General features: G+C 46.2%; 1 protein-coding gene across 1 annotated transcript; it reads left to right on the plus strand.

The window, feature by feature from the left end:
* Positions 1-30840: 30840 nt before the first annotated feature.
* On the plus strand, positions 30841-50305 carry LOC140715194 (golgin subfamily A member 7B-like). Its single transcript, XM_073027034.1, has 5 exons — positions 30841-31011; positions 38401-38526; positions 40726-40878; positions 46744-46845; positions 49842-50305. Exons 1-5 carry the CDS (start codon positions 31003-31005, stop codon positions 49923-49925), a joined length of 474 nt encoding a protein of 157 aa, XP_072883135.1. The 5' UTR covers positions 30841-31002; the 3' UTR covers positions 49926-50305.
* The last annotated feature ends 21784 nt before the right edge of the window (positions 50306-72089 follow it).

Raw genomic sequence — 72089 nt, forward strand, 5'->3', positions numbered from 1 at the left:
AAGGAACAACAAGATATTTCCAAGCCATTTAGTTAATTAGTTGTTACCGCAGATAAAGGAGAACAGCGGAGTTCTCCTGTGCTGTCTGGACTCGACTCTCCAGAAATCCATCTCCTCTCTAGCTCCCTCCCAGCTCCACCTCTCCCCTCCTTCACTTGTGTCATCTCTCTAGCTATCTCCATTTCTCTTCTCCCTAACTCAATTTTATCTCTCTCCTCACTCCTGTTCCATCTCTCCATTTAACACCTCTCTCACTCTCCAACCCAATTCTTTCCTCCATTCTCTCTCCTCCCCTTCACCTCTCTCTCCTCTTTCACTCTCTCCTCTCCTCCACCTCTCTCTTTTCTTTAACACTTTCCTCCACACCACTATCTCCCCTCTCCTCCAGCTCTCTCTCCTCTTTAACTCTTTCCACCACTTCACTCTCCCCTCCAGCTCTCTCTCTCCTCTTCTCACCTCTCTCTCCTCTTTAACACTTCCCTCCACTCCATTCTCTCTCCTCCCTTCTACCTCTCTCTCTCCTCTCCAGCTCTCCTCTTTAACCCTTTCCACCACTCCACTCTCTCCTCCCCTCCAGCTCTCTCTCTCCTCCTCTCAACCTCTCTCTCCTCTTTAACACTTTCATCCACTCTATTCTACCTCTCTCTCTCCTCCCCTCCAGCTCTCTCTCAACCTCTCTCTCCTCTTTAACTCTTCACTCCACCCTATCTCCTCCCCTCTTCCTCTCTCTCCTCTCTCCACCTCACTCACCTATACTTCATCTCTCACTCCTCATTTCTGTCCCCTTTACTTTCTCCATCTTCTGCCTTTCTCTCTCCTCTCTATCTTACGGAGGGGAATGTGTGTTTGTTTGTACAGTCATTCTGTAGAAACAGAGACATGGGCGAGGGCAGCTGAGCAGGAAATGAAGATAAAATCATAACTGGGTCATGCAGAATATCGCAGCTGGTACAAGCCTGAAACTAAAGAGAATGACGGTCAGCATCCATAGAGAGAGAAAAACACAGTCAATGTTACCTTAAATCAGTGCCGCCCAGTTCTGACACAAACAGGAAGGGATAGTTACCTGAAATTGTTGTATTCTGGCCTTCCTTCATGTTTTCAACCCTTTCCTTTCTCTCCATCTCTGTCTCCATCCTTCATTCACCTGCCACTCTTACCCTATTCCAGCTCTGCTTATCTCCTTTAGCAGGCACTACCTGCCTGTCGTCTTATGCCCCTCCTCAGTCTACCCATCACCTCAGAATCCTTTCCCACCATGCCCCTTCTCCTCTGTATGCTGGCCATCCCCCCTCTCTACTCTCAGTCCCGACGTAAGGTTTCTACAGTTCCCTTCCCCCATGGATTCTTCTCAACCCATTGTATTCCTCCAGTGTTGGCGCGTGGCCAAGTGGTTAAGGCGCTTGTCTAGCGATCTGAAGGTCGCTAGTTCAAGCCTTGGCTGAGATTGCGTGTTGTGTCCTTGAGCAAGGCACTTAACCACACTTAACTACACATTGCTCTGCGATGACACCGGTGCCGAGCTGTATGGGTCCTAGTGCCCTTCCCTTGGACAACATCGGTGGCGTGGAGAGGGGGGACCTGCAGCTTGGGCAACTGCTGGTCTTCCATACAACCTTGCCAAGGCACAAATCCATAGTCTATCGAGACTAACGGAGGCCTACTATGTTTCTCCAGCAGACAACATATTGCTAGATGCTGCAGAAATTGGTTAAATTTTACTACTCCTGCTAACTTAGAGATTTGTTTCTAATCTGCATGAATAGAACCCCATTTTGTTTTCTGCTTTCTGTGACAAGCTCTCAATCAAAATGATTTTCAAAATAAACATACAAAATCTAAGTAAAACAGGAGTTCAGAGAGGAAGATTCATTTGAAGGAGATGGATACCATCTGGTATGAAGATGTCAATGCACAAGATCAAGAAAAGCTGCAGAGGATTGTAGATGTCAGCTAGCTCCATCGTGGGCACAACCCACCCGATCGTCAAGGACACCTTCAAAAGGCAATGCCTCAGGAAGGACCCTCATCATCTGGGAAATGCCCTCTTCTCATTACTACCATCAGGGAGGATCTACTGGAGCCTGAAGACACACACTCAACATTACCCCTCTGCTATCAGATTGCCAAACACTCCATGAACCCATGAACACCACCTGATTGTTTTGCTCTTGATTTGTACTATTTATTTATTTTTTATATATTCTTATTGCAAATTATAGTAACTTTTATGCATTGCATTGTAATGTTGCTACAAAACAACAAGTTTCACGACCTATGTCAGTGATAATAAATCTGATTCTGATGCTCAGGGAGAGATGCAGCCCTAGGCAGGACCTTTTGTCCAAACTTAACCCAGACAAGGTGGGTGCAGGTACCTTGTAGACCCTCAGAGACAATCAAAGTTCACTTCCTTCCTCCTCAATCTTTTGTGATTGAGTGGGTTTACTTTGGATGCAGTAGAGTGGTGGTTACATCATTGGGGAAGCAATATTGAGGACAAGGCTGGTGGCATGGTAGAATCGCGGTTAGCGTAATGCTTTACAGTGCCAGTGCCCAGAAGATCAGGGTTCAACTCCCACCAGTGTCTGTAAGGAGTTTGCATGGTCTTTCCCATGACCGTGTGGGTTTCCGCCGGGCGCTCGGGTTTCCTGTCACATTCTAAAGACATACGAGTTGGGGTTACTAAGTTCTGGGCATGCTGTGTTGGTGCCAGCAATGCAGCGGCACGTGCAGGCTTCCCCCAGCACAATCCCCCAGGAATGTGTTGCTGGTTGGCGCAAACAATGCATTTCACTGCACTGTTTTAATGTTTTGATTTACACGTGACAAATAAAGCGATCTTTGAATCTTTAATCTTTAAAGGTTACAGGGAGAAGACAGGAGAATGGCATTGAGAGGGAAAATAAATCAGCCATGTTCGGATGGTAGGCGAGACTCGATGAGCCGAATGGCCTAAATCTTCTCCGGTGCTTTATGGTCGTTTCCTCTGCAAACGTGTCCAATTGGAACGTTGACCTAAGTTGCCAGGCACGTGGCAGATCACACAGGGGTGCGTTTTATTGCCCATGTCAGAGCAACAGAATATTTCAAACACAGTTAAATCGCCTTCTAGCTGTGTCTAGTTAAATGGATCGCTAGTTCGACAAGGAAGCGCTTTAAATCTTCCAGCCATTAGACTTTGGACTCCATCCAGAATGTTCTCTCTCTCTGTCCCAAGTGGCTCTTGGACAGGGAAAAGAAAAATGATAATAACTTGCTTTGGTGGGGGAGTCGGAGGTTGTTGATTGAGGGGGTAAATATTGGCGAGCTCCATGAGACAACTCCCCTGCAAATCATTGGAACTGTGCCCAGGGATTCTCTGTAGTAAATTGCCAGACAGGTTCCCCTATGTAGGACAGAGGAGCAGAATTAGGCCATCCAGCCCATCCAGTCTGCTTTGCTATTCTATCGTGGCTGATCTATTCTCCCTTTCAACCCTATTCTCCTGCCTTCTTCCCGTAATCTTTGACACCCTTACCACTCAAGAACCTGTCAACCTCCGCTTCAAATACACCCAATGGCTTGGAATCCACAACCATCCATGGCAGTGAATTCCACAGATTCACCACCCTCTGGCTAAGAAATTCCTCCTCAACTCTCTTCTAAAGAGAAGTCCCTCAATTCTGAGGCTGTATCTTCTGGTTCAAGTCTCACCCAATATTGGAAATATCCTCTCCACATCCACTCACCTAGGCCTTTCAATATTTGGTAGGTTTCAATGAAACTCTCCCCACCCACTACTTCATTCTACTAAGCTCCAGTGACCGTGGACCAGAGATCAAAATTTGAATGAGATGGGGTGAACAGATCAAGACCTGGTGGCGGGGTTGGGAGGGGGGTGGAGATGCATTCAAATCTTAATCTTGGCTGTCATGTTCCTGATGGGCCAAATGTCTTCTTGCTGTGCCGTGAGATTCCATACCTTCCAGACTCTTGGGAACTCAGGCCTCAAACTCTGGGCAAGGAAACATTGCAATGTCAAGGGTCTTCCTGATAAAGGATTGGACAGAAGACCTGCTACTCTCTCAGGGAATCCCGAGGTGGAACCACACTTGGAACATCAATTGGAATTCTGGTTGCCGACTTTGGGAGGGTGTCATAAAGCCGGAAAGGTTGCAGTGAGGGTTTGCAAGGGTGTTGTCAGAACTAGAGAGCTTGAATCATGAAAGACTGGATAGACTGGGACTATTTCCCTTGGTGGGCTGAAGGATGACTTTACAAAGATCTACAAAATCATGAAGTGCACAGATAAAGAGGATGGTCATTTTCCCAGGGTTGTTTGAAACTGGAGGACGTGGGCTTTAAGGTGAGAGGGAAAATATTTAAAGGGGCATATTTTCACACAGACAAAATGCTGGAGGATCTCAGCAAGACAGGCAGCGTCTATGGAGGGGAATAAACAGCCAAGGTTTCAGACCAAGACCCTTCATCAGAACTGGACACACAAAGGTAGTGAATGTATGGAATGTTGCCGGAGGCAGGATTAGAGATAAGTGCTTGGATATTTATAAGGTTTAGAGAGATACTGGCCAAATGCAGGCAAATGGGACCAGCTTAAATAGGCAACTTGGTCAGCATTGATTTGCTGGGCCGAAGAGCCTGTTTTTGCACTTTGTTACTCAACAACTCTGTGGCACACTAGCAGGGAAGGCCAGACAAAGGAAGAGAATTAATATAAAATATCATCTTGCTGTTATTCTTGTTTTGAGGGGTTTATTCTTCACATTGTAGCTGTCTTGTTTCTCAATACTCAGAAATGCTTTTATTGAGTTGAGGTCATGGAGACCGCAGCACAGAAACAGGCCCTTTGAGCTATTTAGTTCATGCCCAACTGGTATACTGTCAAGTCCCATTAACCAACAAGTGAACCATAGCCCTTCATGCCCCCTCCATCCCTCTCTTAAAATTTGAAATCAAACCCACTTCCACCATTTTCACTGACAGGGTTTGTGATACCCTCAGAGTGAAGAAGTTACCCTTCAGGTTCACCTCAAGTGTTTCACCTTTCACCCTTAACCTATGACCTTTAGTTCTAGTCTCACCCAACCTCGATGGGAAAAAAAGCTGCTTGCATTTACCCCATCCATACCCCTCATAATTTTGAATATCTTTATCAGATCTCCTCTCGTTCTCCAGTGCTCCAGGTAATTAAGTCCTAAACTACTCAACATTTCTCTAAAACTCAGGTCCTCAAGTCCACATCCTTATAAATTTTCTCTGTACTCTTTCAATCTTATTGATAATTTTCCTGTAGAGCACACAATAAGTGTGAAATGGTTCATTTTGGTAGGTCAAATATGATGACAGAATATAGTATTAATGATAAGATTCTTGGCAGTGTGGAGGATCAGAGGGATCTTGAGGTCCGAGTCCATAGGACGCTCAAAGCAGCTGCGCAGGTTGACTCTGTGGTTAGGAAGGCATATGGAGCATTGGCCTTCATCAATTGTGGGATTGAATTTAGGAGCCAAGAGGTAATGTTGCAGCTGGTCAGACCCCACTTGGAGTACTGTGCTCAGTTCTGGTCACCTCGCTACAGGAAGGATGTGGAAACCATAGAAAGGGTGCAGAGGAGATTTACAAGGATGTTGCCTGGATTGGGGAGCATGCCTTATGAGAATAGATTGAGTGGACTTGGCCTTTTCTCATTGGAGTGACGGAGGATGAGAGGTGTATAAGATGATGAGAGGCATTGATTGTGCGGATAGTCAGAGGCTTTTTCCCAGGGCTGAAATGGCTAGCACAAGGGGGCATAGTTTTAAGGTGCTTGGGAGCAGGTACAGAGGAGATGTCAGGGGTAAGTGGTGAGTGCGTGGAATGAGCTGCCAGCATAGGGTCGTTTAAGAGACTACTGGATAGGTACTTGGTTCTTAGAAAATTAGAGGGGTATGGGTAACCCTAGGTAATTTCTAAAGTAAGGACATGTTCGGCACAGCTTTGCGGGCCGAAGGGCCTGTATTGCGTTGCAGGTTTTCTATGTTTCTATACTCTAAATTTGACCTCTCTAACATCTTATACAACTTCAACATAAGATCCCTACTCCAGGACTTAATACTCTGATTTACGAAGGCCAATGTGCCAAAAGCTCTCTTTACAAACCCATCTACATAACTGTGGCTCCGTGAGTTTCTTCCAGGCGCTCCGGTTTCCTCCTACATTCCAACGTCATATGGGGTTAGGGCTTGTGAATTGCGGGCATGCTGTGTTGGCGCTGAAAGCGTGACATCACTTGCGGACTGCTCCCAGCACCTTCTTGGACCGCAACGGACATTGAAACAAATGGCATATTTCACTGTATGTTTCAATGTACATTTGACAAATAAGCAGCCAATCTTTTAATATGATAGTGTGCTAGGCACGTGAGCAGGCAGGGAATGGAGGGAGACAGATCATGTGCAGGCAGAAGGGATGAGTTTAGCATGGCCTCAGGGTCAGCACAGACATGATGGGCTGAAGGGACTGTTCCTGTACTTCTGTAGAGTGCCAGAGGGAGACTGGGTGATTAGTGATGACTGGAACTATTTTCTTTGACCGAGTGCTTTTCTTCATTGTCCAGACAGGCTCAGATATCTACAACAAGGCAGGGTTATTCCTTTTTGTCTGCAGTGTGGAATAAATTCTTGTGGCTGGATCAAAAATCCATTAATAACACTGCCGCAGCAGGGGGTTGTAAAGTTTGGTGGAGATTTCTCCAGAAATTGAGTTAACTAGTCAATGAGTAGTGGGTAGAGAACGTGCTCACACATTTGTCATTCTGTGGCAGGGCGAGGAAATTATCTCCTGGTTTTGTAACTGCTGTTGCACTGAACAAAGAGCTTGATAAATGCACTTACAGATCCATGCCGTTATCCTTATTAATCTGCAGGTCAAGAGGACGTGGCTGTATCCCTCCTGCGATCTTGGCTCGCACCTTCACAGGCGTGATGGGACAGACAAGAGCCGACAAGGCTCGTCCAGCCTGAATCCAGCCCCTGTTCGGTGCGTTCACTTCCTGAAAGACTCAGCCTCTGTCTGCACTTTGCGCTGCCTGGGGGAAGCGGCTAACATGATGAAAGAACCCACCCACCCCGAACATCCTCTCTTCGCCCCTCGCCCATCAAGGAGAAGATACAAAAGCCCCAAAGTACCCAGCTCAAAGACAGCTTCTGCCTCGCTGCTGTAAGACTACAAAATGGTTCCTTAGTACAATAAAGTGAACCGTCGACCTCACAATCTACCTTATTATGATCTTGCACCTGTCTAATGACACAAACAATCTCCCAGATGTGATAGTGGCCAGGGGACCTAGGGTAACGGAGGAACTGAAGGAAATTCACATTAGGCAGAAATGGTGTTGGGTAGACTGATGAGACTGATGGCTGATAAATCCCCAGGGCCTGATGGTCTGCATCCCAGGGTACTTAAGGAGGTGGCTCTAGAAATCATGGACGCATTGGTAATCATTTTCCAATGTTCTATAGATTCAGAATCAGTTCCTGTGGATTGGAGGGTAACTAATGTTATTCCACTTTTTAAGAAAGGAGGGAGAGAGAAAACAGGGAACAATAGACCAGTTAGCCTGACATCAGTGATGGGGAAGATACTGGAGTCAATTATAAAAGTTGAAATAGCGGCACATTTGGATAGCAGTAACAGGATCGGTCCGAGTCAGCATGGATCTACGAAGGGGAATGGAGGGAATGCTTGACTAATCTTCTGGAATTTTTTGAGGATGTAACTATGAAAATGGACAAGGGAGAGCCAGTGGATGTAGTATACCTGGACTTTCAGAAAGCCTTTGATAAGGTCCCACGTAGGAGAAAAGTAGGCAAAATTAGAGCACATGGTATTGGGGGTAGGGTACTGACATGGATAGAAAATTAGTTGGCAGACAGGAAACAAAGAGTAGGGATTAACAGGTCCCTTTCAGAATGGCAGGCAGTGACTAGTGGGGTACCGCAAGGTTCGGTGCTGGGACCGCAGCTGTTTACAACATACATTAATGACTTAGATGAAGGGATTAAAAGTAACATTAGCAAAATTGTGCAGATGACACAAAGCTGGGTGGCAGTGTGAAATGTGAGGAGGATGTTATGAGAATGCAGGGTGACTTGGACAGGTTGGGTGAGTGGGCAGATGCATGGCAGATGCAGTTTAATGTGGATAAATGTGAGGTTAGGCACTTTGGCGGCAAGAACAGGAAGGCAGATTACTATCTGAATGGTGTCAAGTTAGGAAAAGGGGAAGTACAACGAGATCTAGGTGTCCTTGTACATCAGTCACTGAAAGTAAGCATGCAGGTACAGCAGGCAGTGAAGAAAGCTAATGGCATGCTGGCCTTTATAACAAGGGGAGTTGAGTATAGGAGCAAAAAGGTGCTTCTGCAGTTGTACAGGGCCCTGGTGAGACCACACTTGGAGTATTGTATGCAGTTTTGGTCACCTATCTACAGGAAAGATGTGAATAGAAAGAAAATTGACAAGGATGTAAATGGAGGACCTGAGTTATAAGAAAAGATTGAATAGGTTAGGACTTTATTCCTTGGAACATAGAAGACTGAAAGGAGATTTGATAAGAGGTACGCAAAATTATGAGGGGTACAGGTAGGGTAAATGCAAGCAGATTTTTTTTCGCACTGAGGTTGGGTGGGACAACAACCAGAGGTCATAGGCTAAGAGTGAAAGGTGAAAAGTTTAAGGGAAACATGAGGGGAAACTTATTCACTCTGAGGGTTGTGAAAGTGTTGAAGGAGCTGCAAGCACAAGTGATGCATGCAAGCTCAATTTTAACATTTAAAAGAAGTCTGAATAGGTACGGTACATGGATGGGAAGGTGTATGGAGGGCTATAGTCCCGGAACAGGTTGGTGGGAATAGGGAGTTTAAATGGTTCAGCAGAGACTGGATGGGCTGAAGGGCCTGTTTCTGTACTTTTCTATGACTCTAGTTTTACCTCAACACACTGTACAATGGTCTGATCTGTATGAACAGTATGTGGAACAAGCTTTTCTCAGTATCTTGGTTCCTGTGACCATAATAAACCAATACCCTTTCCTTTCGGTTAGTGCTGGCGAAGGGTCTCGGCCCGAAACGTCGACAGCGCTTCTCCCTATAGATGCTGCCTGGCCTGCTGTGTTCCACCAGCATTTTGTGTGTGTTGTTGTTTGAATTTCCAGCATCTGCAGATTTCCTCGTGTTTACCCTTACCAGTAGTAGAGTTACAGAGAAAGGGCAATGCAGGTAAACAAATGAAATAAAAGGGGTAGACTGGGATCAAGAATTCCTCTTCATTGTACAAGAGGTCCATTCCAGAGTCTTATAACAGTGGGGTACTGAGGTAATAAAAAAAGGCAATATAAAGCAGAATGTTGAATAAAGTGTTACAATTACTCAGAAAAATACAGTTCAGGTAGACAAAGAATGTGTTGTGATTAGTGAGGAGTCTCCCATTGATCTGACCTTCACCTCAAACCCTTCATGGCAAAATCAGCAGTCAAGAGGTCCTGGCAAAGCCCAAAATGGGTGCCAGAGAGCGGGTTACTGGAGACTACTGTGGAGGTTTGCAGGCCCTCTGAAACGTTGAGCTGGACCACGCTACCCCTTGGGCTCAGCAGTGGAAAGGGTGAGCTGCTCCGGATTCCTGAGCGTCAGCATCTCAAAGGATTCACCTTAAGCCCAACATGTTGATGCATTCACAAATCTCTCACCATCAGATTTCTGAATGAACCCACGAACACTACCTTGTTTTTTTTTGCACTATTTATTTTATAATTTATAGAAATTTTATGTCTTTGCACCCTACTGAAGACAATTCATTGCACATTGTCTAAGTCAGTGATAATAAACCTGATAGGCTGGTGGTGAGAGTGGACTAATTGGTAGTGGTGAGTTGGACAGGATTTATTTTGTTGCTTGGGGACGGGACATATCTTCACCAGGGGTGTTTTCGTGCACCTCTAAGGCAGTGCTGCAGTGTTGGAGGGTGTAGTCTTCTAAAAATTGCTACATTGTGCTCCTCATGGAAATATTTCCTTTGAAATTTCTCTCCAGTGTCCACTTTATTAGGTACACCTGCTCATCAATGCAAATATCTAATCAGCCAATCATGTGGCAGTAACCTAATGCATAAAAGCAATGCAGGCATGGTCAAGAGATTCAGCTGTTTCAGACCAATCATCAAAATGGAGAAGAAATGTGATCTAGGTGACCTTGACTGTGGAATGATTGTTGGTGCCAGACAGGGTGGTTTGAGTATCTCAGAAACTGCTGACTTCACACATAACAATCTCTAGAATTTACAGATGATGGTGTGAAATACAAAAAAAAAGTGTGTGGCAGTTTTGTGAGTGAAAATGCCTTGTTTATGAGAGAGATCAGAGGAGATTTACTAGAATGTTACCTGGGTTTCAGCACCTAAGTTACAGAGAAAGGTTGAACAAGTTAGGTCTTTAATCTTTGGAGCATAGAAGGTTGAAGATGGACTTGATAGAGGTATTTAAAGTTATGTGGGGGATAGATAGAGTTGACATGGATAGGCTTTTTCCATTGAGAGTAGGGGAGATTCAAACAAGAGGACATGAGTTGAAAGTTAAGGGGCAAAAGTTTAGGGCTAACATGAGGGGGAACTTCTTTACTCAGAGAGTGGTAGCTGTATGGAACGAGCTTCCAGTTGAAGTGGTAGAGGCAGGTTCGATATTGTCATTTTAAAAAATATTGGATAGGTATATGGACAGGAAAGGAATGGAGGGTTATGGGCTGAGTGCAGGTCAGTGGGACTAGGTAAGAGTAAGCATTCGGCACGGACTAGAAGGGTCGAGATGGCCTGTTTCCGTGCTGTAATTGTTATATGGTTATATGGTTTTGAAAGGTACTAAGTTAGATAAGTCGCCGGGACTGCATGAGATATACCCCAGGCTGCAGTGGGAAGTGAAGCTGATAAGAAGGTGACAGTAACTCAGCTAACCACGTGTTACAACAGTGGTGAGCAGGAGAGCATCTCTGAATGCACAACAGGTGGATGAGATACACCAGCAGAAGGCCATGAACATACACCCGGTGGATACTTGCCACTGTGTGTACATTCCTCGAGCCTGTTCTGCACCAGTTAACAATAAATGAACTGCATAGTCAGATACACGGTACCAGGCCCTTCAGCCCATCAATTTCATGACTATCTACTGAGTACTAATCCATATTGACAGAATGCAGAATGAAGTGTAAAAGCTACCAAGAAAGTTCAGTGCATGATGATATGTGCTTTCAGGCTTTTGTATCTTCTCCCATTGGGAGAGAGGAGAAGAGGGAATGTTCAGGGTGGGGGGGGGGTCTTTGATTATGTTACTGAGGAAGTGATAAGTGCAGACAGAGTTCATAGAGGTGAGGCTAATTCCCGTGATGTATTCTCAAAAGTTTGTGGTGATCACATGCAGGACAGTTGCCATACCAAGCTGTTAGGCATTCAGTCGGAATGCTTTCTATGGTGCATCAATAAACTTTAGTAAGAGTTGACGGGGACATGCCAAATTTCTTTCACCTCCTGAGGAAGTAGAGGCATTGGTGAAATTTCCTGTCTGTGACATCAATATGGTTTAATAAAAAGGATATACTGGCTTTGGAGGCAGTGTGGAGGAGCTTCACCAGGTTGATTCCAGGGATGAAGGGGTTAACCTATGAGGAGAGATTGAGTCGCCTGGGACTATACTCTCTGGAATTCAGAAGAATGACAGGGGATCTTATAGAGACATACAAAATTTTGAAAGGGATAGATAAAATAGAAGTAGGAAAGTTGTTTCCATTGGTAGGTGAGACTAGAACTAGGGGACATTGCCTCAAGATTCAGGGGAGAAGATTTAGGACGGAGATGAGGAGAAACTGTTTTACCCAGAGAGTGATGAATCTGTAGAATTCTCTGCTCAGGGAAGCAGTTGAGGCTTCTTCACTAAATATATTTAAGATACAGTTAGATAGGTTTTTACATAGTAGGGGAATTAAGGGTTATGGGGAAAAGGCAGGTAGATGGAGCTGAGTTTACGGACAGATCAGCCATGATCTTATTGAATGGCGGGGCAGGCTCGATGGGCCGGATGGCCTACTCCTGCTCCTATTTCTTATGTTCTAATGTTCTTATGGTTGGACCAGGACGGGCTATTGCTGATCTTCACATCTAGAACTTGAAGTTCTCTACCCTCTCAACCTCAAAACTTTTGGTGAAGTCAGTATCATCTGCACCACTCCCCTTTCCGAAGTTAATGACCAGCTTTTGTGTTTTATTGACATGATATGCCACATTTTATTGACATTATATTCTGTAACACTAGGTCCTGCAATTGATGTGCATAAGTCATCGGTCTGGATGGTGTACATACAAAAGTTTTTCACCGCATCTTGGTACATTGAACAATAGTAAACCAATTACCAGTTATTTCAGGTCCAATTTCGGTCAGCTGGGACGTTGAGCTGTGCCATGCTAGTGAGACACAAGGTTAAGGATTCAAAGGGTAAGATTGGAATTTGGTCAACAAGGTTTCTGTGACAATGACTTGGCTCCTGAGGGTGGGTTAACCCTGAAAAATTTAACATTGGCCGCGAGTCTCTTGTGTCATGTTAACTAATCATGAAATAGAACACACAAAAGGATGTTGTGAAGAGCTACTAATGCGTCAATAGCGGAGAGATGTGTTGCTTGAGCTGTGTGGAAAGGTCAGAAGGGTATATTGGTCTTTAGCAAACTGGAGATGTCACAGACTTGCTTTGGTATCTATTCAATGAAGCTATTGTTGGGTCCTTGTCAAAACAAATGTCTCTGTTCAGCTGTGGAGAGTTTTGTGAAACCTTGTCTCAAGCTGGAATTTAATAATTGGTTTATTAAGGAGAAGGTCACCAAATGAAAACTGCAGAGAGCTGGCAACAGTACAGAGACGCTCCAAAACTCCTTTATCTCTAGATTGAAGGAAGATATATGTTAATAGTCTGGGCAGTTGGGCAGTAGAGCGGCAAAGCTAATTTAATCCAGAGCTGTGTGAAATGATGCACAGGCAGAGATCAGCAAGGCAAGAAATGCGATAAATGAAAGGATATTGAGTGGTGTGGAGATATGGAGACTTTGGAATGTGCACCTACTAATCCCTAAAGGTAGCAGGATACGCCAGTAAGGTGGTTGAAAGGGCAGGTAGAATGCCAAAGCACAAGACAGAACTGCAAGCAACGTTGGGCAAACCACAGCTTGAACACTGGTCACAAACAAGAGAAAATCTGCAGATGCTGGAAATCCGAGCAACCCACACAAAATGCAGGTTGGACAGCATCTACGGAAAAAAGGACAGTCGATGTTTCGGGCCGACACCTTTCGGCAGGACTGGTCACCACCTTACAGGAGAGACATGATCGCACTGGAGAGGTAGCAGAGGAGATTTACTGAAACATTGCCAAGGTAATTGTAGTTATGGAGAACGATTGGATAAGTAGGATTAGTTTCCTTTGAAACACTGTCTGGGAAGAGATTTAACAGATTAAACTAATTTATGAGGGGCCTGGGGAGAATAGTAGGAAGTAATTGTAGAGGCAACAGAACCATCTTCGTAGGGCCGCATTTTAATGTACTGTGTCATATGGTCCTGTTACAGAAGAGATGAGAGACAATATTTTCACCCAGAGTTGATGGGTGTCAGGAGCTCACTGCCTGAAAGGGTGGGAGATTGTGGGTCTCTCCCCCTCCCCAGGGGAACGTGTTGAGGTGGGGACGTGAAGAGCTGTGGACTGCAGGTCATGGGCACTGCCACAAGAACGTAACATCCATCATCAAAGACCCCCATCATCCAGGCCACGCTCTCTTCTTGCTACTACCAATGGGCAGGAAATACAGGAGTCATTAGGTCCCACACCACCAAGTTCAGGGAGAGTTATTACTTTACAACCATCAGGCTCCTGAACCATTGTGAGTAACTTCACTCACCTCAACTCTGACCTGATTTCACAACCTACACTCACCCTCAAGAACTCTTTACAACTTCTGTTCCCAGTATAATTTCTTTTTATTTGTACAATTTTTCTTCTTTTGGACATTGGCTGTTTGTCAGTCTTCGTTTAAGTATAGTGTTTCATAAATTCTATTGTCTGTAGGAAAATGGATCTCAAGGCAATATATGGTGACATATACATACTTTGATTAAAAATTTTATTTGACCATTTAATTTCTCCTCCCCATGCACACCATGTAGAAATAGTCTTGCATCACCATGCTCTCTCTCATTAGTTTGACTGTCTGTATTTATGAGGAGTGGGGAGTGACAGAGAGAACAAAATGGAGGGAGATGCTGAGCAAGTCACAGCTCCTAAAAGTTTTAAGCTGATACTTTAGGAGACTTTGCCTTACTCAAGGCTGTGAGCTTCTTGGAAAAAACCTTGTGTTGTATCGACACCCTGTGGCAGCTGACGGTACTCCGATTAGGCAATCAGGTCCTGATGAAGGGTTTCAGCCCAACATGTCGATTACTTATTCCTTCCATCGATGCTGCCTCACCTACTGAGTCCCTCCAGCATTTTGTGCTTCGCCCTCCGACCAGCTGTCCTCAGGCAGGATGAGCAACTACTTTGGAGCAGTGCATTTCCACTCAGGGAGGGTGTGGGGAGAGTCTCGGGTGGCCTACGAACACAGCCAGACCTGCTGGGGCAGGAGCTGGGCTGAGAAATGGCATAGCAGGTCGTCCCCTTGCTCCTGCTGTCGAGGGGCATTTCACTTTCTTGAACTACATTCATGACATGCGGATGTCACTGGCAATGCCAACATTTACCATCCATCTGCAATCACCTAAACTGAGCAACCACAATGGTGGGACTGGAGCCATATGTCTCATATCTCCTTATGACACTGGAGACCACCGGAGTCTATGCTGGCTTGAAGTCTTCCAAATGAAACCCTCACACTGGGGCTCATATACAGACAGACCTGTCTTGTTGGCTATCTCGGTTAACAGTCATGTGACTCAGAGGTGCGAAGGCCCCCTTTCATAAGCAATATACGTCTCGGGGATCAACCAAACAGGGGAGTTGTTATGTTCCGAATAAAGAAACCTCGATTTGAGTGAATTCTGTGTAAATACTGCCCATACACAATTATCGGTCTCAAGAAATAACAGATCGTACACCAGCATAACATTATAAAGAAAGTATATTTACTAATTTCAGCTTTATAAAACACTTATTAAGAGAAAGAAAAGAAAAAAATAAATAAAAGGGCCCATTAGAGTTAAACCAGTCTAAATGTGCACATGAATGTTGGAGCTCATCTCTTCGAAAAGCTGGGTACTAAATTCTCATCACCAATCTTGATCTCCTTCATCTCAAGAAGCACTCCTTGCAATCGCATCTTCCTGTCAAAAGACCACAGACCAGACTACTGTCCTTCAGAAAACTCTTCCCCGCAGCTCTCTAGAATCTTCTCTCACCTCCCACAATCCTGATTGGCTGTCTCACATTCCTAATTTGAACAACAAGGGTCTTTATCTTAGCCAAAGCCAAGACACACTTTCCCATCATGGCACAGTGCTTTTCCAGAAAACTGCTAATATAAACTACCTCACAGCATGGCAGTGGAAATCTTAACCAGGGCATTACACTCTCCCCCCACCCCCACCAAAAATAGTCATGGTCCTCATGACTTTGAAACTTATTAATTCATTACTAATAACAGAATATTCAAATGAATTACCTGATTTCAGGACCACCAATCCATTTGTAAATGGGGTAACATATCTCACTATTGGGATGGACACAGCACTCTGTTTGCCCATTGTGCCACGTACCAGCATATCTAGGGGTTTCCTGACTCTCTGAGACCTTCTTATCTCATCTTCAGCTTCTTCAGCCTCAGACACTTCTTGTGACTGTTCCTGTTTACTTGAGGATGTCGCCCCCTATCCATCACTTTGCCTTACAGCAGCTCAGGCAGGCCAGCGATCCATGGGACAGAGCATTGGTCAGGGACTGTGTGTCGGCTCAGTGTCCGATAGTCGACATCCATTTGTACCTTCCCATTCTTCTTCCTCACCACCACTATGGATGAAGCACAGGGACTCCTGGACTCAGGGATAATTCCAGTTTCTTTCAATTTTAGCAGATGCTGCCCGAATGTCTGATATCTCTGATAGGAGCGTCCTCTGTCACTCGGATCGTGTGGTGAGCACTCCTGAGGCAACCCACATCAAACTCAACAGTAGAAAAGATGTCTTCAAACTCCAACATCTTTTCTGTTAGCCTCCTTTCCCATCTCTTGAGTACCAGGGATTCATCAAAGTTGATTGACTTTGCTGTTAACTTGCCCTATCCAGGAGATTGTCTCTCTCCCAATTTTCTCACCAGAAAACTAGACATTATGGCCACTGCGAAAAGATGTGCCATCGGCATTTCACATCTGAGGGTGACTGCTCTGTAGGTGTTCCTGACTATCACTGTCATCCTGCTTACATGTCCAGCCGAAGTTCAAGTCTCACCAGCACCCCGTCAGATAAGTGTGACTCTTCTTCGTCATCTTCTGGAGTATCCACCAGGAAGGCCTCAACATCAGCAGTGTGGGGAATCTGAGATTTGTCTTCACCCTAGCTACTTCCCCAGGACATAAGACAAGGGTTTAGACTGGGTGTACCACGCAGTTCCTCGTTTATGCTCATCATCCTGCTTAGGAGGAACTTGCACCTTCTCAAAAATAGCTCCAAACACCAGGTGAATGGACAAGGTTTTTCAAACAATTCTCTCCATTTCTCTCCTTGCATGCTCCCATGAGCTTTCTCACAACGGGGGTATTTGTTCCCGCAATAATGGAAGCTTCACCTTTTTCCAACCGGATCCAGACAGACCAACACTAGTGTGTCAAGGGTCTCAGCTACTCCAACATCTTCTTCTGAAAACTCCGACTTCAACAGCAAATAACCATCATATAGGCCATCATCAGTACTAAGGCTCCAAATCTCTAGGGCACTGAGTGGCATCAATGGTAAATGCATAAAATACCAGTTGTGATAACCAGTTGGGCAATAACCAGAGAACCTGTGTCAAGTTTGGCTCTAGCATAAATACCCTCAATCCGTATATGGATACACCCAAGCTTGGTCTCACTAACCCTTCAGGATTAGGGTTTTGCACTTTAGTGTCTTCCTTGATGTATCAATTGGAACGTGTTCTCTCTGAGATGCCAGACCATCCCTTATTGGGTCTCTCTGAAGTTTCCTGACTTCCTTTTCTGTTTAAGCAACCGTTACTTTCCAAAGCTTTTCCCGTCCTCACACTCCCGCTTGAAATGTCCATCCTCACCACAGTTGCAACAGAAAACACCTGTCGCTTTCCTCTTTAGCAGAAGCCCTCTGCTTAGTGCATTCTACCAGTGGGTCTGGTTTCCTCGTGGATTTATCACACTTGGTGGCAGCACTAGCCAACATCAACTGAGATACCTTGGCATACAGGTTTTTCACTACATCCTGCAAAACCCCACTTCTGTGGCATCAGACATCACTTCAGCACCAGAGGCTACTACTGAGGACTTTACCCTACTGATGGAGGACTCCCGCTCCACCATCGTATTCTCCTCTTCTCTTATCAACTCAACAAACGAGGGTCATGGCGCTGAATTCTTATCACCAATCACCAGTAGAACTTCCTATCTTGGGGTCCTTCATCTTGTGAAGCATTCCTTATAATTGCAACTTCCTGTCAGAAGACCATGAACTAAACTACTGTCCTTCAGAAAACTCTCCCCCATAGCTCCTTGGAACTTTCTCTCACTTCCCAAATCCTGATCAGCTGACTCACATTCCTAAATTAGATAACGTGGGTCCTTATCTGAGCTGAAGCCAAAACATACTTTCGAGCATAGCACACTGCTTTTACAGAAAACTACAAACATAAACTACCTCACAGCATAGCAGTGGAAATCTTAACCAGGGAATTACACAATCAAGTCAAGAAAACTAATCTCAAGGTCGTATTTGGTGACATATACTATTTATCATCATATACCATGGTGATAAATTTACTTCGAACTTTGAATGTTGAAGTTAAGTTTATTGTCATATGCACAATTACGGTGAAGTTCAGAAGCAGTGAAAAATTTGCTTGTTTCAGCATCACAGACACATAGATACAGACAACACACAGAACATATACAAGAGAAAAAGAATGTGAAAAACAAGATTTTAATGCAAACAGACACAATTGAAATCAGGTCCATTGTAATACAAGAGATGGCCTTAGGGTCCCATTGCTGAGGTAGTGATTAGAGTGTGCAGGTCAGTTCAAGAACTTGATGGTTGGAGGGAAGAAGCTGTTCTTGAACCTACTGATGTGGGACTTCGGGCTTCTCTACCTCCTGCCTGTGGGGGTTGATCTTTTGGGTAAGGTTTTTTTTTCAATGAATTTAATATCATTCAATTGGAAGGCTGTGGCTCAGTCATCGGCGTATCCAAATTTACCAGATTTGGTTTTAGGGAGGTCACTGAGGTACCGATGGAACAAAGCTGGAGGCAGAACTGACCCTCGGAGGACGCCATTGTGGAATTTCATAATGTGACTGGCGTAAATTCATAGGCAGAAGAAAGAATGGGAGCTTGTCAGTCTGTGGAGAAGGTGTAGGATCTTTTCACATGGGATGATTTGGGCTAGTTTTAACATTAAGCCTTGGTTCCAAACAGAGTCGTATGCAACAGATAAATCGATCAAAATTGCTCCAGCTTTCTCCTCAGAGTTCAACAAAATAATAACTTCCATATTTCATCTGGACAACTAATTAACCAAACGTAAAACTTAATATTAAACTAAATGACAAACAGCTACCCAACGATCCACACCCAAAGTACTTAGGAGTCACACTAGATTGAACTCTCTCATACAAGATCCACCTTCAAAATGTTGCAAAGAAACTAAAATCCTGAACAGCAATGATCAGGAAGATAGCAGGAACCAAATGGGATGCTCATCAGTCAGTCCAATGAAGATCTAGCCAAGCACTATGCTTCTCAGTCACTGAATATTGCACACCCACTTAGGAGAGAAGTGTTTACACAAACATTATCAATACACAGCTCCATGCTTCTATGAGAATAATCGCAGGAGCCCTAAAATCCTCCCCTGTCCAATGGCTCCCAACAATGTGTGGAATAGTACCCCCGGAGATCCATTGAAGAGCAGCTTCAGCAAAATTCTACAAGCGAATCCAAAGTATGGACAACAGCATTCCATTTGGAAAATGCCCCTCCAACTTCCCAACCCATATCCAGAAAACCTTTCTACAACTTGAGAAACCTCAACTCCAATGACTCCAACAACCTCAACTCCAAACACTAAATGGCGCCAATACTGGCACCCCAACATGCCTCCCGGTAGAGTTCTGATCGATGACCCTACCTTGCTCATCCCGAGCTTTACTACAACTACAAAAAAAAAACTAGAGAGCCGACACGCCAAAATAGCGCAAACACTACACCGATGGGCACCTGACAAACCCCAGCTTGCCCCTGTGGTGCCCCAACCCAAGACATCCTCCACCTGGTCCAAACATGCCCTCTCACCAAGATCCAAGACAGCTTTGCCACGGTCCATCGATGTGGCTACGATCTAGAAGAGCGGCTTGACAAAAACCAGTTAGAAGTTTGAAGAGAATAACACCGGCCATATGAAACAACATTGCTATTTGTTTATATTTATGCTTGCACAGTTTGTTGTCTTCTACGCTCTACTTGGTCTTTCATTAATCCTGTTATAGTTACTTTGCTGAATATGCCCACAAGAAAATGAATCTCAGGGCTGTATATGGTGACATATGTACTTTGATAATAAAATTTACTTTCACTTTGACTTTTGAATGGTCCATGAACCCATGAACACTACCTCACTAATTTGAAGGCAACATGAGTGAATCTGCAGATGCTGGAAATAAATAAAAGCACAAAATGTTGGCAGAACTCAGCAGGCCAGACAGCATCTATGGGAGGAGGTAGTGACGACGTTTCAAGCCAAAACCCTTCAACCCTCCTGATGAAGGGTTTCGGCCCGAAACGTCATCACTACCTCCTCCCATAGATGCTGTCTGGCTTGCTGAGTTCTGCCAGCATTTTGTGTTTTTATTTACCTCACTAATTTGCTCTCTTTTGACAGTAATTACTTATTTTTTGTGTTACTTATCGTAAGTTTTAATACAGTTTAATGTATTACACTGTACTGCTGCCACAAAACAACAGATTCTGTGACCTATGTTGGTGATAATAAGCCTGATTCTGATTTTTACCTTCAGAGACTCTGTCATTTGGCAATAAGTGGCCATTCTAATTAGAAATTGGCCAACAGCCTGGTTGAACTGTAGTTTAATTACAGTGGGACTGAAGTTACACATATCCATAATGTCCTCTGGGCAAACCCACGGTTGGATGGGTACATGGCCCTCGCTCTGCCAGGCAGTCCATTACCAACATGGTTTCAGTGGCATACTTAACATTCCCACTTCTGTGTTTCGGTTCTGGGAGTTGATCTCAGTCCTAGGAGACGCTGTTATTTGAGGTTACTCACATTTCATGGAAGAAGATCACAGCTGTTTGATGCTATTTAAACAGAACGTGGAACAGCACAGCGCAGTGCAGACTCTCTGGCCTATGATGTTATGCCAATCTTTTAACTTACTCCAAGTTTAATCCGATGTTTCCCTTCCACTCAGTCCTCCAGTTTTTCTTAATCAATGTTCCTATTTAAGAGTCTCTTAACCGTCCCTAATATATCTGCACCTCCCAGCACCCCGACAGTGTATTCCATGCTCCCACCAGTGTCCGTAAAAAAAGCTTCCTCTGACATCCCTCCCCCACCCCTGCCACATTACTTTCCTCCAATCACATTAAAATCATGCCCTTTCACATGACCCAACTCCATGCCGGGAGTATGGTGCTGGGTGGCCACTTTATCAACACCTCTTTATCATTTTACACACCTCTGTGAAGTCACCTCTAATTCTGCTTCACTCCAAAGAGCCAACCAGCGGGTGCTGTAGATCTGCAGCTCTTGAACTTGATTCTCTGTCAAATGAAGGTCAGGTAGCAGCATACGGTGCCGAAATGGCTGATGATAACTGCTCCAATTCCTAATGAGAACACTGGGTAGTAATCAGTGAATGTGTGACCCTCAGAGAGGAGCGGCTGTGCTCAGACTAGAGGGTTGTAACAGCCTCAGCTGGTTGTGAGGACTGCATGCTCTAAAATCTCATTGTTTAGCTGGCAGTAATGGAGGAACCCTTACGACTGGGTTAGAGAATGTATCCTATTAAGGTAGGTTGAGAAAGCTAAGGCTTTTCTCTTTGAAGCGAAGGAAGATGTTGAGACGACCTGACAGAGGTAGACAAGTTGATAGGCATAGGTGAAGCGGATAGCCAGAGCCTTTTTCCCAGGGCGCTAATGACAAATGACAAGAGAGCATAATTTTAAGGAAGGTATCGGGAGGAAATCCAAGCAACACACACAAAATGCTGGAGGAACTCAGCAGGCCAGGCAGCATCTGTGGAAAAAAAAGTACAGTCGACATTTCAGGCTGAGATGTCAACTACTTTTTTTTTCCGTAGATGCTGCCTGGCCTGCTGAGCTCCTGCAGCATTTTGTGTGTGTTGCTTGGATTTCCAGCATCTGCAGCCTTTCTCTTATTTCTGGAGGGATATTAGAAGTAGATTTTTCACGCAGAGAGTGGTGGGTGTATGGAAGGTGCTGCTGGGGTGGTGGTAGAGTCAGATACATTAGGGGCATTTCAGAGACTCACGTGGTTGAAAGAAAAATTCAGGGTTACGTAGGAGGCAAGGGTTAGATTGATCTTAGAGCAGCTAAAAGGTTGGCACAACATCGTGGGCTGAAGGGCCTGGACTGTACTGAAACGTTCTAAAGTGCCCTATGTCTCTGCATGAAGTTGTTTCAATAGGTTCAATAGGTACATTTAATGTCAGAGAAATGTATACAATATACATCCTGAAATTCTTCTTCTTCGCAAACATCCACGGAAACAGGGAGCGCCCGAAGAATGAATGACAGATAAACGTTAAAACCCGAACCCCCCCAACTCCCCCCATGCATAAACAGCTGCAAAGCAATAACCCCCCCACCAGCAAAATAGCATCAGCACCCCCCACCGAGCACTCAAGCATGCAGTAAAGCATCAGTAAAGACACAGACTTGCAGCACCCCGAAGACTACTCGTTCACCCAGTAATCCGACATACCACAGGCTCTCTCTCTCTCCCTCTCCCTCTCCCTCCCTCCCTAATAAGGGAAAAAGAGATGTCCCCATTTCACAGCGAGAGAGGAGACATAACAAAGCAACTCACTGATTTATGATGTTAAAAATTTGTTGCATCGCTTTTTCTGGTCTCTGGGCACGCAGCCAGCAGCTAGCTCACTGCTAACGACCTTCTGTCTCCCACGACACACCAGTTTTCTGCAGCAACATCGACCTCGAATCCGCCCGCCTCCAGAGCCAGGAAAATCCGGCACCCTGCAGGCGCGCTCGCCCTCCAGGCCGAATCCTTGGGATATTGAAAAGTGCCCGGTCGTGAGGCGCCGAGAGCGGGTCCCATTTCCGCAAAGAACTGAAGTCAGCGTGTAACTCCAGGTCAGGGTCTTCAAAAGAACTGTGAAAAGGAAAAAAATTCTTCATTGTGATAATCCTCATTGGAAATGTGTCGGTGAACTCGTTCATTCAGGTGGAGAGGACGGTGTGGCATGGTCAGATTTTATTGTCCATCCCTATTCCTCTTGAACTGAGTTCCTTCCCTGCCAGAAGGCCACCAGGAGGTACTGTGGGCTGGAGACCACACAGATGCGTAAGGGCAACTGGTTTATCTTTGAGCTCACTGCTCCAGCTCCTTGACTTCAATTAGAGAAAACGGGTCAAGTGGGGTTTCAGCTCAGCTCTGGAACTTTTAGTCTGGATCACTGGGTTAAAGGCCCAGTAACGTCAGCTGCTAACCCTACCCTCTAATAAACACACAGCTCCCACAGACAGCAAAGGGCCAATTACTTGGGAGTATGGTTGAAGGGAAATAATGATAGCAGGTGTCAAGGAGAGGTCCTTTGTTCTTCATACCCTGACTATTGCACTGTTCACCTCTAATGAGTGGGCAGACGAGATGTCAAAGGGTCATAGGGTCACACACTATGGTAGCAGGCACTTCAACCCAATTTTTCTGTGCTGTTTTGCCCGGTGAGTTATTCCCATCTGCTCTCTAAACCTCTCCTATCCAAGTCCTTATCTAGATTGCCTTTAAACATTTCAACCATTATTTCTGGCAGCACATTCCCAATACACACCTCTCTTTGCATGAAGAAGCTGCTCCTGATGTCCCTTTTAAATCCCTTGCCTCTGATCTCAAACCTATGCCCTCTTTGTTTTTAGCACTCCTCCGTGGGGAAATGACTGTGCTTTCATCCTGTCTGTGACCCTCATGATCTTATATACCTTTATCAGGTCAACCCTCAATCCCCTAAATTCCAGGGAATTAATTCCTAGTCTAAACAACCTCTGCTTGTAGCCCAGGTCCCCAAATCCAGACAGCATCCTGTTAAATCCTTTCTGTACTCTTTCTAGTTGAATAACATCTATCCTGTAAAAGGCTGATCAAAAATCTAGCCAATACTCCAGGTGTGCCTCACCAATGTCTTGTATAATTGTCATCTTAAATGATGAACAGAAACTGTTGGAAACACCCAGCTTGTCGGGCAGCAGCTGAAATGGCTAACATGAGAGAGCATGGTGCTGGGGAGTAGGTACAGAGGAGATGTCGGGGTTAAGTTTTTTACACAGAGAGTGGTGAGTGCGTGGAATGGGCTGCCGGTGATGGTGGTGGAGGTGGATATGATAGGGTCTTTTAAGGCAGGGGTCCCCAACCTTTTTTGCACCGCGGACCGGTTTAATATTGACAATATTCTTGTGGACCGGCCGACCGGAGGAGGGGGGGTGCTAATCATGACCAGAATATAGGTGAAACCATTAGTCACTTATAAGTGGCTAAACTCAATTTCGTTTTTAAAAGGGTTTATCTAACTAATTTAATATTAAACACACAGCGCACATTTTCCTTCCGTGAATATAGTGATAAGTCAATTATAACACACTTATAAGTCAATAGCATCATAATATTTTAAGTAACGTTTGGATATTAAACACACAGCGCATATTTTCCTCATATAAACATAAAATCATTGCAACACACCAATATTGCTGAATCAGTGGGAGCCCTGGGCTTGTTTCCCTGCAACAAGGCGGTCCCATCGAGGGGTGATGGGAGACCGCGACTCTCGAAGGGGGTTCCTTATGTCCAATCTATTCTGCAATTTAGTTTTTGTTGCATTCACTGCAGAAAACCCCGCTTGGCAGAGATATGATGTTAGAGATATACGATATCATCATTAGGCCTTTTATGTCCCCTACCACCTCTTCCAAAGAAACTCTCAAGCAACGTTTGTTTTTCACTCATACCGACTGATGACCTCGCGTGCATTCCAATTCAACAGTGGGCGTGGCAGGGAATGAGGAAAGGTGCAGCTGACTCATATCGTTTCATATCTCCAAATCATATGGTTTCCTCGTGGCCCGGTAGCACATGTTTTGCGGCCCGGTACCGGTCCGCAGCCCGGTGGTTGGGGACCACTGTTCTAAGGGACTCCTGGATAGGTACATGGAGACCTTGGTGACGTACAGGTTTTTTCCATTGAGGTTGGGTGGGACTACAACCAGAGGTCATGGGTTAAGAAACATAGAAACATAGAAAAAAAATGACAGCACAATACAGGCCCTTCGGCCCACAAAGCTGTGCCGAACATATACTTACTTTAGAAATTATCTAGGGTTACCCATAGCCCTGGGAAAAAGCCTCTGACTATCCACACGATCAATGCCTCTCATCATCTTATATACCTCAAGCAGGTCATCTCTCATCCTCCTTCACTCCAAGGAGAAAAGGCCAAGTTCACTCAACCTATTCTCATAAGGCATGCTCCCCAATCCTGGCAACATCTTTGTAAATCTCCTCTGCACCCTTTCTATAGTTTCCACATCCCTCCTGTAGTGAGGTGACCAGAATTGAGCACAGTACTCCAAGTGGGGTCTGACCAGGGTCCTATAGAGCTGTAACATTACCTCTCGGCTCCTAAACTCAATCCCAGGTTGATGAAGGCCAATACACCGTATTCCTTCTTAACCACACAATCAACCTGCGCAGCAGCTTTGAGTGTACTATGGACTCGGATCCCAAGATTCCTCTGATCCTCCACACTGCCAAGTGTCTGACCATTAATACTATATTCTGCCATCGTATTTGACATACCAAAATGAACCACCTCACACTTATCTGGGTTGAACTCCACCTGTCACTTCTCAGCCAAGTTTTGCATCCTATTGATGTCCCACTGTAACCTCTGACAGCCCTCCACACTATCCACAACACCCTCAACCTTTGTGTCATCAGCAAATTTACTAACCCATCCCTCCACTTCTTCATCCAGGTCATTTATAAAAATCACAAAAGAGTAGGGGTCCCAGAACAGATCCCTGAGGCACACCACTGGTCACAGACCTCCATGCAGAATATGACCCGTCTAAAACCACTCTTTGCCTTCTGTGGGCAAGCCAATTGTGGATCCACAAATTCAAGGTCCGCTTAGATTCCATGCCTCCTTACTTTCTCAATAAGCCTTGAATGGGGTACCTTGTCAAATGCCTTGCTGAAATCCATATACACTACATCTACGGCTCTACCTTCATCAGTGTGTTTAGTCACATCCTCAAAAAATTCCATCAGGCTGATAAGGCATGACCTGCTTTTGGCAAAGCCATGCTCACTATCCCTAATCATATTTTGCCTCTCCAAATGTTCATAAATCAGGATCTTTTCCATCAATTTACCAACAACTGAAGTAAGGCTCACTGGTCTATAATTTCCTAGGCTATCTCCACTCCCTTTCTTGAATAAGGGAACAACCCTCCAATATTACGGAACCTCTCCCATCCCCATTAAAGATGCAAAGCTCATTTCCAGAGGCTCAGCAATCTCCTCCCTCACCTCCCACTGTAGCCTGGGGTATATCTCATCCAGTCCTGGTGACTTATCCAACTTGATGCTTTCCAAAAACTCCAGCACATCCTCTTTCTTAATGTCTATATGCTCAAGCTTTTCAATCCACTGTAAGTCATCTCTACAATCGCCAAGATCCTTTTCCGTAGTGAATACTGAAGCAAAGCATTCATTAAGTATCTCTGCTATCTCTTCTGGTTCCATACACGTTTTCCCACTGTCACACTTGATTGGTCCTATTCTCTCACGTCTTATCCTCTTGCTCTTCACATTCTTGTAGAATGCCTTGGGGTTTTCCTGAATCCTGTCCATCAAGGTCTTCTCATGGCCCCTTCTGGCTCTGCTAATTTCATTCTTAAGCTCCTTCCTGCTAGCTTTATAATCTTCTAGATCTCTATCATTACCTCCACCCCATCTAAACCCCTTGCTCTAGGGAGATGCCAATCAATATTAGGGAAATTAAAATCTCCCACCACGACAACCCTGTTATTATTACACCTTTCCAGAATCTGTCTCCCTGTCTGCTCCTTGATGTCCCTGTTACTATTGGGTGGTTGATAAAAAGCATCCAGTAGAGTTATTGACCCCTTCCTGTTTCTAACTTCAACCACAGAGACTCAGTAGACAATCCCTCCATGACTTCCTCCTTTTCTGCAGCTATGACACTATCTCTGATCAGCAGTGCCACACCCCCACCTCTTCTGCCTCCCTCCGTGTCCTTTCTGAAACATCTAAAGCCTGGCACACTAGATAACCATTCCTGCCCCTGAGCCATCCAAGTCTCTGTAATGGCCACAATATCCTAGCTCCAAGTACTGATCCACACTCTAAGCTCATCTGATTTGTTCATGATGCTTCTTGCATTAAAATAGACACATCTCAAACCATCGGTCTGAGCATATCCCTTCTCTATCACCTGCCTATTCTCCCTCTCACACTGTCTCCAAGCTTTCTCTATATGTGAGCCAACCGCCCCTTCCTCCGTCTTTTCAGTTCGGTTCCCACCCCCCCAACAATTCTAGTTTAAACTCTCCCCAATAGCCTTAGCAAACCTCCCTGTCAGGATATTCGTCCCCCTGGGATTCAAGTGCAACCAGTCCTTTTTGTACAGGTCACCTCTGCCCCAAAAGAGGTCTTTAAGGTGAAAGGTGAAAAGGTTAAGGGGAATTTGAGTGGAAATTCTTCACTCAGAGGGTGGTGAGAGTGTGGAACAAGCTGCCAGCACAAGTGGTGCACTCAAGCTCTATTTCAATGTTCAAGAGAATTTCGATAAGTAGGTGATGATCCCAACATGGACTAGATGGGCCAAAGGGACTGATTCTGTGCTGTACTTTTCTATGACTCTATGGCATACCAATTTTCTCGAATTCCTAATGAAATATAGCCACTGTCGTGCTTTCTTTGTTAGTGCATGAATATGTTGGGCCCTGGATAGATCCTCAGAGAAGTTAACAACTGGGAACTTGAAACAGCTCACCCTTTCCAGTTCTGATCCCTCGATGAAGACTAGTGTGAGTAATTTCTGCTTCCCCTCCCTGAAGTCCACAATCAATTCCTTGATCTTACTACCATTGCGTGCAAGGTTGTTGCTGTGACAGCACTCAACCAGGTGGTCTATCTTGCTCCTGTACACCTCCTTGTTGCCATTTAAAATGATGTCAACAATAGTTGTGTCATCAGCAAATGTATAGATGGTGTTTGAGCTGTGCCTGGCCACACAGTAATGGGTGTAGCGAGAGTAGAGCAGAGGGCTAAGCACGGATCCTTGAGGTGTGCCAGTGTTGATTGTCAGCGAGGAGGAGATGTTATTTCCAATCTGCACAGATTGTGGTCTCCCTTGTGAGGAAGTCAATAATCCAATTGCAGAGGGAGGTGCAGAGGTCCAGGTTTTGGAGCTGGTTGGTTAAAACCTCTACCATTCATCTACCTATCCACTCTTTAAGGAAGGATGGAGGCAGCAGAAAGGAAATTATAAACCAGTTAGCCTGATCTCAGTGGTTGGGAAGATTTTGGAATCAATTGTTAAGGATGAGGTTATGGAGTACTTGGTGACACAGGACAAAATAGGACAAAGTCAACATGGTTTCCTTAAGGGAAATTTTTGCCTGATGAACCTGTAGAAATTATTTGAGGAGATTATAAGTAGGGTAGATAAAAGGGATGTAGTGAATGTTGTATAGCTGGATTTTCAGAAGGCCTTTGACAAGGTGCCACACATGAGGCTTCTTACCAAGTTAAGATCCCATGGTATTACAGGAAAGTTAATAACGTGGGTGATTGGCAGGAGTCAGTGAGTGGGAGTAAAAGGATCCTTTTCTGGTTGGCTGCCAGTGACTAGTAGTGTTCCACAGGGGTTGGTGTGGGGACAGCTTCTTTTTATGCTGTATATCAATGATTGAGATTATGGAATAGATGGCTTTGTGGCCAAGTTTGCAGGTCCCACATAGGAGATTGGTGGGTAAAATCAAAGCTCAGGGCATCGGGGGGAAGGCATTGACATGGATAGAAAACTGGTTGGCAGATAGAAAGCAAAGGGTAACGGTGAATGGGTGTTTCTCGGAATGGCAAGTGGTGACTAGTGGGGTGCCACAGGGTTCGGTATTGGGGCCACAGCTGTTTACAATTTACGTCAACAATTTAGATGAAGGCATTGAGAATAACATCAGCAAATTTGCTGATGATACTAAGCTGGGTGGCAGTGTGACATGTGATGAGGATGTTAGGAGAATTCAGGGTGACTTGGATAGGCTGGGTGAGTGGGCAGATACTTGGCAGATGGCGTTTAATGTGAATAAGTGTGAGGTTATCCACTTTGGGAGTAAGAACAGGAAGACAGATTATTATCTGAACGATGTAGAGTTAGGTAAGGGAGAAATACAAAGAGATCTAGGAGTCCTTGTTCATCAGTCACTGAAGGTGAATGAGCAAGTGCAGCAGGCAGTGAAGAAGGCTAATGGAATGTTGGTCTTTATTACAAAGGGAATTGAGTACAAGAGCAAGGAAATCCTCTTGCATTTGTACAGAGCCCTGGTGAGACCACACCTGGAGTATTGTGTACAGTTTTGGTCTCCAGGGTTAAGGAAGGACATCCTGGCTGTCGAGGAAGTGCAGCATAGATTCACGAGGTTAATTCCTGGGATGTCTGGACTGTCTTACGCAGAGAGGTTAGAGAGACTGGGCTTGTACACGGTGGAATTAAGGAGATTGAGAGGGGATCTGATTGAAACATATAAGATTATTAAGGGATTGGACAAGATAGAGGCAGGAAATGTGTTCCAGATGCTGGGAGAGTCCAGTACCAGAGGGCGTGATTTGAGAATAAGGGGTAGGTCATTTAGGACAGAGTTAAGGAAAAACTTCTTCTCTCAGAGAGTTGTGGGGGTCTGGAATGCACTGCCTCGGAAGGTAGTGGAGGCCAATTCTCTGGATGCTTTCAAGAAGGAGCTAGATAGGTATCTTATGGATAGTGGAATCAAGGGATATGGGGACAAGGCAGGAACCGGGTATTGATAGTAGTTGATCAGCCATGATCTCAAAATGGCGGTGCAGGCTCGAAGGGCCAAATGGTCTACTTCTGCACCAATTGTCTATTGTCTATTGTCTATGATACGAACATTGGTGGAGTAACAGGTAGTGTTGAGGAAACAGGTAGGCCGCTGAAGGAGAATGGACAAGAAAGTGGCAAATGAAATACATACAATGTTGGAAAATGCATGGTCAAGCACTTTGATAGTAGATGTAAATATGCCAACTATTTTCTAAATGGGGAGAAAGTCCAAAAATCTGAGATGCAATGGGATGGGAGCCTTTGTGCAGAACATCCTAAATGTTAACTTGCAGATTGAGTCAGTGGTGAGGAAGGCAAATGCAATTTCAGCATTCATTTCAAGAGGTCTAAAATCCAAGAGAAGGGAAGTGATGCTGAGGCTTAATAAGGCGCTGGTGAGGCCTCACCTTGAGTATTGTGAACAATTTTGGGCTCCTTATCTAAGAAAATATGTGCTGGCATTGGAGATGGTTCAGAGGAAATTCACAAGGATGATTCTAGGTATGAAAGGATTATCATATGTGGAACATTTGATAGCTCTGGGTCTGTACTCATTGGAATTTAGAAGGATGAGAGGGGATCTCATTGAAACCTATCGATTGTTGAAAGGCCTAGACAGAGTAGATATGGAAAGGATGTTTCCCATGGTAGGGGAGTCTAGGACAAGAGGGCTCAGCCTCAGGATAGAGAGGCGTCTATTTAAAACAGAGATGCGGAGAAGTTTCTTTAGCCAGAGGATGGTGAATTTGTGGAAATCGTTACCACGGACAGTTGTGGAGGCCAGGCCATTGGGTGTATTTAAGGTGGAGGTTGATAGGTTCTTGATTGGCCAGGCATCAAAGGCAATGGAGAATGGGGCTGAGGAAGGGAAAAAAAAGGGATCAGCCAGGACTGAATAGCAGAGCAGACTCGATGGGCCAAATGGCTTAATTCCGCTCCTCTGTCTTATGGTCTAAAACTGTAGGACTCCGTAACTGCAATCTGCTCAAAGAGCTTGAGGATGTTCAACATTCCCGCACACACACACGTTGCAAAAACCTACATAATTTATTTTGATGTAAATTCGTGGATTTGGAGATTTATTTGTTAGCAAGCGCCACTGCACCATTTTTGGACGGACCGTTATAAAAGTGCCCCAACGATGAGACTTGCGTCGACGCCGCTCATCCACCTGCCAATCACGCACTGGCCGCGCCCATTGAGCTCGGACTGTCAGCGGCGCAGGTGCGACTGCCAGTCAAAGCGGTTGCCCTGGGCGACGGGAGTCCCCAGGAATTTTGCGGCAGGTGCAGCCCTCGCCTGTCAATCATCGGAGGGGCTCCGGGAGGCGGCGGGGGAGCGGGCGGATTGCGGTGCGGAAATGGCCGAGGTAAGGTGGCGTTTGCTCAGTCTGCAGGAGTGCAGTGCCCTCCATGCAACATCCCTGCCTCACGCAGCCGGCAGAAGGAATTGCACGTTTATTCTGCAATTTAAAAAAAAACGCAAAATAGTAACCAAATTAACTCGCTCTTTGTGTGCAATAGGATATAAGGCGATATATTGTGGTTAAGTGATATTTAATAATGGGAACAATCCCTCTGGTTCGGGCCATTTCCAGAATGCGGCCTGCACAGGGGTACCTGAATTGAGAAATAACACACGCTGTGATTGCAATATAAATTTCCGACTGGTACATTTATTTTTACACCCGCGCATCGCTTCTCCGTTTTTAAATAGTGAAAGGCGCTCCAACCAACATGATATTAAAATACACTAGAAGAGCTTATTAAACGGACGATGTTTCCGTTATAAAAACGGAGAGACAGGCTCGTTATTTGCAATCTAGAGAATGATTGGATTACAGAAATGAACCTTTGTACTCGGTAATGGAACATGTGATCAATATAAATGTCTTAACTGTTGTTTTGTACTGATGATTCTGTGAGTCAGATATCGCTGTGAGGATTTGCATCTAAATGGCCCCCGCGGACTGTGCTGGTGGTTAACGCCGTCTGGCGATGGGCTAGCATCCGCCAGGCTCGGACACCTGACATACGATCGGGCTTCCATTCAAAAGCCCGGCGTGCGTACTCCCGTTCGTCCCAACGAAGCTAAAATTAGTTCCCTCACTCTCTCTAGGCAGAATAACGGTTTGGGACGGACTGGACGGAATGAAGGTCTGCTTCTCTGGTGTAATGCTTCCACTCACTCTTAGTATCAGTCTAGTACCACTCACTACAATGCTAGGAGTTTTTTTTTAATGTATTTTTTATTTAGAGATACCTGGCAGAATAGGCCCTTTCAGACAAGCTGCCCAGTAACTCTTCTCCCCCATTTAACCCAAGCCTAATAACGGGACAATTTCTAATAGCTAATTAGCCTAGATACCGGTTTGTCTTTGAACTGTGGAAGCAAACCTGCGCACCCAGAGGAAACCCACGCGGTCATGGGGCCAAACTCCTTGCAGAGCACACCAGGTTTGAACTCTGAACTCTTGCGGCTCTAGCTGTAACAGCTTCGTGCTAACCGTTATGTTATCATAGCGTCCAACTTAGAGACAAATTAAACTTCAGGAAAATGAAATATAGAACATACAGCGGGGATTGGTTCCGGGACCCCCCCCCCCCCCGCCATACTGAAAAACACGGATGCTCAAGTCGGTGGACTTTAGGACCCAGCAGAGCTCCGGACCTTATTTAACCTGTCTCAGTGCGGTGGACTTTAGGACCCGGCGGGGCTCGGGACCTGCCACCCGCATTGTTTCTCTTCCGGAAAACGATCACGATTGAAAATAAACTGGAAATAATAAAGCGATCAGAAAGAGGTGAAATGCCATCGGTCATTTTAAATAGTTGTTATACTGTATTGTTTAGGCCAGGGAATAATGACAAGAAAAAATAGCCTGTACATGCCCAAACAACAAGTGCTGGAGAGAGAACTTCCGGGTTTTCCCGATCCACGGTTGGTTGAATCCGCGCATGCAGAACCTGCGGATAAGGAGGGCCGACTGTAATATAGTGTAGCACAGGAACAGACCTTTCAGCTCAATGTTGTGTTATATTAATGAAACTCCTAATCAAATCCCAATAAGCTAATCCCTTCTCTCCCCACAAAACGACCAAAAAGTGTAGGAGCAGAGTCAGGCCATTTGGCCCATCGAGTCTGCTCTATTATTCCACAATATTCATTAGCAAGGGCAAATAAAGGTATGGACAGGTGGAGCGGCCATTATGTGAGTGAACCAGTATTCGAGTGGGGAGGCTTTAGCTCATCAGGCTTGGGTGATTTAAGTTTCTTCTTCATTCTTCGTCTGTTGGTATATAGTTGGAGTGGTGAGGGTGGCTCCGGGGATTTGTTCTTTGTGGGAGATTTGGGAATTCTGGGGGACCCCCAGCCTCCTGGATAGCCACATCTGCACCAAACTTGCTGCTCATGGGGAGGGGGGGGAAACTGAGGTGATAAGAGAGGAGCTACGGGAGGTAGTCGCCCCTAAGTTGCAGAAGGCAGGTACCTGGGAGTGAGAAGGGAAAAGGGCAGCCAGTGCAGAGTGCCCCAGTGTCCGTTTCCCTCAATAATAAGCGTACTACTTTGGATACTGTCTTGGGGAGGACAACCCACCGAAGGAACTCGACAGTGACTGGGACCCTGGTGCTGTGGTGTGGAGAGAAGACTGCAGTACCGATAGGGGATTCCATAGTTAGAGGAGTGGATGTAATCGAGACAGCCGGCTGATGTGTTGCCTCCCAGATGCCGGGGCCAGGGATGTCTCAGATAGGATTCACGGCATTCTAAATGGGGAAAGTGGGCAGCCAAAGGTCTTGGTACATATTGACACCAGTGACATAGTTTGAAAAAGGGAGGATGTCCTGAAGAGAGAATTTAGGTAGAAAATTGAAAACCAGGATCTCCAGGGTAGCAATTTCTGGATTGCTCCCTAGCTGTGTGATGTGACAGTGAGGGTAAGAATAGGGTGATTTGGCAGGCAAATGTGTGACTGAGGAACTGGTGCAGGGGGCACAGTTTCAAATTTCTGGATCAGTGGGATCTCTTCTGGGGAAGGTATGACCTGTATAAGAGGGTTGGGTTACACTTGAACCTGACGGGGACATGTGTCCTTGTGGCCAAGTTTGCGAGAGCTGTTGGGGAGGGTTTAAACTAACTTGGCAGGGGGATGGGAACCAGAGTGATAGGGCTAAGGATGGGGCAGTTGACATACAAGCAGGGGCAGTGTGTAGTGAGACTGTGAGGAAGGACAGGCAGATGATGGGATGGAATTGCAGTCAGTGGGATGAGTTGCAGTGTAACAGAAGGACAAAATTGAAAAGGGTGCTGAGTACAGAACTGAAGGTTTTTATTCAGTCAGTCAGTCATTCAGCATGGAAACCGGTCCTTCGGCCCAACTGGTTCATACTGACCAAGATTCCCGTCTACTCTACTCCCATTTGTCACATTTAGCCCATATCCTTCTAGAACTTTTATACCCATGTGTACCTGCCCAAATACCTTTTAAAATATTGTTAATGTACAGTACCCTGTCTCCACCACATCCTCTAGCAGCTCATTCTATGTACTGACCACTTTCTGGATGAAAAAGTTGCCCCATATTTTCCTAGTACATCTCCCTCCTCTGACCTTAATCCTATGCCCTCTGGCTCTTGGTGGCCAAGTCATGGATGTATTTAAAGTGGAGGTTGACAGGTTCTTGATTAGTAAGGGTGTCAACGGTTATGGGGAGAAGGCAGGAGAATGGGGTTGAGAGGGATAAAAAATCAGCCATGGTGGAATGGTGACGAAGACTCGATGGGCCAAATGACCTAATTCTCTTCCTATGTCTTACAGTCTTGATTCCCCAACCTGAGAAAAAGACAATGCACATTCACTCCATACACAGTGGCATGAGCAGAAGCTTGGGCATCCCAGTCAAAACCTCTGCCATTGTGAATAATCAAGTGAGCAGAAGATGAACTGATCTCCAAGAGTCATAAAGTCAAAGATGAAACATTCTTTTCAACATTTTAAGCAAGATTAGTGTATTATTTTGTAAAATTTTAGAGTGGAAAAAAAGGAAAGGAGCACCATGCAAAAGTTTGGGCACCCCAAAAGATTTGAGTTCTCAGATAACTTTTACCAAGGTCTCAGACCTTAATTAGCTCGTTAGGGTATTTGAATGCATGCAGAATAAGGTAGGTGATCTTGTGGTGCAGTTAGAGATGGCAGGTATGATGTTGTGGGCATCACTGAGCCGTGGCTGAAAGAAGATCATCGTTGGAGCTTAACATCCAAGGATACACACTGTATCGAAAGGACTGACAGGTAGTCAGAGAGTCTGGTGTGGCTCTGTTAGTAAAAAATAAAATCAAATAATTAGAAAAAGGTGAAATAGGATCAGAAGATGTAGAATCATTGTGGGTAGAGTTCAAGGGTAAAAAGATCCTGATAGGAGTTACATACAGGCCCCCAAACAGTAGCCAGGACGTGGGCTACAAATTGCGATGGGCGATAGAAAATACATGTCAAAGGGGCAATGTCTTGGGGGATTTTAATATGCAGGTAGATAGAGAATATCAGGTTGGTGCTGATTCTGGATCCAAAGAGAGAGAATTTGTACAATGCCTACGAGATGGGTTTTCAGAGCAGCTTGTGCTTGAGCCCACTGGGAAATCAACTATTCTGGACTGGGTGGTGTGAACTTCCAGATTCAACTAGGAAGCAGTGATCATAACGTGATAGAATCCTGCAATTTGAGAGGGAGAGCAATTGTATCAATTGGTTCTGGGCCTGTACTCACTCGAGTTTAGAAGAATCGTGGAGGGGTGGGGGGGGGGGGGTGTGGAATCTCATTGAAACCTATCGAACATTGAAATGCCTAGATAGAGTGAATGTGGAGAGGATGTTTCCTTTAGTGGGGGAATCTAGGATCAGCAGACGTAACCTCAGAGTAAATGGATGTCCGTTTAGAATGGAGATGAAGAGGAATTTCTTCAGCCAGAGAGTGGTGAATTTGTTGCCACACGCAGTTGTGGAGGCTATGTTTAAGGCAGAAATTGACAGATTCTTGATAAGCCAGGGTGTAAATGATTAAGGGGGAGAAGGCAGGAGAATGGTGTTGAGCAGAGCAGACTCGATGGGCCAAATGGCATAATTCTGCTCCTGTGTCTTATGGCTGATGGATTATTCTTCTGACCCGCATTCTCCTGTCTTCTCCCTGTAACCTTTGATGACTTTACTAATCAAGAACGTATCAACCTCCACTTTAAATATACCCAGCGACTTGGCCTCCACAGCCATCTGTGGCAATGAATTCCATCAATTCACCACCCTCTGGCTATAAAAAAAATCCTTTACAACTCCCTTCTAAAGTGATGTCCTTTGAGTCTGTGTCCTCTGGGCCTAGTGTCCCCACTGTACCCTCTGGATTAAGATTGTCGCACTATAGAAGACATCCTCTCCACGTCCACTCTGTCTAGGCCTTTCAATATTTAATGGGTTTCAGTGAGATTCCCACTCCTTTTAAATAACAGCAAGTACCGGCCCAGAGCCATCAAATGTGCCTCATCTTTGGAGCGCCGTCCACATATTTTCATCTCCTGCCCACTCATGTCCCTGAGAGTCTCTTGACCACCTCTCCTGTTTCTGCCTCCACCACCGTCCCTGGCAGCACATTCCACGCTCCCACCACTCATTGGGGGGGGGGGGGGCGGGGGAGAAGAAAAAGTCCCACACATCTCCTTTGAACTTCCCATCTCCCACCTTAAGTGCATTCCCACTGGTTTTAGATACTTACGTCTGTGAAAAAGATGCTGGCTGCATCTCTCTGTTCTCTTCATCTTCTCAACCCTCTTCTCAAGATTAGTGGATAAGGGAATCATAGAGGAAGTGAACCCTGCGGAAAGCAGAGAGTGGGGTGGGGGTGGTAAAGATGTGTTTTGTGGTAGGGTCCTGTTGAAGATGGCAAAAACTGCGGAGAATGAAATGTTGGATGTGGAGGCTCGTGGGGTGGTAGTGAGGCAGCAGGAGATGGGGTGAGTGTGGATGTCCAGGAAAAGGAGGAGATACGGCTGAGGGCAGAATCAATGGTGGATAGCAATAAGTAGAAATACAGTGTTAATGGGTTTGTCGACCGTTCAGAAATCTGATGGCAAAGGGGAAGCAGCTGTTAGTCAGTTAAATGTCAGTGCTTAAGCTCCTGACTTCCTCCATGATGGTAGTAACAAGGGTCTTTAATGATGGATGCTACCTTCTTGAGGTAGCACCTCTTGAAAATGCCCTCAGTGCTGGGGAGGTTTGTACCTGTGTGGAGCTGGCTGAGTCTAAAATACTTTACAGCCTCTTGCGATCCTGGGCGTTGGAGCCTCCATACCAGACGGTGATGCAGCCTGTCGGACTGCTCTCCACTGTAAATCTGTAAAATTCTTTTTGTCTTTGATGTGCCTTCAACAGTGAACCAGATTTGTTTTTTATGACAACCTGTAGTCTTATCCTAGCCATAATTGAGACTAGACATTTTTTTTTAACATTCCAGATGACAAATACTATGATGGGAAGAGAACTTGGGTCATTGGCTTGTTAGGTCAGGTCTCTGAGTCACCAGAGACTGATGTCACCATGGTTAACCATTGTGTCATCATTGTACCTTTGCCAAATATACACTGATATGCTCCGAATATTCTGATACAAATTGAGCCGGGCTCAGTACGTTATCTGGCCAAGAGTTAATGTAGCAGGTTGAGTCCGATCATGCCACTGTGTCTGTCCTTAACACGTCTGGTCTCGCCCTATCACAAATATTCCCTTTGCTCTGCCCATCACTCTCCCACCTTACCTAGTACTGAAACCTAAGATGCAAAAGTTTACTGAAACGTTACCTCTGTCTCTCTCCCCACTTGCTGAGTGTTGCTACAACATTCCAGTTTTATTTTAGAGTGCCAGGATCTTTCCTTTTGATCCTTCTGCCTCCCCATCTCATTCACCCCACATCCACTACTACCCCCTTTCCGTGCGCAGAGTTCAAGGTCAAAGTAAATTTATTATCAAAGTACATGTATGCCACCATATGCAGCCCTGTGACTTGTCTTCTTGTGGGCATGCTCAGTAAATTCAAAATCCCATTCAAATACGAGAATCAAGGGCGTTGGTGTTCCTTACCAGGCGAACAGTCAGGACCGCACATCTGTAGAAGTTTGTCAAAGTTTAGAGGATGTATGCTGAATGTTTGCAAACTTCTTAAAAAAAAATAGAGGCACTGCCCTACCTTCTTTGTAATTGCACTTATATACTGGGCCCAGGACAGGTCCTCTGAAATGATAATACTGAGGAATTTAAAGTTGCTGACCCTCTCCACCCCTGATTCTCCCGGTGAGAACTAGCTCATGGACCTCTGGTTTCCTCCTCCTGCAGTCAAAAGTCAACTCCTTGGTCTTGCTGACATTGAGTAAGAGGTTGGTGTTATGGCAGCAGTCAACCAGATTTTCAATCTCCCTTCCATATGCTGATACGTCACCACCTTTTATTTGGCCAATGATAGTGATGTCCCTCACTACTCTCTCCCCGTTCTACATCAATGTCTTGTCCCTCACCATCTTCCCCATTCCTCCTGCTCAAATATCCCACCCTCTTTCCCCCCCCCTTTGTCTCCACTCTGCCCTCCCTCACCCTCCTATCCCACTTGACCTGCAGTGTCTATTCCCTTTTCTGTGTCGTGCTGGGAGTTTGCCACGCTCTCTGTGCGTTTGATCTATGTTCCCATGCTAACCTATGCTCTTCTCCCCACCGGCCGCAGGTTCACAACCTACAGGAGCTGCGTCCAAGTGCTTCACTGGCCACCAAGGTCTTCATCCAGCGAGACTATACTGACGGGATTCTCTGCCAGTTCCAGTCCAAGTTCCCCCCGGAGCTGGAGAGCCGGGTAACTGTAACTATTGCTCTGCTAAACTGCAACAGGAAAAGGCCATTTGGCCCCTCAGACCTACTGTACTATTCAGTATGATCCCAATGTCATACCAGTTCCCTTATCTCTACACAAAAAGAAAGGGGCTGAATTAGGCCAGTCATTCCATCAAGTCTGCTCTGTCATGGGTTAAAGGGGTTTTCTTTTAGCCTTACTAATCAGAAGCTATCTCTGCTTTAAATACACCCTTCCCTTCTCCAGTATAGAGGATTCTCACTGCACTGTAGAATGCTGTTGGAGGGCAGTCATGGTAGACATGCGAATGATGTTTCCCTTGGTGGGAGTGTGTAGAACCAGGGTCATGGTCTCAAAACGTGTCTCTGTCGTTCAGGACAGAGAGGAGAAGAATTCCTTCACGCCGAGAGTGGTGAATCTTTGGAGATAAGCTGATAAGAGCATACGACAAAGGAGCACAATTAGACTATGCAGTCCATTGAGTCTGCCCTGCCATTTCGTCGAGGCTGGTTTATTTTCCCCCTCAGCCCCATCCTCCTGCCAACTCCCCGTAACCTTTGATGCTGTAATCAAGAACCCGAAAACCTCCGCTTTAAATATACCCAATAACTTGGCTTTCACAGCCGTCTGTGGCAGTGAGTTCCAGAGGTTCACCACTCTCTAGCTGAAGCAGTTCGGTTCTAAATAGACTTCCTTCTGTTCTGAGGCTGTGCGCTCTGGTCCGAGACTTCCCCACTTCCTCTCCATATTCACTCAGTCTAGGCCAGTGCAATGAGTTGGGGAGGAGGAAGGATGGAGCAAAAGCTGGCAGGCGATAGGTGGATCGAGGAAAGGGGACGCGTTGGGAAGAGTGTGTGGCTGATGTGCTGAGTTGTGTCCACAAGCCTTTCTTGTGGCCGTGGGCAGAGCGGTCGCCATAGCAAGCTGTAAAGCATCCCGATTGGATGCTTTCTGCGGTGTATCAGTGATACTCTCTGCCTGTGATGTGGGGACCCAGCTGGGTTACTCCCCCATTCACTATCGCAGTATCCCCTCCCTCCACCGTCGAAGCACAGTGGACGCAGGAGCTGGTCAGATTACTCCCACCTCCTCTCGGACTCAGGACCTCCGTTACAAGAAGGACGTGGGCAGCCAGCGCAAGGGAACACCACCCTCCTGAAGGCCGCCCTCCAAGTTGAACACGGTCCTGATTCGGGAATAAATCGTGCTTTCTTCACCATCACTGGATCTAAATCCCACAATTCCCTCCCCAACAGCAACGTGGGAGAACTTCACCAAGAGAGGTTTGGATAAGTACATGGGTGGTGGGAGGGCTTTGGAGCACTATGGTCCTGTTGCAGGTCGATAGGACCAGGGCGAATGGACTGAAGGGCCTGTCTCACTGCTGTAGTGCTCTAACTCTGTGACTAAGGATTGAAAGTGGTTCAGAAAGGCAGCTCACCCCCACCTTCCTAGAGCAATAAATTCTTAAAAGAAATTAATTTTAGCCAAGTCAACAACATCCATAAACTAAAAAGGATTAACAATTTATCCACGAGGAAATCTGCAGATGCTGGAAATTCAAACAACACACACAAAATGCTGGTAGAACACAGCAGGCCAGGCAGCATCTATAGGAAGAAGCCCTGTCAACGTTTCGGGCCGAGACCCTTCGTCAGGACTAACTGAAAGGAAAGGTAGTAAGAGATTTGAACGTGGGAGGGGGAAATGCGAAATGATAGGAGAAGACAGGAGGGGGTGGGGTGAAGCTGAGAGCCGGAAAGGTGATTGGCAAAAGGGATACAGAGCTGGAGAAGGGAAAGGATCATGGGACGGGAGGCCTAGGGAGAAAGAAATGGGGAGGGGAGCACCAGAGGGAGATGGAAAACAGGCAGAGTGATGGGCAGAGAGAGAACAAAAAGGGGAGGAGGGAAAATAAATAAATGAGGGATGGGGTAAGTAGGGGAGGAGGGGCATTAACGGAAGTTAGAGAAGTCAATGTTCATGCCATCAGGTTGGAGGCTACCCAGACGGTGTATAAGGTGTTGTTCCTCCAACCTGAGTGTGGCTTCAGCGCTTCTTCCTATCGATGCTGCCTGGCCTGCTGTGTTCCACCAGCATTTTGTGTGTGTTGTAACAATTTATCCATATGTGATTCCTACATGAATGAGTTGGTTAGAAAGTTACCGAGGCTCCTAAATGATCGCTGTTCCTCTGTTCCAGGTGGAAAGGCACTATTTTGAGGAAACGGTGAAGACCTTGAACAGTTACTACGCTGAAGCGGAGAAAATTGGAGGGACATCCTACTTTGAAGGGTGCCTGGCCTGTGTCACTGCCTACGTCATCTTTATATGTATGGAGACGCGCTACGAGAAGGTATTGCAGGCCCATGGGAGGCTCTGAATGTTCTGCCCAGGGGTTACAATGGAGGCCATGAATTTATGGGTGGTTAGGGAGTGGGCTAACTCCTACCTCTAGGCTTCCAAATCCAGCCCTACACTTGCTTGTTATTGTGCTAAATTGCCTTTTGTCCATAGAGTCATACAGCATGGAAATAGGCTATTCAGCCCAGTTTGTCCATGCTGACCAAGGTGCCTTTGTGAGCTACTCCCATTTAGTCACAGAGCACTACAGCCCAGAAACAGGCCTTTTGGCCCATCTAGTCCATGCTCAACTCTTATTCTACCAAGTACCTGGATCATGGTCCTCCACACCACTCCCATCCATGTATTTATCTAAACCTCTTAAATGTCCTTTTTAACCAATTCTTTTCCACTGAAATCTCGCCTGACGAATCTGTTGGAATTCTTTGAGGAAATAACAAGCAGGATAGATGAAGGGGAATCGATTGGTGTTGTGTACTTGGGTTTTCAGAAAGCCCTTGACAAGGTGTCACACATGAGGCTGCTTAACAGGCTACGAAGCCTTAGTATTGCAAGAAAGATTCTAGCATGGATAAAGCAGTGGCTGATTGGCAGGAGGCAAAGAGTGGGAATAAAGGGAGCCTTTCCTAGTTGGCTTCTGGTGAGTAGCGGAGTTCCATGGGGGTCTGTATTGGGACCGATTCTTTTAATGTTACGTGTCAATATTTGGATGATGACATTCATGGCTTTGTTGCAAAGTTTGCAGACGATATGAGAATGAGTGGAGGGGCAGGTAGTTTTAAGGAAATAAAGAGGCTGCAGAGGACTTTGACAGATTAGGAGAATGGGCAAAGAAGTGGCAGATAGAATACAGTGTTGGGAAGTGTGTGGTCGTGCACTTTGGTAGAAGAAATGAAAGGGTTGATGATGTCTAAATGGAGAGAAAATACAAAAGAAAAACACGTGCAAAGGGACTTGGGAGTCCTTGTGCAGGATTCCCTAAAGGTTGAGTCTATGGTGAGGAGGCAAATGTGATGTTAGCATCCATTTCAATGCAAAGTTCAGGCTTTATAAAGCACTGGTGAGACCTCACTTGGAGTTTTGTCAGCAGATTTGGGCCCCTTATCTGAGAAAGGATGTGCTGAAACAGGAGAGGGTTCAAAGGAGGTTTACAAAAATGATTCCAGAATTGAGTGGCTTGTCATATGAAGAGTATTTGATGGCTGTGGGCCTGTATTAACTAGGATTCAGGAGAATGAGAGGTCTTGATAGAGTGGATGTGAAGAGGATGTTTCCTATGGTGGGAAGAGTCTAACGCCAGGGGACACAGCCTCAGAATAGAGGGCTGTCCGTTTAGAACCGATATGAGGAGGAATTTCTTCAGCCAGAGAGTGGTGAAGCTGTGAAATATTTTGCCACAGGCAGCTGTGGAGGCCAAGTCTTTATGTAAGTTATAACCAGCGGTTGATAGGTTCTTCAGGGCACGAAGGGATAGGCGGAGAAGGCAGGAGATTGGGGCTGAGAGGAAAATGATGAAATGGCGGAGCAGACTCGATGGGCCAAATAACCAAATTCTTCTCTATATCTTATGGAAATGCAGATCTTTTCCACTTGGGCTGTATGAGACTAGAACACGGTCTCGACGTGGTCTCAAATGTGGACCGCGGCCCTCCATATCTCTCCCATCCAGGTATTTATCCAAACCTCTTAAATATCACTTTTAACCAATTCCTTTCCACTGAAATGCAGATTTTTTTTTTTACACACTGAGGTTAGGTGAAATGTTTAAGGGGAGCTTGAGGAGGAACTTCTTCACCCAGAGGCCGGTGCAAGTGTGCAATGAGTTGCCAGTGGAAGTCGTGGATGCGAGTTTGGATCGGAACGTGGATGGGAGGGTTATGGAGAGCTGTGATCCAGGTGTGGATCAATGGGACCAGACGGAATAATAACTTGTCATCGACTAGATGGGCTATTTCAGTGCGGTATTGCTCTATGACTCTCACCTTAAACCTATACCCTCTAGTTTTTGGTTTCTCCAGCCTGGGGAAAACTACTGATTGCATTCATCCTGGGTGGTGTTCAGCTGGGCATTTGTGGGGAGGAGCCGTATTAATGCAGAGCATGTCTCTTGGGATATGGTAACGTTCCCTGGGCAACAAGAGACCACGGTACATGGGGCCCGTACCCTGGGTCGCAGCAACTGAGCTGCTTACGTAGAACAGAAGGTCATTGTTGGTAGCAACATGATCTGCATGAGACCTCTGGCTCGCTTCCTTTCTTCAGGAGAGTAGAGTTTCATGTGTAGATGGAAGGCCAATTCTGGTCACGGATGGGGAACTTCCAGGAGCAAGGCTTTTGTTTTTCCCCACACAGTGAATACAATCAGCCCTTAAGTTGGTAGAAATTCAGAGTCGTGGGTTGTATTTATTTTAGAGTGATCAGGTTCCGGGGTTAGAGAAGGGTGGTGGTCAGACACTTAATATGGGGAGTACAGTGTAGAGCATTGTCACACCCCGTGGTCAGAGTTACTGCCTCGACGTGGAATTGTCAGGGCAAAGGACTGAAAGAGGCAGACCAGCTTGATGTTGGAAAACTTTCTTCTGCCCTGAGAAGCTAGAACCGCACCACGTCTTGGGGTAAGAGGCCAGAGTTGGGGCAGAGGTGAGGAGAAGATTCTAGTGGCAAGGGGTGGGCCCATCCTGGAACTGGTGGGCTGTCTGAGACTCATCGAGCACCACAGCACACAAACAGGCCCTTCAGCCCCCTGAGGAGGAATCAGAGGGTAGTGACTCTGTGGAACTCATTACCACACGTGGCTGTGGAGGCCAATTGGGTATATTTAAAGCGGAGGTTGACAGGTTCTTGTTAGGGGAGAAGGCAGGAGAATGGGGTTGAGAGAGATAAATCAGCCATGGTGGAATGGTGGAGCAGGATCGATAGCTGAATGGCCCGATTCTGCTCCTGTACCTTATGTTCTAGTCTGTACCTTCCCTTTTCTTGTCACCTCCCTGATGTTCTGTTGGGAATAAGAGAACTCTTTCGCAACAGCAGAAATAACCAGGGGAACATTGACCAAGGCTGTAGGTCCACTGGCTCCGTCCCTGGGACTGGTGTTCCCTCCCCACCGGCCTGTCCGACTCCCAACCAGAACCAGGGACGTAATGTACCGAGACTGGCTCAGGACAGTGCGGAGGAAGCCACCAGCACTTGGCTCAGGTCCTGAGTGATTGTGCCTGAGGAAGAACCCCAGTTTTCCACCAGAAACACCCAGTGCTTCGGCTGCTTGCCCCTCTGAAGGTTTCTTGTTAGCTGGGCTTGTTGGAGGGGTAGGGGGTGAGACAGGTGTTCAGACCTGGGCAGGCTGTGCAGTTCCAGGTATTGGAGAGTACCTGGGTACAATGTAGTGAGTCAGCCTGGGACTGACCATCACCTCTACATCCCATCCAACTACTCCAAACTCTCCCTCCCTGTCTGCCTCCATCCCCTCTCTCCCCTCTGCCACCCCCCTGTACCCATGGGTGTGTTAGAATGTGTACAGGTGGGATGTTATAGAGGTGGACTGGGGTAAACCCCGGTTGTAGTGGTGAGGGAATGTTGTTTGGATAGAATGCGGGGTGTCTGAATAATGGTGGATATGTAGGTAGGGCAGTGGGTGGATGTAGGAGGGGAGGGTTTGGGGTGGGGAATAGGTCCATTTGATTGGGGGGAGTGTGGGAATCTCCGAATCTGTGTCGTTGGAGGAGGAGGGGCTCAGATCCCGGGTCTTTGCAGCTGAGAGTGTGTAATTAGCACCACAAGGTTCACAGCTGATAACTGCAGCGTTGTCAAGAGGAGGAGAAGGAAAACTCTGATCTCGAACCTCCGCTGCCTCGCCGCTATCTCCACCCATGGGGAAGGCTTCGGGATTAAACCCCGAGGGGAAAATCCGGAGCTGGAGTTCGGCGCTGACCAGCAACTCCTGGTGCCAATCTGTATCAGACTCTTACCGCTCCGTTTGGGAGCATCAGCAGGGTGGAGAGGGGGAGCTCGCTACACGGGCAACAGCTTGTACTCTGTATCGCACTGCCCAGGCTTGCGTATCTAGACAGCCAGGACGCAACGTCCCTGGTCGACTGGACTGTTGGAGACCTCAGCAGTGTCAAAAGGAACATTCTGCTCATCGGGCCTGTGCTTGCTTTTTGATTTGGATTGGTCCCTGCCTCCCTCCCCTCCATGCCGCTGTAACCTTCCCCCCGTTTTCCTGTGGAAACTCGATGAAGTAGCTTTCCTTACTCATTCGGATGTGCTTTCCAAGTCACTGACATTTGCTGTTTACAGGACAACACAGCTCCATAGCCCAAGTACAGTCCCAACCTCAGTGCTGTCTTTGTGGAGCCTGCACATTCTCCCTGTGACCGTGTGAGTGTCTTCTGGGCACTCTGATTCCTTCCCGTATCCCGAAGAGGGTGTGGGTCAGTGGGTTAATTTTCCTCTGTAAATGTATCCCCCAGGATCAGTGGGTGACAGGGGAGCTTCAAAGTACATTTATCGTTAAAGTATGTATGCAGTGTACAACCCCGAGATTCTTCCGTGCAGGTGGCCTCAAAGCAAAGGAACAATATGGAAACATTAGGCACCCAACACGCAAATAAAGAACAAATCGCAGAAATGGCAAAAAAAATCACACAGAATATTAACCGCAGAGTCCTTGAAACTGCCTGGAAAAGTTGAGTTCAGTTCAATTTAGTGTAGTGTGATTCGTTGACTGTAGGCCACAGAGCTGAAACTCTCCAATCAAAATTGTGCAAAATAGCAATAAAAAGAATAACTGGAAGCCGGGAACACAGACAACATGAAAGGCAGAGTCCTCTCTGGACAAGTCTGATAGCAGCAGCGGGCAAGAGGGAGAGGGATACCGGTCAAACGCAGGCAGATAGGGATGAACACCGGCTTTAATTGGTGAGTTAGTTGAGAATTGGAGCTGATCATGGGCTCACGCTCTGTTGTTCTCAACCACGCTGAATTCCCTTGGAGACAGCAAAACCGCCAGATCGCTCAGTCTGCCCAAAAACACATAATCAAAGTGTAAATTCCAGGCTCCCATCACACACAGTTTAGTGGAAGAAGTATATTTAGAAGGCGTAGTTTCATGAACAGTCTGCAGGACGTCGCTGTTATGCACGATGGTGGCCGGCACCATCTTGTGGCAAAGGTGAGGGAGCTCACTCACATGGGAGTAAATGGAGGACTAGTTTTCTAGTATGTTCTAGTATTAGCATTGTTATGTGAGTTGGCAGATTTGATGGGCTGAGTGGCCTAAGAAAATAGGGAAAAGCTGAAAATGTTTCCTCATGGCAACTCCTGTTGTCCACATACTGAATCTTGGCGATTTCCACGGCACACACTGTCAGCAGCTGAGAGTCCCTGTGTTTGTCCGTGAGAAGGGTTCCTGTCCCGGGTTTAGGCATCCACATTGTGTTTCTCTCTTACTGATACTGTGTTGTGGTATGGTGCCGTAACCGTTAGCACAATCACTTTACAATACCGGCAATCACCAGTTGAGATTCAGTTTCTGCTGCTGACTGCATGGAGATTGTATGTTATTCTGGTGGCATGGATTTCCTCCGAATGTTCCGGTTTCCTTCCACTCTCAAGACATACATTCAGGGTTTGTGTTATTGAATTGTGGGCATCTGTGTTTCATTGAACAGGTGATAAGTGAACTTGAATCTTGTTAGATTTACTCTGAAACGTGGCGATACTTGTGGGCTGCCAGGCACAGTCCTCAGATTATCGGTCATTGATACATAACGACACATTTCACTGTATGATTTGATATATACGTGACAAATAAAACTCATCTTACATCATCTCGCTGCTTTCCTCTGCCCTACCTCAGGTTCTGAAGAAGATCTCTAAATACATTCAGGAACAAAACGAGAAGATCTACGCGCCCCGAGGGCTGTTGATCACGGACCCCATCGAGCGAGGACTACGGGTTGTATCCTTAATGGATGTTCTACCATTTTAGAGTCACATGGTATAGAAGCAGACCATTCGGCCCAACTCATTAGTGCTGACCAAGATGCCCCCTTCCCAGCTAGTCCTGCTTGTCTGTATTTCGCCTACTTCCCTATCCACGGACCTGTCCCAATTTCTTTTAAATATTGCAATTGTACCTGCCTTGATCACTTCCTGAGGCAGCTCATCCCACAACCCACCACCCCTCAGGAAAACACACACGAAATGCAGGAGGAATTCATTAGGTCAGGCAGCATCCATGGAGGGGATTAAACAATTGACGTTTTGGTCCAGGACTGGAGAGGAAGGAGGCAGAGTCCAGAATAAAGCAGTGGGGGGGGGGGGAGGAGTTCAAGGTGATAGGGTGAAGCCAGGTTAGAGGGAAGGTGGGCAGATGGGTGATTGGGGGTGAAGTGAGAAGCTGGAAGGTGATTGGTGGAAGAGTAAAGAGCTGAAGAAGAAGTAATCTGATAGGAGAGGAGAGCAGACCATGGAAGAGAGCGAAAGAGGTGGGGAACAAGAGGGAGGTGGTGGGCAGGTGAGAAGAAGAGAAAAGGTGAGGGGGGGCAAGAATGGGGAATGAAAAAAGAGACAAGGGGGAGGGAAAGAAATTACTGTAACCTAGAGAAATTGATGTTCATGCCATCAGGTATGAAGTTACTCAGCGGGATCTTTCCCCTTCTTCCTCTGGTTTAGACCCCTTTCTCCTGGGAAGAAGACATCTACCCTATATATTCCTCTCATAACGCCCCCATCAGGTCACCCTCTGTGCCTCCTTCGCTCCAGGGAAAACAGCCCCAACCTGTCCAATCTCTCCCGTTAACTCAAGCTCTTCTTGTGAATTTTTTCTGTGCCCTTTCCATCTGAATCACTTCCTTTCTAAGGTGACTAGAACTGTGCATGGTACTCCAGCTGTGATCTCACCAACTCTTTCTATGACTAATGTGATGTTCCTCCTCCTGTACAGCTCCCGTGATGGGAATTCTGGCTCTTCGCTATTGCAGCCCTTGGGTTATCAGTGGAGGGAGTGCCAGCACTGGGTGGGCCCGGGGTTAAAGGGCGATTGGAAGGTGTTCTGGGGACCCAGTGTCCGTGTACACTAATGACTGCACGTTAGCAGTACGACACGCAGCGAGGAAGGCAAAGAAGATGTGTTGGCCTTTAATTGTAAGAGGATTTGGCGCAAGTGTTGTGATGTCATCTTCCAATTACTTGCAGTCATACAGTATGGAAACAGGCCCTTTGGCCCATCTGGTCCATACTCGGCCCATCCTGTCTGCTCCGCCAATCAATTGTGGCTTACTTATTTCCCTCTCAATTCTATTCTGCTGCCTCCTTGCGATAATCCTTGATCCTCTTACTAATCAAGAACGCATCAGTTCTGCTTTAACCATTCCCAGTGACTTGGACAATGGCAGTGAATTCCACAGATTCACCACCCACTACTAAATAAGATCCTCTCCATCTCTGTTCTACAGGGATGTCTTTCATTTCTGTGGCTCTGCCTTCTTGTCCTTGACTCTCCCACAATAGGAAATGTCCTCTCCATGTCGACTCTGTCGAGCCCTTTTCATATTCGGCAGGTTTCACTGAGATCCACCCTTATTCTTCTAAACTCGAGGGAACACAGACCTAGAGCCATCAAAAGCTCCTCGTGCGTTAACCCTTTCATTCATGGGATCGTTCTGGTGAACCTCCTCTGGGCCCTCTCCAATGCCAGCACATCCTTAGAACAGCTCACAATATTCCAATGCAGTCTGACCAATTATATCCATGTTTTTAATATTCTAGCCCTCTGGATATGAATGGTAATATTGCATTTGCCTTCCTTACCACTGGCACTTGAGTGTGTTCAAGTCGGAGATCGATAGCCTTTTGAACTTTCTGGGAATTGAGGGCCGGGGGGCGGGGGGGTGTTCAGTAAAAAGCACACTTGAATGGGTAATAGGTTTATCATTGTTGCAGTCAGATGCTCTTGTCAGGTGTCATCCAAACACATCGTTCCATACACGCTACATCGAGTAGCAAAGGGGAAGGGAATGCAGAGTATAGAGAGAGTGGAGGGTAGGTGGACTTATCAGGTGTGAGGGCCAAGTAGTTGAGAGATCCAGAGTTCTTTTTCAATGTACAGAAGCTGTTGTTGAGCCTGATAATGTGTATTTTCAGGCATTTGTATCTTGTGCCTGATGCGAATGGGGTTGAAGAGAGAATGTCTGGGCTGGGAAAGGTTCTTGTACTGTGCGGGAAAGGCCCTGGGTGGCTATTTGAGCCCCGACACCCCACTAATCCTAGCCTAATCACAGGTCAACTTACAAAGACCAGTTAACCTACCACATCTTTGGACTCTGGGAGGAAACTAGAGAGCCCAGAGGAAAACCACGTGGTCACAGGGAGAACATACAAACTCGTTACAGTCAGCAGCAGGAATTGAACCCAGGTTGCAGGTGCCGTGAAGTATTGTGCTAACCTCTACACTACCGTACCACCCTTGTGTAGGATTAGTATTGAAGAGGCGGCGCGGTAGCACAGCGGTTAGGTTAACGCTGTTACAGCACCGGCTTAATCTCGGTTCGATTCTCACCGTGGTCTGTAGGGAGTGCCTCTGTTTCTTCCCACATTCAAAAGATGTATGATAAGTTATGTTGGCATGGCAAGTGTGGTAACATTTACCGGCTGCCCAGCATAGCCCTCACTGATTTGATGCAAACGCCACATTTCACTGTATGTTTTGATGTGCTTGTGACAGAGCTAATCGTTAAACCATCACGGGTTAGTTTGGCTTTGGTGGGCCAAATGGCCTGTTTCTATGCTGTATGATTGTGGCTCCTAACGCACTGATATGGCTGGTTTTTCAATGCCCAATAAGTAGTTCGATGCCAGGGGCGACCTCCCCCTTACCCCTCTCCGTCCCAGGCTTTCTGTTCCCGTTGCCAGCCTCGGGTACGGCCGCGTGCTCCTTAACCGCCTGCGTCTCAGATCGAGATCGCGATCTACGAGGACCGGTGCAGCAGCGGGAGCAGCAGCGGCAGCAGTAGCAGCAGCAGCTGCAGCGGGCAGTGAAGCCGGGGCGTGCCCACGCACCAGCGGGAACCCAATCCTGCCATACTCCTGAGGAAACGAACCGTCCCTTTCCGCCAAGTATTCCGGACCATTCCTGCGGGGCGAGGGTTTGAGAGGGAACGGGAGGGGTGGGGGGAGTGAGGGGAAGGTATTGCTATACCCCTACGCCGTTGCACTTCGCCGAAGCCCAGGAAGAGATGTTCATCTCCGGCGGTGATTCACGGCGGGGACTGCGGGCGGGACACGCCTTTCACCAGGTGGAACATTGCACGGTGTCTCATGAGAGCCTGGCTGAACTAGGAGCAATATTGAGGTGATCAGAGTACTGGGACCGGCGAGGGAGGGGTTAAAGAGCATCTTGGATGGGGGTGGGGAGGTTTGGGAGGGTGGGAATGGAGGGGTCGAGAGGATCGGGGGAGGGAATTCTGGAGCTGCTGATGTTGGAGATGATGGAAGACATTCGACAAGAGGGTGGGGTTGGAGGAGGGGGTTGGAGGCCAAGTGTTTCTGGAGAGAGAGACTGTCCCCTGTTGAGAGCATCAAATCACTTTCAGTCATCTCATTCACTGGTGTCAGCTGCTTGTTATTTCTGGGTTTGTCTGTCAGCTTTCATCCCACTTCCCGCGGTGAGATGAGAATCCTCACCTCCTGAGCACTTCGCCTGTGAGCTGCCGGATCGACTGGCTGTTGTACACCCGGAGTACCGGGGTCCAAGGAGAGAAAGAGGGCAGCGTGCAGCCGTGGAGAGCTTTGTCGCAGCCGGCGCTCCCACTTTCATCCAGAGCACACCATGATGCCACCATCCATCACCTGATCCTGACTGAGAGGCACCTTTGGCGGGAGACAGCCATTGGCCTTGATAGGAAATCTCTCGGCAAATCGGCCCCCTTTCCCCAAACACAGGGTAGCACCGTCTCGGAAATGATCTGGGCCTGAGAACGGTGGGGGTTTGGGATGGGTGTGGGGTGGGAGGGTTGGTGTGAGTGTCAAAAGTCCCAAGGGTGCTGTTGGGACTATAACAGGACTCGGGCTGGGTGCTAGGAAATGGGTGGGTGAGAGGTGGATGGGTGTTATCTCTCTCTCTCCCACCCTATGTCCCACCCTTCTCACCTACACCCCTGCTGGTGTTAGGAGAGTATAGTCATATTCCCTCCCCCTTTCCAAAATCCCAATCCCTCTGAACCTCTCTCAATACCGTCATCCCTGTAATGCCTGTGCTCTTCTGAAATCCCCCTCCCTAAACACCCACCCCAACCCCTCCTTTTGTCTAAATACTCTTCCATTCATAAAATTCCCACCCTTCCCTTCCCAAACGTACACCCTACATCCACACTTCCTAACCACCCCCTTCCCTCTCACTCCTTAGCCCAGCTCAGTTATTTCCCCCCCCCCCAGCATCTTTCACACCCAACTGGGGTCTGCCCTCCTGCTGGGATACGAGGTGTGGGTCAGTCACATCCGTCATGCTCTGACTGACAAGTGGCTCTACCCGGTGTGTGAGCGGGGAGAAGGAACCCGATTCCACGAAAGCTGTCGAGAATTCCTGCCTTTAGGGATTCAATTCCACAATCCCCTCTCTTATTTCCATGAGAACTTAAGGCAAGTCATCCTGACCTACAGTGTACTGGAATACATACCCTAAATTGTCACCCCTCAGGAGGTGAGTACACACTAAATCTGTGCAAGACCTTCATAGATCTTCTCATTTTTAATATACCCTCATGCTGTTTGTTGTTTGACAAGTGGTTCTGTCCAGCGTGGTGGAGACGATCTCTGTGTAGGTGAGGGAAAAGGACCCAGATTCTATGAAGATTGTCAGGAATTCCCAGTTGTATCTTGTCTTTAGAAATTATATGCCTTGACACTTTGGGTTGAAATACATTGTTGTGGAATCCATTTCTAATCATGTCTCTTACTCAGTTCCCTTGTATGAGAAACATTTGGCTCTGGGGTTTAGAAGAATGAGGGGGTATCTCCTTGAAATCTATGGAATATTGAAAGGCCTAGATGATGTGGACGTTTAAAGAATGTTTCCTATAGTGGGGGAGTCTAGGAACAGAGGGTATAGACTCATATGGAACAGAAATTGGGGTAATTTCTTTAACCAGTGAATCTATTCTATGGGATTCATTGTTCGAAACGGCTGTGGAGAATAAGTCACTAGGCATATTTCAAGTGGACGTTGATAGGGTTTTGATTGGTAAGAACTTCAGTCATGGGAAGAAGGCAGGAGAATGGGGTTGAGAGGGATTATAGATCACCCATAATTGCACGGCAGAGCAGATACGATAGGCCAAATGGCCTAATTTTTTTCCCCTATGTCTTATGGTCTCAACTGTACTTGGATGTTTGCTGAAGCCAGATTCAACCTTCCCCTGGCCCAACCCCATGGTCGAATGGAGATGCAAGATTCTGGAACAACACCATCTGCTGGAGGAACTCAGTGGGTCAGGCAGCATCTGTGTTGGTCAACATTTGACAATCGCGATGCAGGGTCTTGGCTAGAGATGTCTGACCACCCTGTCTACCTCCACAGATGCTGCCTGACCCATTGAGTTCCTCCAGCAGATCGTTTGCCCAGGGTCTGGGCAACTTGCTGTGTTTGAATGGCGTCTCTTCAGTGAAGTGCCCATGTCTGAATCTGAACAGCTTAGCTTTACCTTGACCGCTGCTGGGCAAGCCTGTGTGCCTGTCATGCTGGCCGTCTCCCTTTCATCACCCACAAAGAGGTCTGAGGATGCTGCAGAGTTCTGGGAAGTTGGGAACACACGGTACGATTTCTGTACCTTGGAGCCTCTTGTGATGCAGTGGCACCCAGTCAAACGTAAGGAACTATAGTGTAATGGCCAGTGTATTAACTGGCTGTTTTCCTGTGTCCATTGTGGCATCTGCCTGTGCTGTACAAACACAATAAACCACGCAGAACGGCAGCACTGTCGGGTACCTCGGCCACGTCGCTGGGCCTGCCCTTTCCAAGCAGTGTCTCCTTCAGTGTGTTGTACCCAGGTGCTTTATACTTCCGGGTCAAATAGAGATACAAGTTGGAATCTAGTGCACAAATGGAGCTTTATTCGCTCGTGTGTTTGCACATGCATGCACGCACACACACACTTAATGGTGGGGTACGTAGAACATAAAACAGTACAGGCACTTAGGCCTACGATGTTTTGCCGACCTTTTGCCCTACTCTAAATCTAATCATTCTCCCCTAGCATTCATTCATTATGGGTTGTGTTGTATGACGTGGGTGATCATGGTCTTTTCCATGACCATGATCGTTCTTGGCTAATTTTTCTACAGAAGGGGTTTGCCGTTGATGACTTCTGGGCAGTGTCTTTACGAGATGGGTGACCCCAGTCATTGTCAAGACTCTTCAGAGATTGTCTGCTTGGCATCTGTGGTCACCTGACCAGGACTTGTGATATGCACCGACTGCTCGTACAGACATCCACCACCTTGTTCATGGCTTCACGTCACCCTGATCGTGGGGGGTGGGGGGAGAGGTTAAGCAGATACTACACCTTGCCCAAGGGTGACCTGCAGGCTAGTGGAGGGAAGGAGCGCCTTACACCTCCTTTGGTGGAGACCTATCAAATTAAGTTTAATTGTCATTCACCCATACATGGATAAAGCCAAATGGAACAGTGGTTCTCTGGGGCCAAGGTGCAAAGCATACACAGCACATTCAAAATAGTGATTTTAAAGAAAACATAGTCACTTGAAAAAAAAGCACATATATAGTCCAAGACCTTGAGAGAAATGTCCTGCAAGTTGTTGGTACAGTTTCCTGCAATCCAGCCTGCCATTCCACCAATCAAACACTGGAGGGCAGCACTGATGGGAGAGACCAGTCACCAACTGAGCGCCTCTGGGGTCTCCTTACCTGGACTGCAGCAGCAGGCAAGACTGATGCTTGAGGCCTAGTCCTTGCTACAGCCAAGGCCAGGCAGCTCCCGCACCACCTGTCATGTCACCAAATGATGGAAACAGGCCTGCGATATCTTACATTTTCAATATCCAGCAGGATCTTGCAATTGCAAGTGAAATGTCCCAAGACAATCTCCCGCGGTTACACTGCACACTGCCTTCGCGCACCAACTCTGATGCCTTCTAGTAATCAGGCTCCCCCTTCTGACACCACTGCTGGCTACTCTGATCAACAAGCAGTTCACTGATGGGGTAGACTGCTGTACCTGAAGTTCTTGGAGTATAGTATTGTGATTGCAAAAAACACATTTAACAGAAGACAAAAATCACCTTTGGGTGCCCCTGAGACGCTGCTGTGTCCAAACCTGCTGTCATCTCTACCCTGCCACCCATCTTTCCCATATAGCTCTCTACCTTCATCCATGTGCCTATCTAACTCAAAAGCCCTTAATGTATCTGCCTCTACTACTACCCCAATTGGCACATTCCATGTACCCACCACTGTGGGGGGGAAAAAACAAATTACTTCTGGCATAACCCCTACATTTTACTCCAAGCAGCTTAAAATTATGCACTCCGATATTAGCCATTAATGCCTCAGGGAAAATATCTCTGGCTGTCCACTTTATCTATGCCTCTTGTAATCTTCTACACCTCTATCAAGTCACATCTTATCCTCCTTCGCTCCAACAAGGAAAGCCGTGGATCGCTCAACTTATCCTTACATCATCCTCTCTAACCGGACTGCATCCCAGTAAATCAATACATTCTGAAGTTTCCAGGAATTTCCTATATTGAGGTAACCAGAACTGAGTACAATTCTCCGAGTGTGGTATATTCAAGAGTTTTATAGAGCTGCAACATGACCTCATGGTTCCTGAACACAGTCCCACGATTACTGAAGCTCAGCACATCAGGCACTTTCTTCACAATTCTATCAAATTGCACAGCAACTTAGAGGGATTTACAGAAATGGATCCCAGGATCCCTGTTCCTTCACCCTGTTAATAATCCAGAAATTAACCCTACATTCTGCCTTCAAGTCCAATCTTCCAAACCTTTCCAGATTGAACTTCATCTGCCACGTCTCAGCCCAGCTCTTCATCCTGTCAATGTCCCATTGTAACCTATGACAACCTTCTACACTATCCACAACACCACCAACCTTCATGTCATCCGCAAAATTATTAACCCACTCTCGCACTTCCTCATCCAAGCCATTTATAAAAATCTTTAAGTCAGAAATGAACGACCGTAGTGCGTGGGAGAGAGTTAGGGGAACAGTAGTGATAGGAGCATGAGGGGTTGAGGGAAGAGTGAGTGTCAGCTGGCCTCATTTCAAAAGCGAGCAAGTGAGTTTGCTCCGTGTTCCTGGCTCTGTTTGGCTCCGCCTGATCTCTTGAGTGTTGGGCTTGGGGAGAGAAGACACATGGAAATTCCCCATTCCCACCTGGCAGAAGATGTGTGTGTGTGTGTGTGTGTATGGCTGGTACACATATTGATTGTTTACTTAAGTGAGGATAATGTTTGTGTGTCTATACCTCTGCTTATCGGTCTGTGTGTGATGGTGAGGGTTTCTGCAGATAATGGCCAATGATGGGTATATTTAAGGCAATAAGACATTAAGATATTTAAAGTGGATGTAGATAGGATGCAGCTGATGTAGTCAGGGTAACGATGCTTACAGGGAGAAGGCAGGGGAACGGATTTGAGAGGGAAAATAAATTAGCCGAGATTGAATGGCAGGGCCGAATGGCCTAATTCTGCCCCAATGTCTTAAAAACAATACCTGGACCCATGGTGACCCTTTAACCATCCAGTAGGATCATAGCTATGATCACTTTGCAAATTTGGAGACAGAAAAGGAGCAGAGCTCAGACCTCTAGTGCCTGAAGCAGAGAGACCTGGCACAGTGCCAGCGGGACCATTATGTCTGCAGGCAGAGCTGCCTGCCAGCTTTGTTTATGGAGCCCTCGAGAACATCATTCGCATATTAAATGAGTAAATTACATCAGAAGTGGCATCAAAGAAAGCAGTACTCTTGACTTCCTGGATTAATAATGATTTCACTCTCCCATACTGGGACAGGGAGACAGTGTTTAGCAAAGCCAAACATTTAAAACTGCCTTGACAGCTGGTGGAGAGGACAAACCCACAGTCGTTGGATAGGATTAGCTTTATTTGCCACATGTACATCAAAACAACCTGTGAAATGTGCCATTTGCGTCAATGACCAACACAGTACGAGGATGTGGTGGAATCAGTTTGTGATTATGGCCATGCAATTCTTGCACCAATGTAATCTCAGTGGCCACTTTATTTGGTATCTCCTGTACCTATCCCATAAATATACTGAGTGATGTTCGTGGTCTTCTGCTGTAGCCCATCCACTTTAAGGTTCAATGTGTGGTGTGTTCAGAAATGCTCTTCTGCACATCACCGCTGTAATGTGTCATTATTCAGTTAGAACTGGCCTGACCTCTATCATTAACAAGGCATTTTCACCCTCAGAACTGCTGCTCACTGGATTTTTTCTTATTTTGTTTTTGCACCATTTTCTGTAAACTCTAGAGGCTGTTCTGCCTGAGAATCCCAGGAGATCAGCAGTGTCTGAGAATCACACATCCATCATCAAAGACCCCCCACCATCCAGGCCATTCTCTCTTCCGACTGCTGCTATTGGGCAGTAAGTGCAGGAGCCTTCTGTCCCACACCACTAAGTTCAGGAACAATTAGTATGCACCGTTAGGTTCCTGAACTGACATGGATTACTTCATCCACCTCAACTATGATCTGATTCCACAATCTACAGATTTGCTTTTGAGGACTCTACAACTGGTGTTCTCAATATTATTTTCATTTACGCAGTCTGTCTTCTTTTGCACATTGGTTATTTGTGTTTTTTTTATGTATAGTTTTATGTAAATTCAATTGCCTTCCATTATTTTCCCTGTGGATACCTATTTATCTAATTTATCTGATCCTTTGGAAGTGTGAAGTGCATTAGAAGTAACCTCTTACAGACACTCAATTCTCCATAGAGATCTGCAAATCTTCTTGGAATATTAGAACCATAGAACACTACAGCACAGTACAGGCCCTTCAGCCCTCCATGTTGTGCCGACCCATATAATCCTTGGAAAAAAAGTACTAAACCCACACTACCCCATAACCCTCCATTTTTCTTTCATCCATGAGCCTGTCCAAGAGGCTCTTAAATACCCCTAATGTTTTAGCCCCCACCACCATCTCTGGCAAGTCATTCCAGGCACTCACAACCCTCTGTGTAAAAAAAAACTTCCCTCCCCTAAACTTCCCTCCCTTAATTTTGTACATACGCCCTCTGGTGTTTGCTATTGGTGCCCTGGGAAACAGGTACTGACTATCCACCCTGTCTATGCCTCTCATAATTTTGTAGACCTCTATCAAGTCGTCTCTCATTCTTCTACGCTCCAAAGAGAAAAGTCCCAGCTCTGCTAATCTTGCTTCATATGACTTGTTCTTCAAACCAGGCAAAATCCTGGTAAATTTCCTCTGCACCCTCTCCATAGCTTCCTATAATGAGGTGACCAGAATTGAACACAACACTCTAAGTGTGGTCTCACCAGAGATTTGTAGAGTTGCAACATAACCTCTCTACTCTTGAACTCAATCCCCCTGTTAATGAAGCCTAGCATCCCATAGGCCTTCTTAACTACCCTATCAACCTGTGTAGCGACCTTGAAGGATGTATGGATTTGAACCCCAAGGTCCCTTTGTTCATCCACACTCTTAAGTAACTGACCATTAATCCTGTACTCAGACTTCTGGTTTGTCTTTCCAAAATGCATCACCTCTGGATTGAACTCCATCTGCCATTTTTCTGCCCAACTCTGCAGCCTGTCTATATCCTCTTGTAACCTTCGACAACCTACAGCTCCATCCACAACTCCTCCAATCTTCGTGTCATCTGCGAACTTACCCATCCTTCAGCCTCTACATCCAGGTCATTTATAAAAATCACAAATAGCAGGGGTCCCAGGACAGATCCCTGCAGCACTCCACTAGTCACCGACCTCCAGGCAGAATACTTTCCTTCCACAACTACCCTCTGCTTTCTTCCTTTAAGCCAATTTTTTTTATCCAAACAGCCAAGGTTCCACTTATCCCACGCCTCATGACTTTCTAGATGAGTCTGTCATGAGGGACCTTGTCAAATGTTTTGCTAAAGTCCATGTAGACCACATCCACTGCCCTACCCTCATCAATTTGTTACCTCTTCAAAAAACCCAATCAGGCTCGTGAGGCACAATCTTCCTTTCACAAAGCCATGTTGACTATATTACCTACATTTGAATGAGTCAGCCTCTCACTTCTTCTCCCACCTCTCCCCGCCAGCATGAAATCGACCACTCAAGTCTCACCCACTCCTGTGTGCCATGATCCCAGGGAGAGATGCACCATTGGCGGGGCTGTCCTTCTGTTGCGATTATTCCCAAGGCCTTGGCTCAAGTGTCAAAGACTCTCACAGCATCATCTGTACTGGAGTGGGGAAGTTTTCCCAGGAGCAGTTACTATCAACACAGTGCGACCTAGAGATTAACAATGCTCGGGACACAAGAGGCTCCCTGTGATCATGTGCGTTTCCTCTGGTCGCTCCATTTTCCTCCAATGTTCCAAAGACATGCTGGTTAGAAGGTTACTTGGTCACATGGGTATAATTGGGAGGCTGTTACCTCTAAATAAACAGGTCTCTCAACAAAATGTACTGGAGGTCAAGCAGCATCTGTGGAGGGAAATGGACAGCTGAGGTTTTGGGTTGAGACCCTTCATCCAGACTAAAAGAGTAGGTGGGAGATGGCCGGTGTAAAGGGTTGGAAGGAAAGGGATGCAGCAAGATCTAGTAGGTGGTGGGTGAGGAAGAGCGATAGGCAGATGGAGGAGTGAGAATAACAAGAGTGGCTCCAAGGTGATAGGTGGAGGTGACAAAGGACTGCAGAGGGTGGGGTCTGATAGGAGAGGGAGGTGAGCATGGAGAGAGGGGTGAGGAGGGTAGGTGGGAAAAGAGGGGGAAGGGTATCTGGTGGGAGGAGTGTGTGGGTGTTGGGCAAATAAGGTGGAGAAGGGAGAAGAAAGGGTGATGGTGGCAGGGGTGGGGAGAGGAAGAACTGAATAGATCAGGAGAAATGAGAAACACTCAAAATGCTGGAGGAACTTAGCAGGTCAGGCAGTATCTATGGGAGGGGGTAGAAATAAGATAAGAGGTGGGCTACAGCCATTGGAAAATTAAATGTTCATGCTATTGAGTTGTACACTACTCAGGTACAATAGGAGGTGTTGATCCTCAGCTGTTGTGGGATCTTGCTGTGTGTAGTTTAACATCTTAACTCCTACAATACAGTAGAATCTGCTCCTGAAAATGCCCATTGTTGCTTTCAAAATGTACAACAGATCTATTAAGTTTGTAAAATTTAAGTTAGAATTAAAAGATGTCTGAAAACACCTCATTTTCAGTCACAAACAAGAGAAAATCTTGAGATGCTGGAAATCCAAGCAACACACACAAAATGCTTGAGAAACTCAGCAGATCAGGCAGCATCTACGGAAAAGAGTAGTGTTGATGTTTTGGGCCAAAACCCTTTGGCAGGACTTAGTCAGTTTCCAGTAGCTTGAAATGACACCTCCCTCAACACCAACCACCCCCCCCCCCCCACCTTTGATCATTTCACAGACAATTCAACTACATTTTGCACATCTTGCACTAAATGGGCAATGAAATGTTTTCCCTGGAGCTCTGACAGAAAAGAAAGAATTTAGTTATGTTCCCCAGACTAATCTGTTTAGCAGATGTTTGGGATGAGCACTTTAATCTCAGTTATTTTAATTAAACTGTGAAGACTTTACATGTTGCAATTTATACAGAGATTCATTTGTAAAAGAAAAACTTTGTTGTGCTCAATTAGAGGCATGAGGAACTTCACCCTTCCCTCTGGTTTGTCCCTCTCCGCTGCTGGTTACTGCTACCTTGCCTCTGGAACTCTTTGGTCAAAGACCAAAATTGGTGAGCCCAGAGTTCAAGGCCCAGTGGTCGAAGCCCTGGGTCAGCATGTCCAGAAGTCAGCAGCCCAATGTCTGAGTCCTGGGCCAACAACTCCAGAGGCAGCCTGTCAGTGAGTATGAGCAGATGGGTGGGTGGAGGGCGGAAAGGGACTTGATTTGCTGCTGTTATTGCTGTTTGTCTTGTTTTGCTGAACACTGTGTTCATGCTATGTTGGCGTTGGAATATGTGGCGACACTTGTGGTCTGCCCTCAGCACATCTCTAGGTTGTGTTGTCTATGCAAATGATTCACTTCACTGTATGTTTCGATGTGCATGTGATGAAAAACTGAAGCTGAATCTGAAACTGGCCAAGGATGGAAATCTCACAAAAAAAAATAGAGAATGCTGGAATTATTCAGCAGGTCAGGCAGCAGCTGTGAGGAGAGATGAAGTGAACATTTCAGATGGAAGCCTCTTCATCAGAGGAAGGAGTCAAAAGAAGATTATTAAGGTGCAGGGTGGGGGGATGGATGGTAGGTTAGGGATATCCTCCCAGTCTCCATTTTACAGCCCCCATTTCTCTATGGTCTCAGTCTGTAGCTGTTCCCATTCACTCACTGACCAGATCATCTCGGAGACAGATGCTCAAATCTGGTGCAATAAACCAAATGGTGGAAGAACTCGGCAGGTCAGGCAGCATCTGTGGAGGAAAGTGGGCAGTCCAGATCTTCTTCAGCCCTCTGTCACCTCCACCTATCACCTCCCAACTTCCTACATCATTCCCACTCTCCCATACCTGCTTATCACCATACCCTCTCCTGGATCCATCCTATTACCATCCCTTCATCGCCCCCCCCCCCCCACCTCTTTATACTGGCTTTCTCCATTCTTTATTTCTAGTCCAGATGAAGAATCTTGACCTAAAACATCAACTGACCATCTCTCTCCACAGATGCTGCCTGATTTGCTGAGTCCCTCCAGCATCTTGCTCCAGACTCCAGCATCTACAGTACCTTGTGTTTCCCTCCACAGCTGCTGCCTGATCGGACCTAGAGTTCCTTGGTGGACCAACCTGGCCAAATTTATTGGCATTCAACTGTACACATGTATACAGCTGGGACCAGGGTGCAAAACACAGTACATGTATCACGTACAGCACATAAAATATTAACAAAATAAAAAGAATATGTGGATGTGCAAGTAAAGTGCATATGCAACATTTGGTTAAATATACAGTATAACTAACTAGTATATTGCTACTGACACTGTAATAGATAATGCGTAGCAAGGTGTTCAGAAATCTCACAGCCTTGGGGAAGAAGTTGTAATTCAGCCCTTGTTATTATACTGCAGTGCCTTCTGCATAATAGTAGGAGGTCAAAGTGATTGTGTTCACTGGATGAAATAAATAGCTGTTTATATCTGGCCTCTATTATCACCCCAGTTTTAACCCATCAGAGACAGCCCACTTCCTCAACCCTCTCTGCAACTTAATGAACTTCTCTTGTCCCCTTTTCAGTTCTGACAAAAAGTCCAGAGTTGTCTGAAAGTGGTGACACAGGTAGTCAGGGTGGGGAGAAAGGTATTGGCCTTCAATATGCCACATCTTTAGGATGGAGAGTTGGGATATGGCATGTCGTTGTCAACCCTCACCAATTTTTAGTGATGCAACATCGAGAGCGTTCTGTCTGCATGCATTAAGGCTTGTTACGCCAACTGCTCTGCACGTGACTGCAGGAAACTGCAAATTATTGTGGACACAGGTCAGCACATCATAGGAACCAGCCTCCCCTCCATGGACAAACATGAGGAAATCTGCAGATGCTGGAAATTGAAATAACACACACAAAATGCTGGTGGAACGCAGCAGGCCAGGCAGCATCTATAAGGAGAAGCACTGTCGACGTTTTGGGCCGAGACCCTTCGTCAGGACTAACTGAAAGGAAAGATAGTAAGAGATTTGAAAGTAGGAGGGGGAGGGGAAATGTGAAATGATAGGAGAAGACCGGAGGGGGTGGGGTGAAGCTGAGAGCCAGAAAGGTGATTGTCAAAAGGGATACAGAGCTGGAGAAGAGAAAGGATCATGGGACGGGAGGCCTCGGGAGAAAGAAAGGGGGAGGGGTGCACCAGAGGGAGATGGAGAACAGGCAGAGTGATGGGCAGAGAGAGAAAGGAAAAAAAGGGAGGGGGAAAAAACAAAAAAAACTAAATATGTCAGGGATGGGGTAAGAAGGGGAGGAGGGGCATTAGCAGAAGTTAGAGAAGTCAATGTTCATGCCATCAGGTTGGAGGCTACCCAACTGGTATATAAGGTGTTGTTCCTCCAACCTGAGTGTGGTTTCATGGACTCTGTCAATACTTGTCGCTGCCTCGGTCAGCACAATCGAAGTACGCACTCTTCCTGGGCGTTCTCTCTTCTCCCCTCTCCCAGTGGGCAGGAGATACGAAAGCATGTACCACCAGGCTTAAGGGCAGCTTCTGCCCCTGCTGATAACAGATCTCATGTATGATAAGATGGGCTCTTGACCTCATAATCTACCTCATTATGAGTTTGCACTTTATTCTGTATTGTTATTGTTCTACCTTAGTGCCCTCTCCAATGGTGTGAACTGTGTGCAAGAGAAGCTTTTCACTGTATCTTGTTACATGTGACAGTAATAAACAAATACTCATAACAACTGTTGGTGCGTGGACTAGTGGATAAGGCATTGGTCTAGTGATCTGAAGGTCACTGGTTCGAGCCTCAGCTGTGTTGTGTCCCTGAGCAAGGCACTTAACACTACATTGCTCTGTGACGACACCGGTGTTGATCTGCTTGAGTCCTAGTGCCCTTTCCTTGGACAACATCGGTGGCGTGGAGAGGGGAAGGCCTGCAGCTTGGGCAACTGCCGGTCTCCCATACAACCCTGCCCAGGCCTGCGCCCTGGAAACCTTCCAAGGCGCAAATCCATGGTCTCACAAGACTAACGGATGCCTATTATTATTAAACTCATAACAATAATAGCAATACCTGGGTAGGGCCTGTATACAAGATACAGGTACAGCAAATGATTAAAAAGATGGGTAGGATATTAGTCTTTATTGAGAGAAGATTTGAGTACAAGGTGCCAAGACGACCTACTACAATTACACAGAGACTTCCATGAAACTGCACCTGGAGGTTTGCAGACACTTTTTCACTTTCTTTAAAAGATGACAATAGACAATAGACAAGAGGTGCAGAAGTAGACCATTTGGCCCTTCGAGCCTGCACCACCATTTTGAGATCATGGCTGATCAATTACTATCAATACCCGGTTCCTGCCTTGTCCCCATATCCCTTGATTCCCCTATCCATAAGATACCTATCTAGCTCCTTCTTGAAAGCATCCAGAGAATTGGCCTCCACTACCTTCCGAGGCAGTGCATTCCAGACCCCCACAACTCTCTGGGAGAAGAAGTTTTTCCGTAACTCTGTCCTAAATGACCTACCCCTTATTCTCAAACCATGCCCTCTGGTACTGGACTCTCCCAGCATCTGGAACACATTTCCTGCCTCTATCTTGTCCAATCCCTTAATAATCTTATATGTTTCAATCAGATCCCCTCTCAATCTCCTTAATTCCAGCGTGTACAAGCCCAGTCTCTCTAACCTCTCTGCGTAAGACAGTCCAGACATCCCAGGAATTAACCTCGTGAATCTACGCTGCACTTCCTCTACAGCCAGGATGTCCTTCCTTAACCCTGGAGACCAAAACTGTACACAATACTCCAGGTGTGTTCTCACCAGTACTCTGTACAAATGCAAGAGGATTTCCTTGCTCTTGTACTCAATTCCCTTTGTAATAAAGGCCAACATTCCATTAGCCTTCTTCACTGCCTGCTGCACTTGCTCATTCACCTTCAGTGACTGATGAACAAGGACTCCGAGATCTCTTTGTATTTCTCCCTTACCCAACTCTACACCGTTCAGATAATAATCTGCCTTCCTGTTCTTACTCCCAAAGTGGATAACCTCACACTTATTCACATTAAACACCATCTGCCAAGTATCTGCCCACTCACCCAGCCTATCCAAGTCACCCTGAATTCTCCTAACATCCTCATCACATGTCACACTGCCACCCAGCTTAGTATCATCAGCAAATTTGCTGATGTTATTTTCTATGCCTTCATCCAAATCGTTAACGTAAATGGTAAACAGCTGTGGTCCCAATACCGAGCCCTGTGGCACCCCACTAGTCACCACCTGCCATTCCGAGAAACACCCATTCACCGCTACCCTTTGCTTTCTATCTGCCAACCAGTTTTCTATCCATGTCAATGCCTTCCCCCCGATGCCCTGAGCTTTGATTTTACCCACCAATCTTCTATGTGGGACCTTATCAAATGCCTTCTGAAAATCGAGGTACACTACATCCACTGGATCTCCCTTGTCTAACTTCCTGGTTACATCCTCGAAAAACTCCAATAGATTAGTCAAGCATGATTTACCCTTGGTAAATCCATGCTGGCTCGGCCCAATCCTATCACTGCTATCTAGATATGCCACTATTTCATCCTTAATAATGGACTCTAGCATCTTTCCCACCACTGGTGTCAGGCTGACGGGTCGATAGTTCTCTGTTTTCTCCCTCCCTCCTTTCTTAAAAAGTGGGATAACATTAGCCATTCTCCAATCCTCAGGAACTGATCCTGAATCTAAGGAACATTGGAAAATGATTACCAATGCATCCACAATTTCCAGGGCCACCTCCTTTAGTACCCTAGGGTGCAGACCATCTGGACCTGGGGATTTGTCAGCCTTCAGACCATCAGTCTTCTCATCACCGTTTCCTTCTGAATGTCAATCTGTTTCATTTCCTCTGTTACCCTATGTCCTTGGCCCATCCATACATCTGGGAGATTGCTTGTGTCTTCCTTAGTGAAAACAGATCTAAAGTACTCATTAAATTCTTCTGCCGTTTCTCTGTTTCCCATAACAATTTCACCCAATTCATTCTTCAAGGGCCCAACATTGTTCTTAACTATCTTCTTTCTCTTCACATACCTAAAAAAGCTTTTGCTATCTTCCTTTATATTCCTGGCTAGCTTGCATTTGTACCTCATTTTTTTCTCTCCGTATTGTCTTTTTAGTTAAGTTCTGTTGTTCCTTAAAAACTTCCCAATCATCTGCCCTCTCACTCACCTTAGCTCTGTCATATTTCCTTTTTTTTAATGCTATGCAATCTCTGACTTCCTTTGTCAACCACTGTGGCCCCTTTCCCCCCTTTGAATCCTTCCTTCTCCAGGGGATGAACTGATTTTGCACCTTGTGCGTTATTCCCAAGAATACCTGCCATTGCTGTTCCACTGTCTTTTCTGCTAGGCTATCCGTCCAGTTAACTTTGGCCAGCTCCTCCCTCATGGCTCCATAGTTTCCCCTGTTCATCTGCAACAATGACACCTCTGATCTGCCCTTATCCATCTCAAATTGCAGATAAAAGCTTATCATATTGTGATCACTACCTCCTAATGGCTCCTTTACTGCGAGATCACTTATCAAATCCTGTTCATTACATAACACTAAATCCAGAATAGTCTTGTCCCTGGTCGGCTCTCGTACAAGCTGTTCCAAGAATGCATCCCGTAGGCACTCTACAAACTCCCTATCCTGTGGTCCAGCACCAACCTGATTCTCCCAGTTCACCTACATGTTGAAATCCCCCATAACTACTGCGACATTACCTTTGCCACATGCCAATGTTAACTCCCTATTCAACTTGCACCCAATATCCATGCTACTGTTTGGTGGCCTGTAGACAACACCCATTTGGGTCCTTTTGCCCTTACTGTTCCTCAGTTCTATCCACACAGACTCTACTTCTCCTGACCCTATGTCCCCCCTTGCAAAGGACTGAATCTCATTCCTCACCAACAGGGCCACTCCACCCCCTCTGCCCACATTTCTGTCCCTACGATAGCACGTATACCCTTGTACATTCATTTCCCAGTTCTGATCTCCCTGCAGCCATGTCTCCGTTATCCCAACAACATCATAGTTACCCATTCGCACCTGGGCTTCAAGCTCATCCGCCTTATTTCTGACACTTCGTGCATTCAGATATAGAATTTTTAACCCATTTCTCCTCTCTCTGTTTGAATCGCTGCCTATTGTGCTTAACCCAGCTCCCCAAACTCCCATCGGGCTATACGCCCCTAGAATTTTGTTGTCCTTCCTAAATTTACTTATTCTTTCAACACATTTAACTCCATGTTCCGTCAGACCATCCCTCTGTACATGTGTCCTCCTTATCACTTGTTCCGCCCCACCTTCCTCTACTAAAAACTTAATATTCCGGAACCGTGTAGTCCCCACCTGTCCTTTATTCTTCCTCTCGCTATCCTCTCTCACATTCTGGATCCCCGCCCCCTGCAAATTTAGTTTAAACCCCCCCAAGAAGCACTAGCAAACTTATGACCTACCATAAAGTGAGTTAAGATTCACCAGACTTTTTCCAGGAATGATGGGATTTCTGTATGAGACAGAGTAGATTGGGTCTTGGAGGAAATCTCATTGAGACTAACAAAATTCTTGCAGGGATTGACAGGGAGGCTGCAAGGAGACGGTTCACACCAGGCACAGAGCTTCCTTCACTCAGAGAATGGTGACAATAAGGTGTAGGAGCGGAATAAGGCCATTGAGACTGCCCCATCATTCAAATATGGCTGCTTTTTTTCAGCCTCATTCTCCTGCCTTCTTGGAACCCTTTAACCCCTTCACTAATCAAAAAACTATCAATACCTTCTTTAAATACGCCCAAAGGCCTGGGCTCCACGACCCTCTGTGGTAATGATTCCACAGATTTACCACCCTCTGGCTGAAGAAATTCATCCTCCGCTCTGTTCTAAACGAGCATCCTTGCAATCTGAGGCTGTGCCCTCTAGTCCTAGACTCTCCCACTATTGGAAAAAAATCCTCTCCATATCCACTCTATCTAGGCCTTTCAATACTTGAGAAGTTTCAATGAGATACCCCTTCGTTCTTCAGAACTCCAGCGAGTGCACATCCGGGGGTCATCAAATGCTTCTGGTTTATTAACCCTTTCATTCCTGGGATCAAAGTTCAAAGTACATTTATTATCAAAGTATGTATTCTATATGCAACTTTGATTTTGTCTCCTTACAGGCAGCCACGAAACAGCCTAATAGAATCCATTTTAAAAAATGGCAAACAGCCTATGTGCAGGAAAATAACAAATCATGCAAACAATAAAAGTAAGCAAGTAACTTTCAGAACTGAAGCCATGGAAGTGAGCCCACAGCCACGAAGCCGGTCATCGTTCCACCAACTCAGGAGCTCAGTAGTTGTCGGCCGCAGCCTTAGTTCACTGAACGCTGACCCCTGACCTTTTCAATCTGGCCCGGTGCTTAAAGCGGGCAACCCTCAGGTTGCACCTTGCTCTCCGACCTGGGTCGTGCTGCTTCGAAACACTCTCGGGCCTGCGCCCCACCTCAGCCTCATAACCGACCTTTACAATTCGGCTCTGCGCTTAAATCTATCAAACCTTGCTCCTTTCAGCTGGGTCCTGCCACTTCAATACGTACTCAGTCCTGTTTGTCATTCTTGAAACCCTCCTCTGGGCTCTTTCCAGGGCCAATACATCCTTCCTTAGAAAGGGGGGTTAAAATTGCTGACAATTTGTGACTGTGTCTTCTGAAGGAATGTGGAGGCTCAATCATTGAATTCAATTAAAATAGAAAGGGGAAATACGGAGAGTGCAGGAATATAACACAAACGATAAAGGGGGAGCAGTTTTGGAAGGTGGCACAGTAGCATATTTAACCGGCTGGTGGCGTAATGGCATCAGCGCTGGAGGGCGAGAGGTCCCGGGTTCGAATCCGTCCGACTCCCTTGCACGCTCTCCATCCGTGCCTGGGTTGCCTGAGGGTCAGATGACCAAGGGTCACACGCCGTACGATGGGCAATCACCGAAAAGATCGGTGCAAAAGGCTTGAGGGTGCCCCGCGCGCACACACACAGTAGCATGAAGTGGTTAGCACAATCGCTTTACAGCGGCAGCAATAACTGATCGGGGTTCGATCTATAAGGAGTTTCCCCCAAGTGGTCTGGTTTTCTCCCCCATCCTAAAGGGTTTGTACGGGTTAGCAAGTTGAGGGCCGGAAGCATCTGGACACTTGGAGGCCACCCAGCACAGTCCTCATTGAAACAACACACACAAAATACTGGCGGAACACAGCAGGCCAGGCAGCATCTGTAGGGAGAAGCACTGTCGATGTTTCGATGAAGGGCCAAGACCCTTTGTCAGGACTAACTGCGATTAAAAGATAGTAAGAGATTTGAAGGTAGGAGGGGGAGGGGGAGATCCAAAATGATAGGAGAAGACAGGAGGGGGAGGGATAAAGCTAAGAGCTGGAAAGGTGATTGGCAAAAGGGATACAGAGCTGGAGAAGGGAAAGGATCATGGGACGGGAGACCTAGGGAGAAAGGAAGGGGGAGGGGAGCACCAGAGGGAGATGGAGAACAGGCAAGGAGAGAAAAGGGGGGGGGGAGGAGGAGGATAATAAATAAGGGATGGGGTAAGAAGGGGAGGAGGGGCATTAACGGAAGTTAGAGAAATCTATGTTCATGCCATCAGATTGGAGGCTACCCAGAAGGTGTTCCTCCAACCTGAGTGTGGCTTCATCTTGACAGTAGAGGAGGCCATGGATGGACATATCAGAATGGGAATGGGACGTGGAATTAAAATGTGTGGCCACTGGGAGATCCTGCTTTCTCTGGCGGACAGAGTGTAGGTGTTCAGCGAAACGGTCTCCCAGTCTGCGTCGGGTCTCACCAATATATAAAAGGCCACACCGGGAGCACTGGACGCAGTATACCACACCAGCCGACTCACAGGTGAAGTGTCGCCTCACCTGGAAGGTCTGTCTGGGGCCCTCATTGATTTGATTGGATGTGAATGACATGTTTCGATGTACTTGTGGCAAATGAAAATATCTTTATCTTTAAAAGGGCTGAATGGCCTTAGCCTGGCAATGCATTGCACTGTTTTGATATCCACGTGATGAACCAATTTAACCTGTTTATTAAATTGTTATGAAGACAACAGATGACCATTATGCCCCAGGTCACATCCAAAGTGACCACTCCACTGGGATCCAAAGGTACGAAGACTCACTTGCTATCACTCTGTATTTTGCAAATAAAAATTCTCAGTTTGAATTTATTTACAAATGTTGCCGGGTTTAGAGTTTCACAGTATTATACAAAATGCCTTCTTACAACCATAGTCGTTGTTAGGTAAAGTTTACGCAATCTCTGTCGCTAATTATCGGTAGTTCTGCAATGTTTTTGTTAAGTAAATGAAGTTTTGTCTTCAAAGACACTGTCTCACATTGTCTCTTCCATCTGTTTGAATCTCGTTAGAATCAATACTCAAATTGTTCATGTACAAGGGCAGTTAAGGAATTATCCAGTCAGACCCCTGTTTATAAAATCACAAGGGGCCTAGCTGGATGTGCACGGATATTTCCCAGGACAACTGGGGAATCGAGAACTGTAAAGATTAGCTTTATTTATTAAATGTAAAACAAAGCACTTAGTGAAATATATCTTTTGCATCAAATCAGCGAGGATTGTGATGGTCAGCTGGCAAGTGATTCCAGCGCCAGTGTAACGTGCCCACAGCTCACGAATGGTAAGCCGTACGTCTTCGGAATGTGGAAGGAAACGGGAGCACCCGAACAGCCGTGGAGCTGAACCCGGCTACACTGCCATGCTAGAGGATCTAGCTTTAAAATGAGAGGGGGAGAGGTTTAATAGGAACTTGAAAGGCAACTTTTTCACCCACAGGGTGATCCATATCTGGAATCAGTTTCCAGAGGAAGTACATCAACAACATTTAAAAAAAATATTTGGACTGGGAAATGGATAAGAACAGTTTAGGGGAATTAATGACCATGGGGTTGCAAGCAAGGATAGCTTAGATTGGAATCAAGGCTGGCATGGACTGATCGGGCCGAAGGGCCTGTTTCTGTGCTGTATGATTCAGTGATTCCTCCAATGGTCAAAATAACCATTGTACCCATTTATGACTAATCCCAATTAATCTAAATCTGTTCCTTGATTAAAAATGTTTCTCCAGAACTCCCTGTAGGATTTCATGCTGGCTCTGACACTGATGTCCTCTGGTAACCTGCTTTGCCACAAGCAGAAGCATTCTCTCTGTGTCCATTCCAATAAAAACCTTTGGCAGTTTACATAAGAACAGCATTAGACAGGCCAATCAGCTCACAGTGTTGTGCTAATTTTAACGACAATTTATGCTAAACGTCCTCTTCCTCCTCATTATACCAAACTTCTCTCCATCACTTGATATTCACGAGTCTGTCTAAAAGCCTCTCAAACTGCCTGCTTCCACTACTACCCCTGAGTAGCACTCTGTGTAAAAAAAACAACGTGCCCCTCACATTCCCTTTAACCTTAAAAGCATATTCACAAGTGTTAGACATTTATACCCCGGGGAGAAGATTCTACCTACCCTGTCTGCCTCTCATCATTTTCAAAGCCTTTATCGGGCTTCCTCTCAGTCTCTGGCACTCCAACTTTGCCCAACCTCTCCTTAAGGTTTACACCCAATAATCCAGGCAGCATCCTGGCAAACTCTTCTGCACCCGCTTCACAGTCTCCACATCCTTCCTGGAATCAGGTGACCAGAACTGCACATAGTACTCCCAAGTACAGTCTTACGTCTTATATAGCTACAACATGACTTCCTTACTAGTACAGTCAAAACCCCTACCATCTTATCCACTTGCCCTGGACCTGGACACCAAGATCCCTCTGAATCTTAATGCTATTAAGGGGTCCCCCACTGACTGTATATGCTCACTCTTCATTTGGCCTCTGAAGTGGGTATGGCAGAGGCAGACACATTAGGGACATTGAGGAGACTCTTGGATAGGCAGTTAGATGAGAGAAAAATGAAGGGTTAAATTGATCTTAGTCTATGTTAAAATGTCCGCACATTGTGGACCAAAGGGCCTGCACTGTGCTGTACTGTTCTGTGCTCATTTTCACACTTGATCAGATTAAGTTCCATCTGCCACTTGTCTGCCTATATCTGTGATTGATCAATATCCCTCCGTGGGTCTCTTTTCAGCCTTAGACCATAAGACATAGGAGCAGAATTAGGCCATTCAGCCCATCAAGCCTGCTCTGCCATTTCATCATGGCTGATCTCAGATCCCACTGCTTTCTCAATATACATCCTTTGATGCCCTGACCGATCAGGAAATGATCAACTTCTGCCTCGGACTTGGCCTTCACCGCAGTCTGTGGCAGAGCATTCCACAGAATTACTATTCTCTGGCTAAAAAAATAACTCCTCCTTACCTTTGTTCTAAAGGGTCACCCCTCAATTTTGAGGCTGTGCCCTCTAGTTCTGGATACCCCCACCACAGGAAACAACATGCAGCTTATCTAGTCCTTTCAACATTGGGTAGGTTTCGATGAGATCCCCTCCCCCCCCCGCATTCTTCTAAATTCCAGCGAGTACAGGCCCAAAGCTTCCAAATGCTCCTCATATATAACCCCTTCGTTCCTGGGATCATCCTCGTGAACCTCCTCTGGACTCTCTCCAATGACAACACATCCTTTCTGAGATATGGGGCCCAAAACTGTTGACAATACTCCAAGTGCAGCCTGACTAGTGTCTTATAAAGCCTCAGCATCATCTCCTTGCTTTTATATTCCTTTATAGCCTTTCTCCAGCAGAAAAGAGACTATGACTGGCCGTACATCATAGCCTGATATATACGTCTTTACATTTTGGGGTGCCACGATTGCGTAGCACTTAGCATGAAGCAATCACAGCTTAGGGTGTCAGGGCTTGAAGTTCAATTCCTACATTGTCCTGTAATAAGTTTATATGTTCTTTCTGTGAGTGTGTGGGCTCCCTCTGGGTGCTCTGGTTACCTCCCTCATTCAAAAGAGTTTCAGTAGGTTAATTGTTCATTGTAAATTGTCCTGTGACCAGGCTAGGGTTAAATAGCTGGGTTTCTGAGCAGTGTGACTCTTTGAGCCAGAAGAGCCTGTTCTGTCCTGTATCTCAAAATAAAGTTTTAAAATAAATTTCAGACACCACTGCCATAAGTCTCTCCACACTTTGTATAATGTACACGTCACGGACACAACCCCTCCCCACCACTGAGGACAGGTTGAAGAGGCAGTGCCTCAG

This window comes from Hemitrygon akajei, chromosome 23, assembly GCF_048418815.1.
Source record: "Hemitrygon akajei chromosome 23, sHemAka1.3, whole genome shotgun sequence".
NCBI classification, from domain to species: Eukaryota; Metazoa; Chordata; class Chondrichthyes; order Myliobatiformes; family Dasyatidae; genus Hemitrygon; species Hemitrygon akajei.

What these genes read in the sequence shown, in the direction of transcription:
- LOC140715194 (XM_073027034.1), top strand. An exon ending in CCCCGGAGCTGGAGAGCCGG is followed by an intron (nt 38,527 to 40,725) that starts GTAACTGTAACT and finishes CCTCTGTTCCAG; the next exon opens with GTGGAAAGGCACTATTTTGA. An exon ending in TGGAGACGCGCTACGAGAAG is followed by an intron (nt 40,879 to 46,743) that starts GTATTGCAGGCC and finishes GCCCTACCTCAG; the next exon opens with GTTCTGAAGAAGATCTCTAA.